This window comes from Beta vulgaris, chromosome 4 (genome assembly GCF_026745355.1).
Source record: "Beta vulgaris subsp. vulgaris cultivar EL10 chromosome 4, EL10.2, whole genome shotgun sequence".
Lineage (NCBI taxonomy): Eukaryota > Viridiplantae > Streptophyta > Magnoliopsida > Caryophyllales > Amaranthaceae > Beta > Beta vulgaris.
In genome coordinates, this window is record NC_079205.1 from 50233097 (window position 1) to 50305185 (window position 72089).

Genomic DNA, 72089 nt, shown 5'->3' on the forward strand with positions numbered 1-72089 from the left:
TAGCGTCTTCTTCCACCCTCTATGGAATGAGAATTAATTTTTATTGTCTAACCCACCCCATCACCAATTCTTTGTAACATGTCCTTCCTGAAAACCCTATAGGTAGACCAGGAAGATTGAGCCATATCGGGAATGCCTTCATGTACTCGGAAGAAGCTTGGAACCCCGGAGTCCATTGTTGGACCCACACCATACAACCTAGAATATAATACGGAACTCCGACCAATATTGAAGATTTTTGTGCGAATGAAAGGCATTTGATAGTATAGCAACCCTTCCCCATAGCAATTAGGTCCATAGATCCAATCCAATTCCACATTTTTCCTACTTCTGTTTTCATGAAATCATGGGAGAAAGATCTCCCCAGTGCTTTGCAAATGATGGCCAATTTCCACGATTTTGTGAGTTTAGAGTATTCTTCCTTTGAAGTGGGAATAAATAGCTCATCCTCCCTCGGGTCTGACAGTTTAGTTGAGGAAAAGGGGAGGGCAAGTAATGGTAGGGGATTGATAGGGGTAATAAATTCTCATCATTACTTTGCTTCTCAACCACTAAAGCTTCCATAAATAAAGGGGTATTTATGGCTTGAACTTCCTTATGACTGACACAAGGAAGGGGATCAATTACATTGGGGTCTGTGGGACGAAGAGGAGGGGTGAGGGATGGAAATACCCGGAGTTTCTGAATCCTGGTTTTAATGTCATCCATTGGGTTGCTGGTGGAGACGTGGCTAGGGCTAGAACTTTTGGCCTTGAGGGTGGTGGGGCTTAGTTTATTTTGGTGGTGAGGTTTCTCTCTTTCTCTCTCTAATATTTTTTGGTATCACATATTTATTAAGGCTTTAGTTCCAACAAACCATGTTCTGAAATGATCGATGCATATTCGTTTATCATGGAACAAAGTAATGTGGATGACTTTATTGATTACAAACCTGATGTTGAAGGAGAAGATCATGTAGATACTAATGTATAATTTGCAGATGTGGAAGACTTGGAGAAAGGAGAGATTCCTAACTCCAATTTGTCTGTGTAATCGTATCATTTCAAAATTAAAAGTAATTCATCATATGTCATCTTTATGTGTTATAATGCATTCTCTCCTTGAGGCATATGTATGATTTTTTTGGTTATGTTTTCGTGTTTTATGTTCTAGTGTATGACATGGTTTTTCCTGTTTTTGTTAACCACATGGCAATATGCTTAGCAATGTTACATATCAAATGAAAAGCTGCTAATTGAATTTAAATGATCCCGGGGAATAAAATCTCCTCGGTCATTTTAGTTGATTCAATTTTCCTTTGTTCATTATTCACATATTCCTTTTGATTATATTGTTTTATTAATGAGTAAATTAATGGTATAGTCTCAGACAAAATATCAATTGTACGTTATAAAAATGAAGAGTTTAAAATGCTCTTATATATTGGTGTAACTACAGCTCTATAATGTTTATAGGCAGTCTTCTAGCATTAAATTTGAAATTATGTGATTCAGATAGTTAAATTTCATTCATCAATCAAATAATTGCCTACCAATATAAGGAAAACAAATCCAAGCCAAAAAAAAGTAAAAACATCATCAAAGGATAAGAAACAAAAAAATAAATAGCAAGAAACCTTCTCTCATCTCCCGCATTTGATTCTAATTTTCTTTTTTTAATAATATATATACAAGATCCTTTCTAATTCTTGAAATAACATAACTAATGGAAAAATCACTTGTTCAGTCGAGTGTTCCAAAATTCATAGGTCAATTTTTAGTTTCCTTGAATGATTTCTATTTGCAAAATCCGTGATATTAAATTATCGTAATCAATAATCATGCCAAATTGTATGGGAAATTCATGTTATTAACAATATAAACATAAATATTCATATATACTATTCAAATCATTATTAAAACTGCTAAGTAAAAGAACCACAATAGAACGTCAATAAGGCAATAAACATAATCATTTATTCGTTATTCTTACATCTTAACTATTGACTAAAAACTAGAATCATCAGTGCAATCTAACCTAATTATCGAATTTAACATAAAAAAAAAAAGAATCTAGGACAATTAATTGCAGAAAACTTATTAATGAAACTATAGCATAATACGTAAATCTTAGAACTGCATGCGATCGATGAGATCAACAGCATTAGTAGCAAGTTGAACGAGTGTTGTGGTAGAATTTTGAACCCTAGTTACCACTGCTTCTCTTGCCCTTAACCCTTGCAAATTACTTATGCATGCATTGGTAGCCTTAATAACATCTTTTACGTTGTTTTCCATGCTTTGCCTCTTCGCCTCTTTATCACTCTTACTACCACCACCCAAGTGGTCTGTAGCCTGCATTGCGGTGTTCAAGGCGGTGGCCGAGCCACCGACGGAGCTACGACAATCGTTGAGTGTGTTAAGCTCGCGGGTCCATAGTTGAGGTTGTTTAGATAATTGGGTAATATTGTTATATGCAGATCGAACCTCTGATATGGTGGCCATGATGGCGAGGCGAGTGGATTTTTTGGGGTCACTGTTGATGCGGTCAGCGTCAGGGAGGAGGGTTTGGAGGCATAGAGTTGAGTACGTCGCGTCGTCGCAGGTGGCTATGAGGTAAGATGTGGCTGGGGAGTAGCTTCCTAAGGTGGTAGAGGCGGCTGAGAGGAAGAGAATAATTGCTAGGAGAAAGTGATGGAATAATTGGAGAGCCATTGCTTTTTTCTTTTTCCTCTTACGTATCTTGCTTTGGTGGAAATTTTTGGCTGAATGAACGCCAATATATATAGTGTTTGAGGGGATGGCTTAAGAATCGGAAACCGTGTAGGATTATGAATCCAAGTTGGCTACACAAGACATAATTGCAGTAGAAGTATTATAGTCAAAGATAGGTATTATTAATCTTAATCTTAATATATATTATATATGAGGAAATTTTCGTAAGAAATCTATATTATTATAGTGTGTAAATTGTGTATAACTTTTGCTATATCATGCGGAATATTATTATTTTTGTATCATTGGATAGTGTTCGAAATATGCTTCCAAATAAGATCCATTTATAATATACTTTTACAACTTATGAAGAAGAGAGAGCACGTAGGACTGTTACGTCATTAATATTTATTTTAAATATTTTACAAAAATAGAGTTCTACATATATTTAAATACATAAGAGGAGTTTTGGATAGGGAGAAATTAGAGTTTGGTTTTGAATGAACAGCCTAAATTATTATATTATGTAGATTGTATATAACTTTTGCTACATCATTATTCGAAATATTTTAGTGCTCGAAATATGCTTCGATATAAGATCCATTTACAATATATTAATTTTAAAAATCATGAAAATATATTTAATTAGATGATTGTTAAGGCATTATTTAGGGCCTGTTCTCCCCAATTATTTTCAGTTCAGTTCAGTTGCAATCAGTTTAGTTCAGTTCAGTCATTTAATTCTCTGATAATTATTATTATTATCATTATTATTATTACTATTATTACTATATATTATAAATATTAATATCATTATTACAATTATTATTATATTACTTTTATTGTTATTATTACTCTTGTTACTATTGCTTTTAATATTAATTTTATTATTAATAATAATAATATTCTTATTATATAAATATTGCTAATTATTATTTTGCTAATACTTTTTTTCCTATATGATTCGGCTAATTATATTGAAATGATAAATTAAGCCTAAGAGGTATTCATTTCAATATTATTCTACTATATTTATGTTTGATCTCCACGTTTACGAACACCAAGTGTAATATTTTTTCGCTAATCGTTGTTTGAACTTTCAGCCTTTTCACTGTATTTATTAGTGTTAAAAGTGAAACTCAGACGGTGAGTTAAAAATGAGGGAGGATATGACTAACATATAAATTTAGTGGCTACTCCACGTCTCAACGTCTCACCTACTACTGGGTTATGATTAGAATCGAATTATATTGAGTTTATATGTAATCAGATTATGCAAAAACTATAACTTCCTTATAAGAAGTGTCATTTTCAATGTTGACCTAAAAACAGAGAAGTTTTAAATTACAAACTTAATTGATACAATAAATAATATACTATTGTTTTCACATGATATACTATAATTTAGGCTACCATGTATTGCCCCATTTTCTCTAACAAACTTACTTAACAAATATTGAATTACATAATCTTATTACATAGAATCAGTTCAGTTCAGTTGTAACAAGTTCAGTTCAGTTTAGTGTAGCTACAATTAGTTCAGTTCAGTTCAGTTGTTTTATGCCGAAGAGAATAGGTCCTTTAGGGCCTGTTCTCTTCGGCATAAAACAGCTGAACTGAATTGAATTCAACTGAACTGAGCTGAACTAAACTAAACTAAACTAAACTGAACTAAATTGAATTGAATTAAACTGAATTGAATTATATTGAATGTAATAAATATATAATTAATATTTAAACAATAATAATATGAATATTAAATAATTATTATAATGATAAGTAATAATAATGAATAATAATAACAGTATTTTTGGAAATTTTTAAACGATAGTTATAAATAAATAATCTTAATAATCATAAATTATTAATAATAATCATAATTAATGATAATTAATAATAATAATTATATATTATTTGTATTAATATATTAATACTTGATGATAATAATTAATACTTGATGATGATTATATAATAACAATAATATCTAAGAAGTAAATTAATATTACTATTTTAATAATTAGATTTTAATAATATAATAATATTTAGTAATAAAAATAATGATTGGGTTGGACCGCGCAAAATTGCATCATAACCCGTTTTGACGCAATTTGATTGGTTTATCGGCTAAAAAACGTGAGTTTATTTGTGATTTTGACCTAAACCATATTCCTCCTAATAATAATAGTAATAATAATGAGTAAAGCTATAATAAACAAAATAATATATAGAAATAATAATAATAATAATAATAATAATAATAATAATAATAATAATAATAATAATAATAATAATAATAATAATGATGATGATATAAAAATAAATAATAATAATAAATAAGAAGAAGAAGAATTAGTAAAATAAATTAGACCATAATAATAATATTTAACAAAATGGTTATAAAAGAATGGAGCTAAGCTGAACTGAACTGAACTGAACTGAGCTGAACTGCTGAACAGAACTGAAAATAAGCTGGGGAGAACAGGCCCTTAGTCTTTCTTTTAGATAAATAGAATAATAGTTATAAGTATAATTTATTATATGCGATTACATCATTCGATCATAGATCCAATTTAAAAGATTAAACATGTGATCTTTTAAAACCTCGGTCTTACTCAACTGAACTATAATTACAATTGCTACAAAATTTATTAAGAAAACTTTGTTGTTACAACAAAAACTAAAATCTATAGTGATAAAGCTACATGTATATTATAGTTTTAGATTAGTGTTTGATTTTAGAAAACAACATTAAAATATTATATAGAGCTCCACCTAAGCATGCCATATCATTCTTTTTAATTTTTTTTTAAAAAAATTGTGTTCAACATAGATATGAAAACATATACCATTTTTGGTATAAGTGAAGATTACAGTCCAATTTTACATAAAAACCCTAAATTATTATACTATGTAAATTCAATATAACTTTTGCTACATAATTCGCAATATTATAATTCTTTTCATCATCGAAAAGTGTTCGAAATATGCTTTAAAATAAGTTTCATATACAATATTGTTTTACAACTTACGGAAATATATTTATTTAGATGAATAATAAAGCATTATTTATTCTTTATTTTGAATAATTATAAAACGAATACAAAAATGGCGTATTTTATGTGACAATAACAATTATATCTTTGATTTCAAAATTGTACTTCTAAAAATTGAGTTATATAAAGATTAAAAAAAATACATATCTATAACTTTGAACCTATAACATACCATAATGGCATTACATGAAGAATCAGATGCAAGTTTGTCAACGACATTGCAGAGGTATTATGCAATTGGTTTTTTGTTTTATTCCTAGAACATTTGTTATATACATAATTATTTATGTTTTTCTTTACTATATATATACGTCAGATCTTTTTTTTCCCCATAAACTTAATTCTACTAAAACTAATTAGGGAATCAATGATTCGTGATTGTCGACTATTTGAGATCACGAATCATAAAAAAAGGGAGAAGTTTGATAAGTTTTGATAAGTTTTAATTCTAGACTACCCCACATCATCCCCTGAGAAACCAAGGGAACCCACACCAACCCCTGTGCAACCACCAAACTCTAACACAAATTACCACTATAGCCAAGCCTCAAAAACCCCCAAGAACAAGGCCAGTTTGGTTTAAAGTTCCTAAGAGCACAACAAAAAAAAAACTAAGGACATATATGCCTAAAGAGAGGGGCAGTTGTTCTAGGGGGTAATAGCAGCAATACGTCAAGGGGTAAAGGCACTGCATGTACTAATGCTAACGAGGGAAGAGAGGATGAGGAAGAAAGTGAATCAAATGAAGATTTTAAGGTTGAGAAAAGTGAGAGTGACTCAAATGAAGATGCTATTTTCAAACCTGAGTTTGTTATAGAGGAAGAAAATGATGTTTTTTCCGATAAGATTTATGAGCCTAAGTTTGAGAATCGTTTAGATGGTAGTTCAAAGAAGGATAAGATCTAGAAGAATGGGAAAATATGGACTGAAGCTCCATATGCATCCATAAGATTGGAGCCTTGGTTGATTTTTACAAGCAAAGAGGAGTTTATGAATGTTCTTAGGAAGTTTTGTATACAAGAGGGGTTTGCCATTATTGTTGAGAAGGCTGACACACAGAGGTTTACATCATGTTGTATAACGGAGGGTTGTGATTGGAAGATACATGCTGCTAGGTTGACATATAAGGTCAATTGGCTGATTAAGACTTTGAAGGGGCAGCACATAACACGTAGGAGGTTAGAAGAGAATCCCATGGTGTCCTCTAACTGGTTAGGCAAGCATCTATCTGAAGAGATTGTTTCAAACCAAGAAGTGTCAGTTGAAGTCCTACAAAAGGTGGCCATGGTGAAGATTCATGCATATAATACAACCCTGAAGTTGTCACTTATTTGGAGTCATGCACATAGCAGTGGTCCAGACATGTCTTTAATCCACTAGTTTGTTGTGATCATAACACAACAAACTTTGTGGAGAGTTTCAATGCCTGTACTAAACCATACAGGGACCCCCTGTTTTCACTTTGCTTGAGGGTAAGTGCATTTAGCCTCAATGTTTTTTCTTTGCCTTGGTTCAATTGCTTATATGTTAACATGTTTTCTTATTTGTGCAACCATAAGAAATTGGTACATGAAAAGAATTAGGCCAAAGTTTGATAAAGCAGTTGACTTGGATGCAAACATGCTCACTGATTATGCAAGAAGGTCCTAAAAACTAGGAGTGATGAATCTAGGGTTTGCTATGCTACATCATGTGGGGGACGTGAATTTGATGTCAGAGATGGGAATGTGAATTTTCCTATTAGGTTAGCTGATGGGAGGTATGGATGTGGAAAATGGCAAGGTTATGGTATACCTTGCAAACATGTATGCCCTGAGAGTCTTTTTTACGAGAGATTGGATGTTGCTAATTTTGTATCCCCTTATTTCAAGGGAGCATCTTACAAGGCAACCTATGGGGAGCACATTCACCCCATGACTAATCCATCTCACTTGCCTGAACATGACCTACCCCTCATTTCTTCCCCTGATGTTAAGAGATGTGCTAGGAGACCCCAAAAGCAAAGGAAGAGAGGTCTTAATGAAGCCAAGAAGGGCAAAAGGTACAACACTATTAAGTGCATCAAATGTAAAGAAGTAGGCCACAATGCAAGGACCTGTAGAGGTGGACCAACTGCACAAACCAGGAAAGAGAAAGGGTCTACATCAGCTGCAACAAGAACTGAAAAGAGAAGGAGGAAAAGGAAAGAAACAGATGTTGCAAGTGCCGCAACCAAACAACCTAAAGCTAAGAAGACAAAGGCCACCAAGAAAAAAGCCTGAACAATGTTAGGATTAGATTATTTTGTCTTTTGTGATTATGTAGGGCCTATCATTTAGTAAAGCAACATTAAGAAGTGGTTAAGATTATGAGTTTTTGCTACCTTAGGTTTTCAGTTGATCTTGATGCTACAACAGTTTAACACATGCCTAATATTTTGCTAAACAACTTTACATTGGTCTTTTGCACCAATTACAGTACTTTACTTAAATATTATAAATATTACAACTATAAACATGAGTAGTACTCCTACTTTTATTATTGCATTTACTAGTTTTTGTTGTTGCTTCAGTTTCTTATTCAAGTGCTTCAACTCTTCCTTCATACTGTTCTTCTATGAACTTTCTCCCTTATCTCTGCCTAGTGGACCATCTGATGAAATTGTTGCACCATCTGATGAAATTGTTGCATGTATCACACTTGTAATACAATCATTGAGGATTTGTTGTTGTTTCAGAGCTTTGTATTGCAAATGTTCTTCTACAAATATTATAGGAGTTAGGTACTTTTATGTATGAAGATTATGAGGATGAACTGTTTGAGTAACTCATGGCAAACCTCCTTAGAATTGCAATAATAAAAGGGAGGGGAGAGGGTATTGGATCCATATATTTATAAAGGCAACAGTTAATGCAACATAAAACTAACGACTAGTTTTCTGAACTGGAAAAATAGTCATTACAAGTAATTCAAATATAAGGATATATGGTGCATTACTATTTTACTTAGGGGTATATGGTGAAGAATGAAGATGTATTTATCACTAACGGAGGATTAACATCCGTTAATTAAAAGGGCATTTTGAATAATTTTTTTAAAAATCAGAAATATTTGGTGAATTTTTTAAAAATTGGTATATTTAGTGAATAATTTTTTTTTTTTGAAAAATATTTGATGAAAAAACCGAAAAAGGGTCCACAAGAGCACAGCCCATGAGCCCAAGTAACAAATGAATTATCATATCAAAGTCCCAACTCCCAAGTCGCAAAACAGCCACTTCCTGCTAAAATAAAAACAAATCATATCCGTCCATCTACCCTTCAAATCCTACGGCAAAAACGCTCGATCCGTGCAACTCAAATTCCACCAATCACCTTCCACAACTCTGTCCATATAAATACAACCACCCTCCTTCCTTCATTCAACTCAACATTATACTCAATTCCAAAAATCAAAACCCAAAAAAATCCCGCCATTTTCTATCTCCTCAAAAACCCTCAAACTTACCAACCAACAATGGCGCCGAAATCAGAGAAGAAGCCAGCGGAGAAGAAAACCTCCGATGCAGAGAAAAAGCCGAAAGCCGAAAAGAAGCTTCCCAAAGAAGCAGTTTCAGGGGACAAGAAGATGAAGAAGAGATCAAAGAAAAGCGTAGAAACCTACAAAATCTACATCTTTAAAGTTCTGAAGCAAGTTCATCCTGATATCGGAGTATCGAGTAAAGCGATGAGTATAATGAATAGTTTCATTAATGATATCTTTGAGAAACTTGCTCAAGAATCTGCTCGTTTAGCTAGGTATAATAAGAAACCTACTATCACTTCTCGTGAAATTCAGACTGCTGTTAGGCTTGTTTTGCCTGGTGAATTGGCTAAACATGCTGTTTCTGAGGGTACTAAGGCTGTCACTAAGTTTACTAGTTCTTAGATTTCTGAATTTCAGTTTTCTTGTTTGGTGTTTTTTTTTGGAATCAATTTGGTGTATAGATCTGATTTGAGATTAATGGAATCAAGAGACTTTTGCTGAATCAAGTAATTGTGTGTTCGTTTTTGCTTTTAATTTTCATCAATTATTGATTATTTTGTGTAGTAGCATTTAAAATTTTGGTGATACTCATATACTATGATTCTTTTGGGACTTTGACATGGTTAGTTCAATTGTTATTGTTGTTCCGAAGGATAAGAAGGCCACGATATATCATCATTGTATTCCAAAAAAAATTAAAATGGTTTTGTTCTTTCCATCTAAAAAATTTAAGTTTTAGTTTCAATCAGGTATAATAAGTTTCAATAAGTTTTAAATAGTCAATGATCAATAAATTTAATTTTAAATTTTAATTAAAGTAATACTATGATTATTATATAGGTATTATATTTGTATTATTATCTATTATTTTATTATTCATAGTACTATTTGTTCATTATGTTATTATTAAAATTATTAATTAAAGTATCACAATGATTATATAGTATTATATTTGCATTATTATTTATTATTTTATTTATATTACTATTCGTTGATTACGCTATTATTAAAAAATATTATAATCATGGTCAAATAAGGTTAACAATAATAATCATCCTCATTATAATATTTTGCAATTCATTTTTAAATAATTAGAGATAACATGTTTTCATTATTAATAACAATAAAATATATGAATGTTATTAATTGATTTCATGCTAGTGTTTTATGAAATTAAAGCAAGACTATTAAATACTCCCTCTGTCTTTTATTAGTTTACCCCTTTCTTTGGGGCACATTTGCCGAGATACTAATTTGAACCTTAATATCTCTAATTTTCGATAAGCAAAAATTACAAAAAGTTGATTTTTGGATAATACACATTGAGACGAATCCAACAAGATCTCACATGACTATATTTTTCCTTAAATACAAATTACAAAAGATAGTCAATGCTATGTATGTGAATAGTGTCAAAAGTCAAAAGGGGTAAACTAATAAAAGACGGAGAGAGTATATTGTAATTGGTGCATCGAACAAGTCGTATCAAAGTAACAAATTTCGATAGTGCACATAAATTGAACCCCTTCTTTTGTGGATGAGTGCAAAATTAATGTTTCAAATCTAGAAGGGGTTCAGTTTATTATGATATGCAAAACCAATGTCTTAAAAGAATACGGAGTAATAAAAGTAATTCATTAGAATGAGTACTGGGTTTAATATTATTAAGGAAATTTTCTCAGGTACTTTTGAGGTTTGGTGTAATTTTCAAATTACCCCCCACATTTGGGGAATTTAGTGGCGTATCCAGGATTCGAACCATATGGATTCGGAGTCGGTAAAAAAAAACACCCATTCACTTAGATTATGGGGACTCATTATCACGAATTTCTCCTTCTTGTATTGGGTTTAAATGTTCTCTTGAAATAGGGGAAGAGCAAGCGAATGATTTTTGTGACTTGTTTCCGCACGATCTTTCCAAAAAAATTCTAAACCTTTCCTAATCTACCCAAGCAAGAAATTTCAACTCCATGACCTTAAAACTTCAATCAAAGTAACTAACAAATAAAAACTCCACAATCAACAGACTACATTCATTCACCAATTCAATCAATTCATGCATATTCTAAACAACTCCACATACCACAATTCACTCCCCAATTTTCACAATCCACATTTATTCATTCATTCAACATTTAGATAAATAACAAAATTACAGAAAAATTACAATTACTACAAACTATTAAAAGAAATTCTAAACAAATTTAAACAATACATATTCTAATCTAAAAGACTAAAATCTGGAATTCATATTTAGAATTGAAGAAGACAAGAAATCAGTTACCTTTGGCTGTCACTGTGCTGCGCCGGTGGGTGAGTGGACTGAGTGCAACGAGCCGTCAAGGACTGCACGCCGCCGCCGCCGCGGTGAGTTACTCAGTTGGCAGATTGGCGGGGCAGTGATGTTCGTTGCTTAGGGAGTTAGGGTTTTGGACTTTGGAGAAAATAAATGTCTGACATTGGAGGGAAAAAGCATCAGAGCAATTTGGGCTTTTCAGTTTTATGTTTAGCTAATTCAGATAAAAGAGGAGAAAAGAAAAAAAAAGGTTGATTTTTTGGTTTTGCCGGGATTCGAACCTCAGGTCGCGCGCATACACAAAGAGTTTCATGGAGAACAAAACCACCCTGATCACCACTTCCTTCATGTTTCATATTCCACGCAAATTGTATATATCATCTAGTTAAAATATTTTTTATTTAAAAAAAAAAAAAAAACTGGGCAAATTTTTCCCAAAAATCATTGGGTTCACCTGAACCCAGTGAACCCATAGTAAATCCGCCCTTGGGGGAATTCCTCAGATATTCCTAAAGTTTGTGTTTGTTCTCAAGATACCTTTACTATGAATGGAAACCTAACGCCGTTAGGTTTTCCCCTCCTTCTCCCCAATTTTATAAAATTTGATATTATAAAGGAAAAATTGGTAAGAACGGTCCCAACTATGGGAGTTCCGTCATTTTCAATCCCAACTAATGATTATTTTCGAGCGATTCCGACTCTACATCATTTTTTACATAATTGGTCCCAGTAGGTCATTGAATATGATACAACAGGCAAAACAATTTTTTGTTTTATTTTTTACCCCAGCTCTCATTTTCTCTCTCCTCTAGTCGGACATTTCACTAGGGTTGTTCAGAGTATAGTCTGGACCGCACCAAACCGCAACCCAAATCCTTTTTTCGCGATTTCGATTGGTTTCCAGTTTTAAAATTGCGTTATGGGTTATGATTTCAAGCAAATCGCAGTCTGTGGTTTGGGTTAGTTTTATTTTTCGTAAACCAAAACCGCACCATAAACCACAATTTTATATGATTTTTTTTTAAAACTTGACAAAGTGGCATACAAGTATACAACTGAAAAAACAAGTTCGAGGTAAAAACTCGGACACTTTTGATAAACTATTATATATGTTTAATTATGAATTCAACTTCATATATATTTGGACTCTTATTAACAATTTTTTACTCTTAGATTACAAAATTAATGTCACGGAGGAAAAAATGGTTAAACCGCAAACCAAACTGCACCAAACTGTTTTGCGCTGTTCGCTTTGGATTGATTTGAAAAAAAGTGTGCTGCAGTTTGGGTTGGAAAAATGTCAAATCGTATATTTGCGGTTTGGGTTGTGTTACAACGCAACCCGCACCAACCCAAACCGCGAACACCCCTACATTTCACCATGGGTGATCACCAGCTTTTTTGGATCGCAAATAGATAGGGAAAACAAAAGTCATTTCCATTCTCAAATTTTCTCATCTGAGATATAGAAATTAATCATAATGTTAACCTACTTCATCCTAAAACAAAAGTCACTCTTTTTTCGGCTGATGTCAAAAATTATATAAATCCAAATTAATCAAATAATCACAAACACCCATTAACCCCTTTTCCATCATGAACATAGAAAAATGATTTCACTTTTGCATGATAAAGTTAAAACAATGAACATTCAATCACAAATTCAATCAACAAAACACAACAACAATGAGTGTTGTTATAACAGACGTGAGAAAGAAACAAATAATCGAATGTAAAACAATGAAAAACGCACAACAGACTTACGTGGTTCACCAATTTGGCTACGTCCACTGGCGGTGAGAGAGAAAATTTTATTATGTGAAAAAAACCAGATTAAAGAGAGAATTAGACTTAATTCGTAGTCTAAAACAATTAGGTTAATAACCTATTTATACCCCGCGTCAGAAAACGCGTTTCCGCGTCAAAACAGACCACCGCCCGATCGGGCAATAATTTCTAAAACCCAGAATAAACGCGGACTTGATCGGGCGACCACGCCTGGTCGTTGTTCGCTAAGGTGCCCGATCGGGCAAACACGCCTGACGCCATCGGGCGCCCTCCAAACACATACTGTTGCCAAATTTTGTTGTATAATATGAGCACTATAAGAGGGGGGGGGGTGAATTATAGTGAGAGAATAAGCTATACTTTTTTTTGCGGAATCAAAAGTAAACTTGGGAACAAACAATGAAAACACGAGAGATTTAGCGAGGCAAAACTTCCTAGGCCTAGTAGGAAGAAACAACCTCGACCACAAGGGATTTTAAACAACTTTCCACTATAATAGGCCAAAAAACTCTGATTACAACCTATTACTTTTCTCTCGATTCTCAACTTAAGTCACTCAACTCAAGTTCCCAACGACAGTTCCCACAACTGACGTTCCTCTCAAACTTCATCGAAGTTCCTTTCTCTTTCTCTTTCTCTTGCTTCACTCAAAGCTTCTCACACTTACAAGAGTTCACTCAAACCCTTTTCTCAAAAATACACTTTGTAAAACAATGGAAGAGTAATAAACTCGATTAATGTAAGTATGAATTCTCTTAAGGAAAAGGCACTGACTCTTTTAGAACTAATAAGAAATTAGCTAAGTCAGACACAATTGTTCAAAGGATTTAGGCGCCTATTTATAGACAATTAAGACAAGACATGTTCTCCACTAATTAAACCATTATCACATGATCTCCATGATTTTAATTAATTAATTAAATAAATTAAATATTCCATGTCAGGTAAATAACCCACTAATCCACTACTTCACTTCATAAGAGAAGCAGTACCGTATTATGTGATTTTACAAAACTTTTGGAATAATTAAACTCATTTAAATTAATTAAATACTTGGAATAATTAACTAAGCCACTAAATCCACTAACTACAAAATCGTGTAGCAGTAGCTTTAGGCGTGCAATCCAATTTTAGGAGATAAAATAAATTATTTACTTTAGCTAGTTTTTAGGAAAAATATCTTTTTAAATTAACTTTAATAAAATCGAAAAATAGTTTTATATTTTAAAACCAAAATCTTTTAAAAACCAGAAAGATATTATATTTTGAAAACAAAATTTTTTAAATAAAATATAAAAGATAAAAGATATAAAGATAAGATTTGAAAATCGTGATTAAAATCAGAAAATCTTTTTAAAATCTTTTCCTAACAAACTTAAACTAAATTCCTAAAATAGTGGATCTTAGTTAAAACAACCCTAAAAACTCTAACTAACATATTGGGCGCATATTTGAGTTAGGCGCACAACTTTAGAGACTCTTAGGTGTTCCTAAATTAGTTTTAAGTCTTGTTCCCTAACCTTGTTCCTATAGTGCCAGGTCTGTTCCTATCATAGGAACAAAACCAAGTTCCTTTGAGAATTCACCATATACTCAATTGAGCTTTTACTCAACCTTAACATGAAGATAATAAATACACCCTAATGTATTCTAATCTTCATTCCATGCTTGATTCTTCATCGCTCGAACATCTTTACTTCGATTTGATTAATTCTTCGTTTTAATCTTCAACCAAGTATTCTCTTAGCTCGAGAATGAATTACCTTGCAACAACATAAATAAAATACACTATGTCTTTTGTAGTTAGGTCATCTTCAAAACTCAAGGGTCAACAAATTTGTCTCGGGCCTGCAAATCCCCTTTCATTTAAGAGAATAAGAAGAGTAGTTGTACTCTTAGAGCCGACTATGACTTCTTCATCTTCTCTTTATCGAGCAAAAGCCACTCATCAATTGCTTGTGAAATGAGGATGAGCACACGATCGGGCGGACCTGCAAACTTACCCTTTTGACCGCATTTCGTCGAACAGATTTAAGGCACAATCTTACAAATCTCCACCTTGACTTGAATCCTCCAACAATAAACCAGAGAACAGATGCATTGATCATAACGTCCAAATTCTCCCTGCGAACAGATTTGCCCCGAAAGGCAACCAGACCAGTTAGCCCCTAAGGACCCTAGATTTACCACAAGGGCAACTAACAATCACGAACAATGAGAAAGTTCAAACAATGTTGACACTTAAATCGACTTGGTGAACATATCGGCAGGATTATCAGCTGTACCTACCTTCTTCACCTTAATTCTTGTCTCACTCCTCAGAAAATGATACCTAATATCGATATGTTTAGTCCTCTCATGATGAACTTGATCCTTGGCTAAGAATATTGCACTCAAGCTGTCACAATACGCCGTCGCCTGATCATGATGTATACCCAAATCACTGACTAGTCTCTTTAACCAAATTCCCTCCTTAGCTGCTTCTGTCAAGGGCATATACTCCGCCTTAGTAGTAGACAAAGTCACTGTAGGCTGCAAAGTCGCTTTCCAACTCACAACAGAACCACCAAGAGTGAACACATATCCAGTCATGAATCTCCTACCATCCACATCCCTAGCATAATCTGAATCAGAATATCCTGTAACTAAACATGTCATATCACCTCCGTAAATGAGACCAACATTTGACGTACCTTTAAGATACCGAAAGATCCTCTTGACTGCCTGCCAATGCTCCTTACCAGGATCACCCATGAACCTACTAACAACATTTACTGCATGTGCAAGATCCGACCTAGTGTAAATCATAACATACATCAAGCTCCCTACTGCACTAGCATAAGGAACCCAACTCATGTACTCCTACTCAACAGACTTAGGTGCAAACGCACGTGACAAATGACTATTAGAAGTACTTGGTGTATCTATAGGTTTTATTGTTGACATGCCAAACCTTGACAATATCTTCTCAATGTAGCCTTTATGTGACAAGAAAAGATTCTTCTGAACCCTCTCCCTATAAATCTCCATACCCAAAATCTTCTGAGCTGCACCCAAATACTTCAATTCAAATTCAGCACTGAGAAGCTCCTTCAACTACTGAACATCCGACTTGTTCCTAGCAGCTCAACATATCATCTACATACAATAGTAAGTAGATGAAAGATCCTATTGTAGCCTAGCTTCATCATGTAGCTATCAAACTTCCTGTACCACTGCCTCAGAGACTGCTTTATCCCATATAAAAACTTCTTCAACTTGCAAACACAGTTTTCCTTCCCCAAAACCTGGAAACCATCTGTTGAGTCATGTATATCTCCTCCTCCAACTCTCCATGTAGAAAAGTTATTTTCACAACTAGCTGCTTAAGCTCAAAATCCTAATGTGCAACTATTGTACTAGTAGCGCCCTGATGGAAGTATGTCTGACTACATGTGAGAATATCTCATTGTAGTCTACACCCTCTTTTTGTGTGAACCCTCTTGCAACAAGTCGAGCCTTATAGTTGACCCCATTTACTGATGGTATCCCCTCCTTTTTCTTGAAAATCCATTTACAAGTAACAGTTTTTCTCCTTGGAGGCTTAGGCACAAGCTCCCAAATCTTGTTCTTGTGAAGTGATTCCATCTCATCTCCCATTGCAGCAAGCCAATGGGTAGACTCCGTACATGTAACTGCCTCCATGTATGTGGATGACTCATAGATATCCACCTCCTCAGCAACTTGCAGTGCATAAGCATCATATCTTCAAAACCATACCTGTTTGGGAGTTCCCAAAATTTCTCCTCATAGGGCGCTCCCGAGCCAGGCTAGGCGCTTCTTCATTTGGTATTGAAGATGGTGGTACTTCAGAATCAATGTAGATAATCATCACTCTCATCATAAGTGACTTGCCGCTCTACCTGTTTATCAACACTACCACTATCTGCTACAATAATAGACTTCACAGTAGGATTAAACATATAATTTTCATCAAAGACAACTTAGTATAACCCTGCCCTCGGATGAGGACCAAATTCTATAGCCTTTTCCCAACCCCATATCCTACAAACACTCCCTTTTTAGCTCTTGGCTCCAACTTACCCTCATTTACATGATAGTAAACATTACAACCAAAAACTCGCATATCTGAATAATCTACAGGTTTACCTAACCACATCTCATATGGTTTTTTGAGATTAATTCTAGAGCGAGATCCACTGTTGATTAGATAGTATGTTGTACTGGGCGACTTCTTCCCAAAACCTTCTAGTCATCCCAGCATTAGAGAGCATGCACTGTGCTCTCTCCAGAAGTGTCTGATTCATTCGTGCTGCTACACTAGTTTGCTGTGGTGTATTCCTTACAATGTGATGCCTAGCAATCCCTTCATTCTTACAAAACTCTTCGAACTTAGACAAACAAAACTGCAGACCATTATCAATTTGTAGCCTTTTGATCTTCTTCCCAGTTTGATTTTCCACTGCTTGAAATTCTTGAAAGCTTCACCTTTTAACTTCATAACAATTAACCAAGTCATTTTTGAAATATCATCAATGAAGGATGCAAATAATTGTGACCTCCCAAAGATTCCACATGTGAAGGACCCAAACAATCGGAGTGGATATAATCCACAGTATCTTTTGTTCCATGAATGCCCTTAGGAAACTTGCTACGATGTAATTTCCCAAAAACACAATGCTCATATAACTAAGGTTTGTGACCTTATGGCAACCCAGAAGATCTTCCTTGGAGAGGATTTGCATCCCTCTCTCACTTATATGTCCAAGTCTCATGTGGCATAGCTTGGTCGTATCCTCGTTCTGAATTTCTGACGACGCAACAACAGCCGAACCTGAGAGAGTAGAACCCTACAACACATACAAGATACCACACTTAACCCCCTTTAATACATCCTTTGAACCCTTGCAGACATACACAACTCCACCCCACCTCTGAACTAAACCCCTTACTGTCTAACAAACTAAGTGAAATAAGATTCTTGGTCATTTGTGGAACATGCCTTACATTATCCAAAGTGCAGAATGTACCATCATATGTTCGGTTCTTGGTAGAGCCTATTCCAACTGTCTTGTAGATTCCACTGTTAGCCATCGAAATATTACCTCCATCTACCTGCTCATAAGTAGTGAACCACTCCCTACGAGGACTCATATGATACGACGCTTTAGAATCAAGAAGCCACACATCATTACAATATGTTTGTTCATTAGCAACTAGAGCAAGATCATCCTCTGAATTCGAATTTTCTGCTGCAATAGCAGCAGATTCAGACCCAGATTTATTCTCATGATGCTTTTTTTTAGGACATTCCTTTTTCCAATGCCCCTTCTCGTTACAGTAATTACATACACCATTAGGTTTAGAACCTCCTTTAGAATTTCCTGATTTCTTGAAATTCTTTTTACCACGTCCCTTACCACCATTACTGGCTACTAATCCAGAAGTCTGATTATCTATACCAATACTACCAGATGCCTAGTATGCAGAGATGATCTAACCTCTTCTAAGGACACAAAATCTTTACCAACAATAAAAGATTGCACAAAATTTTCATATGATAACGGGAAAGAAACAGGCAGAATCAAAGCGACATCCTTATCCTCCACCTTAACATCAATATTACGCAATTCTAACAAGATTTAATTTAATTGATCTAAGTGATCTCTAAGAGATGTACCTTCATTCATTCGTTGGGTGAACAAATGTTGCTTCATAAATAACTTGTTGATTAGAGATTTTGTCATATACAAACTCTTTAATTTCAACCACATACCAGATGTGGTTTCCTCCTCCGCGACTTTAGTGATTACGTCATCAGCTAGACACAACATAATCGTTGAATGAGTCTTCTCCTCCAGAGTGGTCATCTCAGCGGCAACTAAATCTGTTGACTTCTTCGTCAAGACACAGACTGATACTATTTCTCCAAGTGATCTTTTTCACTGAGATCGAACACAAAGCTCTTGATACCAATTTGATATAACAGACGTAAGAAAAAAACAAATAATCGAATGTAAAACAATGAAAAACGCACAACAGATTTACGTGGTTCACCAATTTGGTTACGTCCACGGGCAGAGAGAGAGAGAGAGTATTTTATTATGCGAGGAAAACCAGATTACAGAGAGAATTAGACTTAATTCGTAGTCTAATAATTAGGTTAATAACCTATTTATACCTCACGTCAAAAATTCGCCTGTCCGCGTCAAAACGGACCACCACCCAATCGGGTCAGGCGATATCCGCTCGATCGGGCTGTAATTTCCCAAACCCAAGAATAGACGCGGGACCGATTGGGTAACCACGCCCGGTCGTTGTTTGCTAAGGTGCCCTATCGGGCGAACACGCTCGACGCCATCGGGAGCCCTCCAAACACATATTGCTGCCAAATTTTTCTCGGACCCGATCGGGCGGACCTGCAAACTTGCCCTTTTCGATCGCATTTTGTCGAACAGATTCAAGGCACATTCTTATAAATGACACATTTAAAAAAGATAGAGGATGCTTGATAGAATTTGCACAAGCTCCATGAGGAGCCCAAAATTTGGCAGCTTCGAGAAATTAATTGCGAAGAAATTGTTGGGGAAAAAATGGGAAAACAAAAGAAGAGATTGTTTTCAAATTGAGTTACTTGAATTGCCGAAGCAGACGATATGCCTTAAACCCTGCTAGTTAAAGTATTTACAAAATCCGGAGATTAACTTTTATGTAGAAATAAGGGGATTTGGGGGGTAAAAATGGCTATGTACGGGGTAATTTATTTTACACCTCGGTAAGACTTAAGAGGATGGATATTGTAGTTTATGGATGTTTTTGAATAGTCTCGCTCGATTAATTTGGGTGTTTTTTTGGGAACTGAAACACGGGGGGAGAGGAGTGAGTAATGAAGTTGAGAGTGGTGGGGGTGCATGAGAGGGGAAAGAGAGAGAAAAACATGGAAGCAGGGATTTGAGGTTTGGATAAGAGGAGGCGTGAGGTTTTTTCAACGAAGAGGGAAGAGGAGGAGGAGGGTGGTGGCAAGGGAGGGACATACTAGGAGAGGAAGAATGGTGGCAGGAGAGCGGGAGGCAGGGGAGGGAGGAGGAAGGATAGAGATAAGGAGGAAGAAGTAAAAGTTAACCTGTTGGATAGGTAACTAGCTAGTCAACTTAGATCGTTTTCATAAAACATATTCTAAAGTTTGGACTGCTCAGAAATAATATTTAGTTGTGATTGAAAATAGCAGAACGTCCATAGTTGGGAGGATGAGACTATTACTATCAATTTTCCTATTATAAATCTATACATCGAGATGAATCTAACGAAACCATAAATAATTACTCCTATCGTCCCATAATATAGTGCTCACATTACTTTTAGGGTGTCACAAAATATTGTACATGTTCTCTTTTTTTGTCAATTTATTTGGACTAAATTATCCTTCATTTCTACATAAACTTTCCAAAATAACCTTACATTTCTTTAAAATATATGCCCTTATTTATTGTTTTACGCCATTCTAATGAATATTTATTTCTTTTTTATTTTAATTTAAAGAAAAAAGAAAGCAAAGAGTTAGTCCCAAGACAAAGGTATCAAGAAGACACTTACTCCCATTTTTCTTAATTCTCATGAAAAATGAGAAATAAGTAATATATTATGAAATGGAGAAAATATATTTTTACTTATAAAAAAATCAAAATAATCGATTAAAGGTGATTGTTGAATTTTCCAAGATAATAATGTACTAACAATTAAAATTAAACAGAGAGAGAAACTCTTTTCATCTGAGGAGACAATAACTCCTTGTACAATAAGGACTAGTCTTACATGCACACAATGCGTGCGATAACGTGTGATAACAAATGAAGTGAAAAATAAAATTAATTGGGTAGAAAAACTGTTTTTATATTTTTCTTTCTCAATTTTCCTCCTTTTTTATTCAAATGAGACAGTTAATTATCTTCTAGTTTTTTTTTCTTTTATTCCTTTTTCTATTTTTTGGTGTCCCCATGTCTTGCCTTATATAATAGAGACAAGTTTTATGTGCACGCGATGCGTGCGAAAATACGTAGAAAATTAATTTTTTTAGGGGATGTAGAAAATTAAATTAATTGTTAATTATATTTAATAAATTAGGGATATTTGAATTGTTAATGGTTTTCTTTTTGTAATGCCTTTTTTTATTTTTAAAATTAATTAGGTGGTTTTCTTTTTTATTTTTACATTTTCTATTTTTTAATTAAAGTAAGTAATTACTACCTTTGTTTCTTAAAGATCTTCGTTGTTACCATTAGTACAAATACCAATGAGAATTAATTTGTGTGGGGGTGTGGGGTGGATAGAGTATGAGAGAGAAAGAGGTTAAGATAAATAAACAAATAAAAAGAGGTTAAAGTAGGAGAGAGAAAAATATTAAGATAAATAAATAAATAAAAAGAGGTTAAAGTAGGAGAGAGAAAGGGAGTAAAATTGAATTAATGTTAAGACTACCTCTACTAATTCAACTGAAGCTACTGCTCACACTGATGACTCAACACCTCAGAAGATATTACTAGTTTCCAGCTCAGCTTAGTAGTTTGTTATAGCTACAATAGATGCTGTTAATAGTTAGTTAGCAGTCAGTTAGTTTGTTATAGTTTGTTAGCAAACTTGTATTACAAGATACAATTCTTAGCTTCACTTGTATAAATATTGAAGCTTCCTTCTCATTGTATTCATTCACAAATAATAAAACTGAATACAAAACTTTCTCTCTCTATATTCTCTCTGAATATGATCTGATCAATATGGCATCCATTAACATGGTATCAGAGCTTACTGAACTTCGATCCTGATGCTTCCTAGTTTGCGATTCTGAATTCCTTTCTCTAAAATTCTTTCTATGAAATTCTTATCTGATTGTTACATCAAATTGATTGATTTGTTCTGAATCTGCAAATGTCCAAATAATTCTCTAATTGTTTCTGAAATTTCTTGCCTAATTTTCTTTGATCATTTTTCCTTGAAACCTCATTTCTGATTCTGGAATTTCTGTTTGGTTCACCTTGTTAATTGATTTGTCTTGATTCTGAAATCTCTAAACCTCTATACCTCTGAAAATATCAGTCTGAAAATTTGTCTAAATCTCTGAAATTCTGATCAAAATGTCTGAAGTAACTAACAACAACCTTGAATTAACTCAAGATCCTACTAGTGTGTATTTCCTTCATCCATCTGATAATACTTCAGTTCAATTAGTTTCTCCCATTTTTGATGATACTGGTTATGCTGACTGGAAAAGAATGATGATTATTAGCTTATCAGCTAAGAATAAAATCTGTTTTGTTGATGGAAGTCTTGAGAAACCTACTGAAGCTAAAACACTCAAAGCATGGCAATGATGCAATAATATGGTTACAGGATGGATTTTGCGATCTCTAGATGCTATGACTTCTAAGAGTGATTTACATTTGATGACTGCTAGAGAGATCTGGAAAGATCTTGAAGAAAGATTTGGCCAATCTTCCACTGCTCAACCATACTCAATTCAACAGGATCTAGCAAATATTTCTCAAGAAAATGATGATGTTGGTGTTTTTTTTACTAGGATGAAAGTTCTATGGGATGAACTAGATAATACTAATCCTTTACCTTGCTGTGAATGTACTGGTTGCACATGTAATTTGACTCAAAAGTTTCTCAAGATTCAGCAGGATCAGAGATTAGTGCATTTTTTAATGAAACTAAAAGAAGGATACCAGCAAGTTAGAACCAATATTCTTATGATGCCTCAACTTCCACCTTTATCTCAAGCTTACAGATTAGTTCTTCAAGAGCAAAGGCATAAAGAACTAAGTTCTCTTCATGTTTCTTCCCCTGAACCAATGGCTTTTGCTGCAGATAGACAAACCTTCTCTCTGAATAGAAACACTTACAGACAACCACCTTCTTTCAACTCTGGCTATAATTCTTCTAAACCTTCCTATTATTCTGGAACCAAACCTGTCATTGGCAACAAAAGAGGCTCTTATTATTATTGTACACACTGTAAAATTCCAGGACATAGCCTTGAAAGGTGCTTTAAAGTCCATGGATATCCTGCTGATTTTAAACCTCCTCAAAAGAGATTTGCTGCTGCTATACAAGGAGAAGATCCTTCTGTTGATCTTCCTTCTTCTTCTTCAGAAGTAATCCAACCTGTCTTGACCATGGATCAATATCAGAAGCTCCTAGATATGCTGGGACAATCAGGGACTCAGAAACCAGATGTCAACAAGGAAGTTGGTGATGGTAAGACTAATGCTTGTTTTGCAGGCAAATTTTGCCTAACTGCTCAATACAAAACAGGCTGGGTTCTTGATAGTGGAGCAACATACCACATTTATCATGATCTTTCTCTTTTTCATTCTTACAAAATCATTGATAATTCTGACAACACTATTACAGTACATGATGGTAGAAAGATACAGATCACTCACATTGGCACTGTTATTCTGAGTGATATCCTTACACTCTCACAAGTGCTATATGTCCCTGGTTTTCATTTTAATCTTATTTTTGTGCCTAAGTTGTGCAGTGATTTCTCTATCATTGTTACCTTCTCTGCTAACCAATGTACTCTACAGGGCCCTTCTATGACAAGGCCAATAGCTCTTGGTAAGCTACATTCTGGTCTTTACTATGCTGAAGACTTTTCTTCCACTTCTGAAGTTGTTGTTGCTGTTGAACCTGATGCTGCTGTTGTTAATACATGTCAAGCACAACACTCTGGTTCCATGACATGTATTCCTACATCTCTTACATCTTCTTACACTGCTAATGATATTAAGCTCTGGCACTTGAGGCTAGGCCATATGCCATTTTCTAAAATGGTTGTTCTATTTCCAGAATTCAACTTCAAGCTTGTTAGTGATTCCTTGTGTCAAATTTGTCCTAAGGCTAGGCAAACTAGATTGACTTTTCACTCTAGTGTTTCTACTACTTGTAAGCCTTTTCAGTTGATTCATGTTGATACATGAGGACCTTATGTTCATCCTACTAATAATGGGTGCAGATTCTTTCTTACTCTTGTTGATGACTTCACAAGAACCACTTGGGTTCACCTAATTAAATTTAAATCTGATGCTGTGAATATTCTCATCAACTTTGCTGCTTATGTGAAGAATCAGTTTCACTCTACTATTCAATCTATTAGAACTGATAATGCTAAAGACTTATGTGAAGGTTCTATACTTCAATTTTACCTCACCAATGGTATTGTTCATCAGAGAAGTTGTGCTGATTCTCCTCAACAGAATGGCATTGTTGAGAGAAAGCACATACACTTGCTTGAAACATCTCGAGTCCTTTTCTTTCAAGCCAAATTGCCATTTCATCTGTGGGGAGAATGTGTTTTATGTGTTGCCTACCTTATCAACAGGATGCCACTTTCATCTCTTAACAAGATCTCTCCTTATCAACAGTTGTATGGTGATGTTCCAGACAAATCTCATTTCAGAAGCTCTGGTTCCTTATGTTTTGTTTCTACACTGAAATCTGGTAGATCTAAATTTGACTCAAGAGCTGATGCTTGTGTATTTCTGGGTTATCCTCCTCATCAGAAGGCCTATAAACTATATCATCTGGCTATTAAGAAAATCATTTTATCTAGGGATGTTGTTTTCCATGAACAACATTTCCCATTTCATATGTCCTCCACATCTTCTTCTACTTCTTCTTTTCACTTCTTCCTTCCCACTATAAATCATGATTACATATTTTCTGTCCCTTTTGTTTCTGCTTCTGATATCCACAACACTCCTCCTTCCCCACCTTCTGTTGCACCTACAGATTCTCCTGTTTCTTCCCTATATTCTCTTCCTTCTTCTAATCAGTCTTTCAGTTCTTCTTCTCCTACTGATAATTTATTTTCTCCTACTGATAATTTATTTTCTACACCTTCTCCCCTTCCTAGACACTCTTCTAGATCTCATCATCCACCTTCTTATTTAAATGATTACATCTGTAACACTACATTTTCATCTCTTTCTCACTGGTGTAATCTAGTAAGTTATGATTCTATTCTTTCTTCTCACACAGCTTGTCTTTCTCTTCCTTCTTCTCTCATAGAACCCACTACTTATTCACAAGCTGCCAAGGATCCTCTTTGGATTGCTGCAATGGACAAAGAATTGCAGGCTTTGGCTTCTAACAAACTTGGGATGTTGTTAACCTTCCACCTAGCAGAACTCCTATTGGATGTAAGTGGGTTTTCAAGATTAAGCTCAAATCTACTTGAGAGGTTGAAAGATATAAGGCAAGGCTAGTTGCCAAGGGCTATACACAACAATATGGTATTGATTTTCAAGAGACTTTTTCCCAGTGGTCAAGCTTTCTACTGTGAGATGTGTTATTGCCTTGGCAGCCTACAGAGGCTGGAACCTTTATCAACTTTATGTTAATAATGCCATCCTTCATGGTGATCTCCATGAGGAAGTGTATATGAAACTTCCAGAAGGATTCCCTAATCCTAACAATTAAGTTTGCAAGCTTAAAAGTCCTTGTATGGTTTAAAACAAGCCTCAAGGCAATGGTTTGCTAAGCTAGCCTTTGAGCTAAGTAAACAAGGTTTTCAACAATCAAAGAATGATTATTCTTTGTTCTTGTAGTCTACTGGATCTCTCATCACTATTTTGGCTGTCTATGTAGATGATATTATCCTAACTGGGAGTGATTCCTCTACTATTCTTCACATCAAACATCACTTAGACAAAATCTTCAGCATCAAAGACCTGGGATCACTCAGTTTCTTCCTAGGGATTGAAGTATCTTATCTGTTACAAGGCATTGCTCTTACTCAGGCCAAATTCACCAAGGAACTCTTGGCTACTTGTGATTTTGACCTTAGCAAGCCTGTAGTGACCCCTCTACCTCTTAATCTCAAGCTTGCTGCTAATGATGGTGCTCTCTTGGATGATCCTACACTGTTCTGATGCTTAGTAGGGAAGCTTAATTTCCTTACACACACTAGGCCTGATTTGGCTTACTGTGTTCAGACTCTTTTCTCAGTTTATGCATTCCCCTACTTCAGTACGCATGTTAGCTTTGATTCATGTGCTCCGTTACATTAATAACACTGGTGGTCAAGGTATTCTAATGCAAGGTGCTGACAAGCTCACTCTTCAAGCTTTCACAAACTCAGATTGGGGAGCCTGTCCTGATTCAAGGAAGTCTATCTCAGGATATGTAGTTCTCTTTGGCTCCTCTCCTATCAGCTGGAAATCTAAGAAGCATGCAACAGTATCCAAGTCCTCTTCAGAGGCTGAATATCGAGCTATGGCTCATGCTACTGCTGAAGTTACTTGGTTGGTCAGGCTCTTAGATGAGCTGGGTGTTTCTCAATTACAACCAGTTGCTATTCATTGTGACAACCAGTCAGCTTTACACATTGCTAGGAACACTGTGTTCCATGAACGCACTAAGCATATATACATTGACTGCCATTTTACACGTGAGAAGCTCATGGAAGGATTAATCTCTTTAACTTATCTTCCTACTAGTGCTCAACTAGCAAACGTTTTTTCCAAGATTATTCCTTCAGCTTAGTTTAATCAGTTGCTGTCCAAGCTTGGCATGTTTACTCCTATGCCTAGCTTGAGGGGGGATGTTAAGACTACATCTACTAATTCAGCTGAAGCTACTGCTCACACTGATGACTCAACACCTCAGAAGATATTACTAGTTTCTAGCGCAGCTTAGTAGTTTGTTATAGCTACAACAAATGCTATTAATAGTTAGTTAGCAGTCAGTTAGTTTGTTATAGTTTGTTAGCAAACTTGTATTACAAGATACAATTCTTAGCTTCACTTGTATAAATATTGAAGCTTCCTTCTCATTGTATTCATTCACAAATAATAAACCTGAATACAAAACTTTCTCTCTCTATATTCTCTCTGAATATGATATGATCAATATGGCATCCATTAACAATTAATAATGTAATGACGGACCATATGATAGGGACATAAGAGTGTAAAAAGAGAAAAAAAATTCTAAATAAGGATTAAAGTAAAAGAGTGAAAATCTTTTGGAAACGCACTTAAACGAAAAGAGGGAAAAATTTTAGAAAATGAATGGAGTAGAATAAAGATATAATAAGAGTAAAATGAGGTTTCTAGTGATAAAACGCTAGCAGCTAGCATTTTATTATGTCAATAGGAGGACTCAAAAGCAAATAGAGAAGTGGGAAGGAATTTGGCAGAGAAAAAAAAAAGAAGCTAGCATCCATGTGTCAACATGTAATTAGCACACATGTCATAATATTGTTTATCCAAAACAAATTACTTTTTGCAATTTTTAAACTTGTATATCTCAAGAAATATATTTTAGAAAAAATAAAAAATATACTAATATTCATATATTTTTATTCTCTACAAATAGACATCCATTTTGATATAATTTCATCATATATCAGTTTTAAAATTTATATCAGTTTTAATTACCTTACGTCAAATAAGTTTATTGTTATAAGAAACAAGTGTATTTTAACAAGCAACAAGTGTATTGTATGGGGAAACAAGTGTATTTTAACAAGAAACAAGTGTATGTTAACGAGAAACAGGTGTATTGTAATAATAAGAAACAAGTGTATGTTAACAAGAAACAAGTGTATGTTAACGAGAAACAGGTGTATTGTAATAATAAGAAACAATCGTGTTATAAAAAACAATTGTATTTCAACAAGAAACAAGTGTATTGTATTAAGAAACAAGTGTATGGTAATAAGAAACAAGTGTATGTTAACATAAAACAGGTGCATTGTAATAACAAGATACAAGTGTGTTATAAGGATAAGAGTAAAATAAATATTGTATGAAATTATATCAAAATGGATGTCTATTTGTAGAGAATAAAAATATATAAATATTGGTATATTTTTTATTTTTTTCTAAAATATATTCCTTGAGATATATACAAGTTTAAAAATTGCAAAAAGTAATTTGTTTTGGATAAACAATATTGTGACATGTGTGCTAATTACATGTTGACACATGGATGCTAGCTTTTTTTTTTTTCTCTGCCAAATTCCTTCCCATTCATATATTTGCTTTTGAGTCCTCCTATTGACAAATTAAAACGCTAGCTACTAGCGTTTTATCACAGCTCATATTTGGATATTCTATCCCTTTTCCTATATAGAATCGAGATAAACGCCACAAAAGAAAAGGACAAACACCTTTTTCAGCCGAAGTTTTGAACTCTACGAGTAGTCAAGTACGACGTTCCATAGGACTCCGCGCCACTTTCTCCATAAACATTGTATATTAAAAAAAAAAGAAATCTGGGAATTCCACGACAAGCTTCTTTCTTCTGCAATTCTCTCTCTTTTCTCTCCATTGTGCAGATTTTTAGGGTTTAATGCTAGTGGAATTTTGGCGATTTATAGGGTTTCGTTGTTTCGAAATTGATTACTGTGTTTAACATTGAACCATGTCTGTAACAGAGCAAACTTCAAACGATCTAAGAGTCAGTAGGGTTTTAATGCACAAACTTGGCGAAACCTTCAAAGATTTCCAGTCTCACTCCTACACAATTTTCTCACTGGGCGAACAATGGCGGATTTTGCAGAATTCATTCGCAACACTACACAATTCTCTGGAGAATCGAGTCAAGGAAGTCGAGTCAAAGGAGAGAGAAATCAACGTTATTAGAAAAACATTCCAGAATTTCCAGAAGGAGGTTGAGTTGAGACAGAAGAAGTTGGAGTTGGTGGAGAAATCGCTGAGCGAGAGAAGTGAAAAAATTGAGATGAGAGAGAAGCAAGTGAGGGAGTCGTGTGATGGTATAGAGTTGGAGAGGAGATCAATTGCTGAGCGTAGCAAGGCTGTGGATTTGAGAGAGAAGTGGTATTCAGCCGGTTTCGAGCGAGTTAAAGCTGTGGATGTTGAAGAGAAGAGAGTTGTGGAGCGGCTCAGGGCCGTGGAAGAGAGAGAAAAGGAAGTGGAGGAGAGAAAGAGGGAGGTTAGCAGGCTCGAGGCGGCGTTCGGTGTCCGAGAGAAGGAGTTGAAGCAGAAGGTGATCACTGAAGTTAGGGAAGAATTGGATGTGAAAGAGAGGGAATTGAATGAATTCTCTGAAGAATTGAAGTTGAAAGAGGCTCAATTGAATAATGGAATTTTAGTATTGGGAGAGAAGGAGGCGAAATTGGAGGAGGAAAGGAAAGAGTTGAAATTGAAAGAGAATCAAATTGATGAATTATACAATGTTCTTGAGTTGAAGGAAAGTGAGATGAATGAGAAAACGAAATCGTTGGTGTCGAAAGAAGAGGGTTTGGGATTGAGGGAGGAAGAAATTGAGGATAGATTGAAGGGATTAGAGTTGAAAGAGAAGGAGATGAATTCGCGTTGGCGATTGCTTGAGGTTACTGAGAATGATGTTAATAAGCAGAGAGACGCAATGGAAGTGAAGGAGGAGCAATTGAATGAGAAAAGTAAGGCATTAGAGTTGAAAGAGAAAAGAGTTAGTAAACATAGTCAGGGTCTAGAATGGAAAGAGAAGCTAATCGATGAGCGTTACAAACAGACAGAATTGAAGGAGAAAGAAATTAACAAGCGTTTCGAAGCAATGGAGATGAAAGGGAGGCAAATTGATAAGCAGCACAAAGCTTTAGGTTTCAAACAGAAGCGAACGTTTAAGCTTAACAATAGGCTAAGGTTGAAATTGAAACAACTCGACGAACAATCTGTGGAAATGAGGGAGAAGAAAGTTACTGAGCCTTGCCAAGTTGAAGAGTTTTCGGAGAAGAAAAGTGATGGGCATCGCATACTTTCTCGTTGTCCAGCATCAGTGTCCAAAGATAAGCAAATTGGTGAGAATTTCTAGATAAAATACATTGCCAAAGAGAAGCACTTCAGTTTCCAACTATCAACTTTTGTTGCTTTTCGAAATAAAGTTGCTACATTGATATTTAAGTTGGGCCAACCTCTTTTAAGGTTTCCATACTTGGGTCTTTATGCTCATAATGATGTCATGCTTGCTTTTGGTACTCCAAAAAAAAAAAAACAAATTTTGATCGAACCTATATTTGCTCAATGGATACAATCGGCTCATGGTATAACTTCATATGGGTTTGATGTCCTTTTATCCTCAACAAGTGGCCCGGCATTGTTTTTGTGCTCTTGGGAGTTGGGGAAGAAATTTGTTGTTTATTTGGAGAATGTTGTTGTGTTTACATTTTACAACTTGGTTCGTATTAAGATTGTGGGTCAATGGCATGTCATTTGGTAAATTGGTCGTTTCTATTGTTTTGAGTTTATATAACATGTTTCTATACATATGATGATAATCTAATGTGTCCCTATCATCATTGTCATGTTTTGGATTTTTTTTTCTCTTTTGATTTATAATTTATCAGTTGCTTAATATCGTAATCTGCAATCCAACTCAGTTAAAGATATGTGCTAAGTGTCGATATTACTTTCAGGACTTGTGGCTGTATTGACTGTTCTTGTTTTATTTTGCTGTTTCATGTTTCATATGTTTAGTAAGCAGCAGTTTGGCACAAGCGAGTTCAGAGCTTCCTGATTCAGATACTGCTCAAGTAGCATGTGCCGTGGATTCTTCCTCGTCGAAGAATGGTGTTGATATTCATTCATTGTGCAGAAATATGGACTTTGATGGCCTGAGATTATATCTTTGTAACCATGTGGAGGAGCAAGATATATTACATGAGAAGACATTGAATGCTCTTAGATGTGCACCTGATCCTGGAAAGCTTGTTCTTGATGTCTTTCAAACTTTCCACCTAAGATTCCCAAACAAGTATCATACCCGGGTTAATCAAACGACTTGCCTTTTTCTATTAAGGCAGTTGAAGAAATTATCACCACCAATTACACATGAGGTGGACATTGAAGCAAAAAATCTTGCTGCTTTTTTGAAGACTAAGCTGAAGGAGAATGTCTCTCCTACAGATATTTCTGGGTTTCTCCAGTTGTTAGCTGCATTCAAGCTGACAAGTCTTTACAATGAAGATGAGCTTGTTCCACTTTTGGATAAGTTATCTTGTGGGTATAACAATTGGCGCGAGGAGCATTTATATTTATGTCGTGTATTGGGACTTTCGAAGAAGATTCCAGGTATAACAATCCATTTCCTTGACCGACTTGCTGTCATAACAACTAACGTTACAACTAAGTGGCTGGAATACAACATAGTTTTGCAAGTGTGACATTAAGATTGCTTCAAAAATTTTACTGCAAATTTGAAATATAGGGTCCCATGTGCATTTGTACTACATGATTTTTCAAGAGCCTTAAAGAGAGGATTATCCGGTGATTGCTAGTTGTAGGCTAGCTTTCGTCTGCTTAATTAAGGTGACATTGCAATGTGTGACATTTGGGAGAAGCTGTGAGGCTGATTTTTAAAAGCCTGAAAGGGGAAGGTATTGACAGAGGTTTTAAAGGTAGGGATAGAGTCCTCCGTTCAAAAATAATATGAACACTTGGTTAGTTACGTGTTTTATGGAGATACGTTGTTATGTGGCTATTAAATGTTATTTTATTATAAGGTAGATCTAACGGGAGTTAGTGAGGTATTTTAAATTGGAAGAGAGAGAAAATTGAGATTTTTTGTTGTTGAAAGTAGAGGGCTCATGTAATTTATACTCTTGGGACAAAGGGTGCTAGAAAACTACTGATTAGAATATTGAATAAGGGAAGAATTAAGTGGGGAATGTCAAATAGTTTAGTCATAAGATGCTTTTCTTGCAGGACGATGATAAAGTGCAATGGCTAGGGTACTATGTTTTACCATTTTTTTAATGGAAGAGGAATTTAGGATGAAAAAAAACTACTGCTTTTACTAACCCCTTTGATGAATAGTCGGTGAAGCTTGAGGCGAACTTTAAGACATCAACATAAAGAAAGGTGATTGAAGAGGTTCAGACTTTCCTCGGAAATAGAATGCTTGTTAACCCCTTATCCTGAAAAAAAAAACATTGCACTTACGTTTTGTTCAATGTGGTTTTAATTTGAGTGGTGATATACATTGCTTTTTAATCGTTTTTCTTGTCTTTTTAAATAGAGTACTTGGAATAATGGATGAGACATACTTGTTATGAATCTATTACGCCTTGGATTTTTTTGTGTGCTTATATCTATCATTATAGGGGTTCATATGTATACTTCTTTTTGTAATAATTGGGGCTGTGGAAAGTGGAAACTAGCAGGCCCTTGTAGTATTGTGATTTCCCAAGTGCGTCAATCTTGCAAAAAATATATATACCACCGAAGTTCACCTTACTTAGCTTCCCAAGTTTTTTAGAATGTTTTTTTTCATCCTTTGGCTCTGAATATCGTATAGAAGTACAAATTTAGTGCTTTTGTCTTATCTTCATTTTGGCATATAAGGCTGGGCTACTATTGAGTCTGTACGTCAATGGTGCTTGTTATTGTCTAGGCCTACAGTTTTCTGATTGTACATGTTTTTGTTTTATTTCTTTTCACATTGAGCAGGTCACATCAAATCGCTTATTGAAAGAAAAAAGTGGCTTTGGGCAATCAAGTACATTTTTATATTCAAGCTGGAACGTGATTTTCCACCAGTGCCTCTGCTGGTAGCTCACTTGGATTTTTTGAAGAAAAGAGTGGCCGAGAGACAAAAGGATGGAACTTTTGAATCAAAGGTAATTTTCTAGCAAGACTATTTCATTCCCTGTTATCAAACACACTTAGGGCTACAAATGACCTGAACCGAGTCTAGTTTTAGCCCGTTAGAGCATAGGCTTGATTAGAATTATTAGTGATCGAGCTAGCTAGAGCTTCAGCGAGTTTTGAAAAATTCTTATTCGAGCTCGGCTTATTAAGCATTTGGTTTGTTCGAGCTTTTTATTGAGCTTTGTTCGAGAACCTGGTAATGTGTATTTTATGCTCACACTCTAACTTGAATTGAGCTAAAATGAGCTTCATTTAGTCATCGAGTCTTCAGTTACTTTATGAAATAAATATTCTGTAAGACTCTTATCAATTCATTTAATCAAAGTGATTTGTTTTTGCCAATCAATTAATAGAATAAAAAATAATGTATTTTCTAAAGATAGTTACTTGTGCATGATATACAAAGGTACTTAAGTTAATTTTAAAGCTTATGTTTAACTTTTGAGCTTGAACAAGTTATGTTTCTTTGTGTAAAAAAGTTTCAAAATTAAATTAATCGAGTTTTTCATGAACATTATCGACCCAAACATGAAGTTGTTCGAGCTTGGTTAGAGTTCTGCTTGTGCTTGTTAACGAATAGTTTTGGAATGTATCTACACCCTTACATATACTGAACTCCGAAGAGAGACAATTTTAAACATTGTAAAGTGGCTTGTATGTTTTGTTGTCTTATCTTATTCGTGCAACCTTTGGAAGCACAAATGCAAATGCTTCAAAAATACTTCCTCTGTTTTTTTTTGCATGTTTTGCCAACATAAAAATTTGAACAATCATATGTCTAATTAGGGACAAGTAAAAATTGTAAAAAATTGATATTTTTAAAATATAAATCGAGACAAATCCAATAAAATCACACATAATTATATTTTTCCTTATGCATAAATAACACAAGATGGTTAAAGTAGAATTTTGAATAGTGTTCAAGAGTCAAAATGGTAGAACTAAAAAAACCGAGGAAGTTTCTGTAACTGTAAGCATGGTCTAATTCCTTTCATATGTTATTTTTTGTCTTCTCACTAAAGAGCTTTAGATAGTAAAGTAATTTATTTTAAACCTCCCTGCAAAGCACAATATTGGTAAGCATAAATGAGCGAGCCACCGCCCTTTTGTCTACCAGATGTACTTCTTTGACGAATGACATGCTCTTGTGCAACTTCCTTTCGATCGTCCGGGCCCAAATAACTCAATTTTGTCCCATGAATGATTTGTGTCAATGGATTAGTTCGATCCAAAACTTGAGATAACGGGTGTAATCCAAACAAAAAAATCCAAAAGTGGTTGTTAATGGAGTTGAAGTTACCAAATTCTGAGGAGTCGGTTTTAATTTATGTCGAATTGCTCCACCTATAGTTCCTCGAACCACGTTTTCTAAAGGAACTAGAGCCGATCCGAATTGATCTTGTGGTATAGTGGTACATGGTGTAGTGGTACACGACTACACGGTGTAGTGGTACACAACTACACGTGGAGTAATTTAAACTATTCTTTCGGGACATACCTGTACTTGGTAATGCTTTGAAGAAGAATATCTTATGAGTTGATGAAAGTTATGCAAGAGTACGGTAGATTAAAATTCTCAATTGCAGTCATTAAAGATATGGATGAAAGATATCCTTTGAAGCAACTAGTAATTTAGTTCTTGGATATTCTGCAAATCCGCTTCCACTTGCTTTCCCGTTGTTTTCATAGTCGCTTCCTTAATATTCATCATTCAACTTGTCATATTCCATTAACCAAGCATTATCTTGCAATCGAAGATTTTAAATTTCTTTCTTCTAAGTATAGTTAAATAATCAAATTTTAGTTTCTCTGTTGCCATATGCTTTGCTTTTTTATCATCATGTTTTCAGAAATTAACATCTTTGATGATGAATATGATGAATCATGTACAAGTTTTTTGAGTGCCTTGTTTCTACAACTGTCTTTCCATTACTTCGTCCTCTCCTTGACCCGAAGGGCGAAGGGTATTGCTCATGTACCTGCTTGACTTTGTCTCTGTGTTTTTATCTTGTTATCTGTGTTTCAGAGCTGTAAAGTTGATGATGTTTGTGTATACTTTTGGCTTTTGTTGCAGATACGAGCTGAATGCTTTGAATTTGGCAATCTCAAAGAAGTGAGCAAGTGCATTACATATTGTGAGCTTGAGTCGAAATTCCCAGTTGCTCCCCTTTTGTCACGCATTGAGGAATTGGAAAAGGAGAAAGAAGAGAGGACTGCTGGTGCTGCTTCTAAAGTAATGAATATGAGGAAACGAAGTGCAAACTCGTGTGCTGCTTCTGTAGCAATTCCGAAACAAGTAGAAAAACGTCCTCGAATGGAGAATGTTCCACATCACCAGATAGTCCCTCTGGATAAGGCACCCTTTCCTCAGCATGTGGCTCATCCTTCCGGGCAGGCACCGTGTCCTCAGCCTGTGGCTCATCCTTCTGGGCATGCACCGTGTCCTCAGCCTGTGGCTCATCCTTCCAGGCATGCACCGTGTCCTCAGCCTGTGGCTCATCCTTCCGGGCAGGCACCGTGTCCTCAGCCTGTGGATCATTCTTCCGGGAATGCACCGTGTCCTCAGCCTGTGGCTCATCCTTCCAGGCATGCACCGTGTCCTCAGCCTGTGGCTCATCCTTCGGGGCATGCACCGTGTCCTCAGCCTGTGGCTCATCCTTCCGGGAATGCACCGTATCCTCAGCCTGTGGCTCATCCTTTCAGGCATGCACCGTGTCCTCAGCCTGTGGCTCATCCTTCCGGGCATGCACCGTGTCCTCAGCCTGTGGCTCATCCTTTCGGACATGAACCCTATCCTCAGCCTATGGCTCACCCTTTCGGACATGCACCTAATATCACCCAGACTGTACAACCCATTTGGCATCAGGGAACTATGCTTACATCCAATGGTCCACACTATGGAGTTGATCCTCATTCAGGTTCTGGTCCGTTTGTGCCTACTCCTGGAGTGTACCCACTTAGCGGTCCAGCCGCCCACAGACCCGTATACAATGGTAAGGCCCATTATTTTCTCTCATTGTGGCTTGACTATTTCTTATGGGGAATTGGGGATTGAGATCGTGGGCAGAGAAATTTGTCGTTGAACAAATTTGACATCTACTTTTTGTACATAGATTAAGAAGAGCATATATTACTTTTGCATTAGTATAATTTCCCTCAATGGTATATGTCAGATACATTGATTCATTTGTTCATTATACTGAACAGGGGATCATCAAGCTTGGGGAGCACCTAATCAATGCCAATGACTTATTCGAGAGCTATTATTCTATCTGAAGATTCTCGAGGCTTATGCTTGAGCTACGTTTGACCTATACTTCAGAGAAGCTTTCGATAATATTTAATATTAGGTTGAGGCTCCCGCATGAGAAGTGGCCTAGGTTCGGTAAATAGTACTTAATTTGATGCTCTAACCTGTGCATTCTTTTAAAACTTTGTTTAACGTTCTCTGTAAAGTTGACAGGTTTATATGTATATATTGTACTACTTGAGATTAAGCTTTTATGAAATTCAGCTAGTTTCAAGATAAAAAGCCAGAATTTGAAATCTGTTAGGATTATATATGATAAGTATTAGGAATAGGATTGTTATCTCTATTATATAACGGAAAGAGGGAGGAAGATGATGTTTTTATTTAGAAGTATTAAATTACCTTTTTTTTTTTGAGGGGAAAGTATTAAATTACCTTTTATGATTTAATGGAATGAAAAAAAATTACAAAAGAAAATAACTTTAAAATCATTTCTCATTTGAATTTGCCATTCAAAACAAGTTAAAATTGGTAATGTCATATTTCAATCAGAAAATTAAATGGACAAAATATATTGATTTTTTCTTTATTATAAGAGAATATGGTATACATGAAGTCTATTTGAAAAGTCTGAAATACTCACTATTTTTGGTATTCTTTAATTCAGTTTCAAAAAATTAATATTGAAAATCACTCACAACCTTTATTAGTTTTTGATATTGGTAAATTAGTACTACCTCCGTTTCTTTTTAATTGTTACACTTTGCTTTTCATTAGAACCAAGGCAAAAAGTGAAAAGTAGGAGAGAGGCTAAAAATTCTGAAAAGTAGAAAGAGACAAGTACAAAAGAACAATAAAAAATTATGGAGGAGAGAGAAAAAGGTGAAAAGTAGGAGAGAGGGGGGTAATGTTGGGATTAAATGTTAGGTTGGGATTGAAGGTTGGGGACCACAAGGGGACCAATAGTGGGTAACAATGATTGCAAACTTACCTTATGTAGAAAAAGTAAGAGTGTAACAATTAAAAAGAAACGATCTAAAAAGGAAACCGTAACAATTAAAAAGAAACGGAGGTAGTATATCTAAATTCATCTAGCTATTAATCTTTGACATTTTAAGTATAATCATAGTTATAGTACGAATGAAGTGTATATAATAATTTTGCCAAATGCATCCCTTTAAAGTGGTCACTTCGTTGCTTGCAGCCCTTTCATCTCAATATCTTCAATTGCAGCTTCAAATAAAGCAAACACTTTTAAGTTGCAGCTCAAAAGGCGTGAAGATAAGTTGGGTTTAGGCTGTAACTTAAAACTGTTTGGTTTATTTGAGGCTGTAATTTGAAGAGATTGCAATCAAAGGGCTGCAATTAACAAATTGGTCACTTTGAAGTGTTGCATTTGGCAAAAAAATCTATGATAAAATAACAAGTTTTAAAATTAACGCGTGCATCTCGTGCATAAAAGACTAGTTCCTAATATGTGTTGAAGTAGGACTCTTTATTTACTTATGTTGTATAAATATATTTTGATGATGAATGAGAAAGACGACTGAAATTGAACCTAATTTAACATGGTATCAAGAGCCTAAGAAAATTTTCTCTCCAAACACGAAAAACACGAACCCGACCCTGCGAAAATTGACCCAACCCAATTTTTTTTTCGAGCCTTGAACCTTCGACGCCTTGCTTTTCGATCTCCTTTGGTTGATCATCATTGCTTCACCTCTTCAAACATACTCTCGTAGATCTTGACGAGTAATCATGACAGAAAAAGCCGATACAACCCCTTTAAACCTGACCAAGCCTATTACTTAGGCTCGAATGACAATCTTGGCAAAGTTATCACTCCAATTCAATTAAAGGAGGACAATTTTGATGAATGGGCACGCGCGATTGGAGCACTATTACTAAGCCCACTACGGCAGAAAAACTTGCAGATTGGAGCACGATTCATTCAATGTTGTGTTTGTTGTTGTTGAACACGATTACCCTGATTGTGCGTTGTTCAATCTGGTAATTTGAAAACGCTCATGATTTATGGTCTCATCGGAAGGAACATTAGTGTGTTTCTAATGGAATCCGAATTAATTAGTCAATTCAAATCCCAAATTAGTGATTGCAAACAACAAAAAGCTGAATCTTTGGCCAAGTATTTTGGGTGTTTTGACTCGACTATGGATAAGTTGGCGTCACAGGAAGTGGCACCTACTTGTGGGACTGGGGGGGGGGGGCAAATTGTTCGTTTCCTCGAATAACAATGTTCCGACGATTGTTTGCATCATTTTCTAATTGGTCTTTATGATGGCTATGGCCTGCTTTGTTCGTATCTTCTCGCGCAAACTCCTTTGCCTATTGTGGCTCGTGCTTATCAAATTATCTCTTAGGAGGAGCGCTTACAGGGCCCACGCCCCTCTTCCTTGCCTTTGCTGGGTGAGAATTTGGGTTTAAAGTAGAATCTAAACCAAACCCAAAACTCGATCTTTTAATGAAACTGTGGTGTGCACTAACTGTAATCTTGAAGGCCACAAAGTTTTGGGTTGCTTTTAATTAATTGGGTACCCGGAATGGTGGGGAGATCGACCCCGTGGCCGGCGTGGAGGCAGGTGTGGCTACGACCGCGGCGGCAGGGGCGCGAACAAAACCGTGATCAGTGGTGGGTCCGGTTCGAACAACAGGTCGGGGGGGGGGGGGAACTCCTCTTCCACGTGATGCAGTAAGTGTAGGAATCGCAGGCATCACTACTGAACAGTGGCAGAATCTCTTGAATTTACTGAACTTGCCTAAACCAAAAGATCGGTTGACAACGAGTCTTTATGGATTATTGATACAGGTGCTTCACATCATGTGACACGAAAATTTTCGATGTTGTGTGCTGCTCGCAAAATTGAAGGATGTCCGGTGGGTTTCCCGGATGGTAGTTCTGCATAAGCTACCCATAAGGGAAATATGGTTCTTCCTAGAAATCTAAAAATCCATAGTGTTTTATTTGTGCATAATCTTGATTGTAATTTTACTTCTATTCCGCAGTTATTAGATTCTGCGAAGTATATCGTTCAACTCACTAAAACATTATGTATATTACAGGTTCGCAGGACGAGGATGCTGATTGGAGCGCGTGAGAGGGAAGATGAACTTTTCTTTTTCCGGGGGGTTCCCAAGGTGAAGAAGATTTGGCATAAACGTTTGGGTCAGTCTTCGGAGAAAGTTTTACGTCATTTACCCTATGTGAGTCTATTTAGTGTTAGTAGTTGCAATAATGATTGGTGCGACGTGTGTTTTCGGGTCCATCAACCTAGAACTAGTTTTCCTAAGAGTAATAGTAGGGCTAGTAGGATTTTTGAGTTAATTCATTGTGATTTATGGGGGCCCTATTGAACTAAGTCAAGTTGTGTTGCTTCATATTTTTTAACAATAGTAGATGATTTTCTCACACTGTTTGGACCTAGTTATTATATAATAAACTGGAAGTTGAGACTATGTTTATACATTTTATGGCTTTGATTGATCGCCAATTTGAACAGAATATCAAATGTATGTGCAATGATAATGAAACTGAATTTAATTACCTGAAACCATACTTTGTGCAACATATAATTATTTTTGAAACTTCTTGTACTAAAGCTCCACAACAGAATGGCCCTGGTTCAAAGGAAACATCAATATATTTTAGATGTGGCACGTGCCTTGTGATTTCAGGCTACCCTACCTTTAAATTTTTGGGCGATTGTGTGCAGCAGCTTGTCATTTAATAAACCGAACTCTATCTGTTGTTCTTGATGATAAAACTCCGTATGAGTGTTTGTTTGGTAAGCCCCCTACAACGACTCAGATAAGGATTTTTGGGTGTTTGTGTTATGCCTACAATATTCTCATGGAGGTGAGAAGTTTGTCAGTAGGAGTCGTCGATTTGTTTTTGTTGTTTATTCTTATACCCACAAAAGATGAAAATTATATGACTTAGAAACCAAAAAATATTTTGTTTCTCGTGATGTGAAATTTCTTGAAAATAAATTTCCTTTTGCTGTGTCTGAGCCTGTAAATGAGTTGGTTGTGGAGGGACAAACAGGAATGGATGAATTATTTGATGAGGAATTACCTGTGCCTATTATTGAAGTTCCCGTTGATATTGACGGGGGACTTGGCGTAGGAAATGATGTGCATGTCGGTGGCGCCGGCAAAGGAAGCCGAGCCACGAGACGCGGTGGCGCCGACAACGGAAGCCGAGCCAAGTGCATCGGAGATTGGTGCACTGACCCTTGCAGGTGTGGCCAGAGGTGATGGCGCTCAGGGAGGGTGTAGGGAGGATGGTGGAACTGATTTGGGACGAGGAAAACACACTAAAATTGCAAATAAAAAGTTGCAGGATTATGTGACTCATACTGTAGTGAAAAAGAAAAGTTCATCAACTCAGGCACCCGTTTCAGCATCATCCTGAGGTACTTCATATCCTATTACACATTATGTTGTGAAAATTTTTCTGATAAACATCGCAGATTTCTAGCCGCCATAACTGCAGGACATCCTCCAAAATCATTTAAGGAAACTAGGAAGCATGAAGGGTGGCGTGAAGTCATTAGAGCTGATATAAAAGCTCTCGAAGATCAAAGCACATGGGAGTTGCAACCTCCTCCTCCCAACAAGAAGGTCTTGGGGAATAAGTGGGTTTACACAGAAAAATATGATGAGCAGGGAAAATGGCAGAGATTGAAGGCCATATTAGTTATATTTGGTAATCATCAGGTAAAAGACATTAATTATAATGAAACGTTTACCCCTGTAGCAAAAATGACTACCGTTCGCACCTGCCTGACCATTGTAGCGGTGAAAAAAAGGAATATTCATCAGATGGATGTCCATAACTCAATTTTACATGGTGATTTGGAGAAGGAAGTGTATATGAAAATTCCTTCTGGTTTTCAGGGAGGAAATACTAATATGGTGTGCAGGATGAAAAAATCATTGTACAATTTAAAGCAGGCGCCTAGATGTTGGTTTTCTAAATTAGGCACTCCGTTCAAAACCTATGGCTTTAAGCATTTTTATTCTGATTATTCCTTGTTTTTCTTTACTAGGAGGTGTAAACACAAATTTTAGATGTCTGCAAAATATAATCAAAATATGTCAACAAATAATAATTTTATTAACGGCTCTTTCACCAAATACCCCCGAGTTTTCAGAAAATTCACCTGGTACCCTCCATGTTTTCAAAATTCACCAAGTATCCCTAAGTATCAAACTAATACACGGGGTATCCTTAAATACCCTTAATGACTTACAAAGTTAACCGCAGTTAGTCATTAACCCTAATTAATGTCTAATCCTAACCCTAAACCCTAAACCTAACCCTAACCACCCCTCCCCCACCCTCCCACCACCCCTGTAGCCTTCCCCACCCCCTTGCCCAACCCCTACCCCTCCACCGCCGCTCGACTGAAGCAGCCCCTCCCCTGCCACTGTCGCTTCGTCGATTTTCGTTGCTCGCCTACCTAACTATTTTCTCTGCCCAGATTTTCCCCACCCCGTCGATTTTCGTTGCTCCCCTACCCATCGATTTTCGCTCCCAAATCTTCGTCCACGCTGCCGTCGATCTTCGCTAACCCATAGCTTCGTCCACGCCACCGTCGATCTTCGTTGCCTAGATCTTCGTTGCTGCCCAGATGGTGGCTCGTGTGGGATGCCCAGATCTTTGGGACTTAGGGTGTGATGTGTCGAGAAAGATGGTGGGGAGGGGGTGGGGATGGGGTATCGACGGGGTAAGGGAGGAGGGCCTGCGGGGGTGGGGGAGGGGGTGTCGACGGGGTGGGGGAGGGATGGGGGCTGGGGGTGGGGGAGGCTGTAGTGGTGGTGGTAGTGTAGGGGAGGGGTGGTTAGGGTTAGGTTTAGGGTTTAGGATTAGGGTTAGGCTAAGGATTAGGATTATGGTTAGCATTAGGGGGTTAATTAGGGTTTAAAAACTGAAAATTAGGGTTAATGACTAACGGCGGTTAACGTCGTTAGTCATCTGAGTGTATTAGTTTGAAATTTAGGGGTACCCCTGAATTAGTTTGAAACTTAGGGGTACCTGGTGAATTTTGAAAACTTGGGGGGTACTAGGTGAATTTTTTGAAAACTCGGTGGTACTTGGTGAAAAACCATTTTATTAATATAAAAATTTGAGTACAATCTCTAATATATATCCACTAATTCAATCTTCAAGAATGATTTGATTTTCTCGAATGAGGGCCTCCGGGCTTGATTTCTTTCAAGTTTGATTTCTAGAACAGAATGATTTTGATACTTGTTGTTTTTCTTCTAGATTGAATGATTTGATTTGATTTGGATGTGTAGACTGGGAGAGTTTCTGAACTCTATAGCAACTTTATCTTTCTCTTTTTAGTCTTCTGTTTTTCTCCCCTGACAAATGAGGAGGAACTCTCTATTTATAGATTTAGGAGAACCCTAGGGTTTCTACTTATCACGCCTCTTGGGCTTCGTGGGCATAACCCACTTAAGAGTCCAATTTTTATTTAATGGGTCAATGACTCAACAACAAATAAATTAATTAAAATAGGTCATGTTTAATAGTAAGCCCAAATTAATTAATTTAGATGATCACCCATTCATAAAAGTCAATACTTGACTTTTAAAATTTTAATGGGTCAATTAAATATGTGACATGGCATATAATAACATTTTTTATGCTTACAAATTGCCCCTTCGAGACTGTATCACGTACACGATTTTAAGTGTTTAAGCATGATCGGGTCTCGAATTTTTTTATTTTGTCTAAAAAGCGTTACCTTTAACATACTATGGGACTGTTTTTTCCCAGCTTATTTTCAGTTCACTTCAGTTAAATTCAATTCAGTTCAGTTCAATTCAGTTCATATCAGTTCAGTTTAATTCAGTTCAGATCAGTTCAGTTCAGTTCAGATTAGTTCAGCTCTGGACAATATTTCTACTCTCACATATCACTATTTATTTCAGTTCTGTTCAGTTCAGTTGAACTCTGTTCAGTTCAATTCAATTTAGTTCAGCTGTTTTACGCCGAAGAGAACAGACCCTACGTTATACGTTATACCCTTGTGTTTTTTCAATTTCTACGTTGTACCCCAAGCTTTTAAAAATTTTACACAGTACCCTAAAACTTACCTTTTTTAATGCACAATACCCCTACCACTGATATACGTCATTAATTTTGTCTACTTTTTATAATCCGGTGGAACGAATCTAATTAGCGAATAATCCTTCTAAGGGTTAAACTATGTATAAGTCAAATTGGTTCTAATAAATTTTTAAAAAATAAATGAAATTAATGACATATAATCAGCAATTTGGGCAACGTGCATTAAAAAAGGTAAGCTTGAGGATACCGTGTGAAATTTTTAAAAAATTGGGGTACAATGTAGAAACCGAAGAAACAAAGGGTATAACATAGAAAAACCCTTTTATTTTTTTTTGTTTTGGATGCATATTGCCTTTTCTTCTCTATGTTTATCACTAAAAAATTTCAACATACTACCCCATGTACTTCCGACCCGTTTGGTAGACGTTAATAAATTGCGGTAATGGGAATGAATTTTGAGTGTAATTTTATTAGGGAAGTACCCTTAAAATCTCCATGGGGAGGCATTTTTTCTCCCTGAGCAAGCAATCTCACTCCTTAACTTGTGTTTTTGTCTCCAAGGGGAAGCAATTTTTCATTACTACTCATTACCACATATAAGGTGGTATTGGATGGGAATGAAAATTCAAGAAGGAAAGTGGATACTTAAGGATAAATTAGCATTACCATGGGAATGGACAATGATATTTTTCACAAATTTACACACAAATTCATTCCCATTACCACCATTTATGACCAACTACCAAACGGGCCGTTAAGGATTTAGCCGAAGAAGATAAAAATTTTCAACCCAAAAAAAGTCAATCGGAATCGCTTCCATTTTAGGATAGATAAATTTGTACAATTTTTATCCAACTCAAAAACTTAGTCCCACACTATATATATGCATATTTGACGCCATAAATTTTACTCCATTATCGCCTCTTCTGCCCACCTTAAGCCAATGAGACGGAGGACCCGAAACCGACGCCGAGCACAAATCATTGAAGCCATACACACTACCACTACTGTACTGCATTTCCCCGAGGCCCTGCGTTTCCGAAGCTGTGATCTTGCCGCCATACCAGCACTGCCCCAGGTCCTGCGTTTGACGAGATTACCACGACGCGTTGAGGTTTGATTTTTTTATTCTCTGCTTGTATGCTCTCTGGTTCAGCGTATTGCACTTGTCCAATGCGTTCAGTAGCATCATGTAAATTTGCAACTCGCACCACACCCTTTCCAAAAGGCTTACTGATGCTAGCATGGAAAGCTAGGGTAAGGGATTCCTTCGACAATAAAGTGGAAATCTTGGTGTTTGATGTGGGTTTTATGTGTTTTTTTCATTGCTGTGTTTTTTTTTCTTCTGGTATTTCAGCGTAAGTCTGCCCATATCCATCAGGCTGAAAGACTGGATCCCAACCAAAATCGTGTGGCCCTCTGGCTGTAACAATCTTCCCCATAGTTTTACCCACAAAAGTGATAGGATCTGCACTTGGGCCGAGTGCAAGAGAGAATACACATAAAGCATATGCTGATTTATCTTCATAGGCCATCAATAAATTATTCAGACCTTCATGGCCAATTTTATCAAGAAACATCTAAGAAATTCATTAGGTTTCTTTTTCCCGCCAAAACAACAACATATTACAACATATATGGAGTTTACTAGCCTTATATACACGCGATGCGTGCGAAGTAGTTATGAAGTTAAATTATTGCATACTTAAATCTAGCTCTTTCTATATAAGTTCTGAGTTTTATGTATATGTGTGAAATCGTTATTATAATTAAATTAGTTGAGTAATTACATCTAGTACTAATTTATAGAAAAAATTATTTACAAAACTTTACCTAAGAAAAAATAATATACTTGCATCGGTGGAGGTAAGATCCAAGCGAAAGTTTTGTATCCAAGTTTTGAGAATAATATTTCCACGACTCGTTTGCGTCCATTTGGCTGAAGTAAAGCAGACAATTGTGCATTTATTTACAAGGGTGAGATATGGGATTCGAAATAATTATGATATATATATTTAAATGCAATGCAAGATAGTTTGTAATAGATTGAATACCTGTTGAAGTATTAATTTTATGTTCGTAGCTGTGCATCCCAAAATGAGTTGTGCATGTTCATGAAGCATTGTGATTTTTTAAATACCACTTTTATCACATATTGTTAGTCGAATTAACAGTATGTTAATAAAATAAGATAAAATTTTATCAGGTTAAATAAATAATGATTGTTACAACATTTGTGATATCACAAGACTCACATTTGGGAACTCCTTGGAAAATGTCAATCTTTTTGAGACAATGATGACATGCTTCATATATGATGTTGTCAACATGCTCAAGATGGCATGCATTGGCAATAACTCAACAATATTGTACCTGCAAAATAATTGAAAGTTATTTATTCATGTATAGGTTTATTTTTGTTTTAAAAAATAAAGAGAAAGGGTCTAATTACTTACTTTTCTCACTGAATGAAAGGTCGCTAATTGAATCCGAGGAGCATGTGAAATATCAATGGATGATAGTAAGGAGAAAAGAGTTGATCGAAAACAGGCAACCCTTTGATTTGCTAATTTAACAGATTCATACCTATAAATTTAGAAGATAAAATTATTCATTAAGAAATAGTAATTTAGGATATACATTAATATAATTATCTTGTACATACCATGTAGACAAAGAAATAGTTAAGTCATATGATCACATATTAATATGTCATCTACAAATATGAAAATGAAATGCAAATGCTGATAATTCAGGCTAGTAGTTCCATAGTGTACCACGAAAGCTCTTTACATGTAGACCACCTGCAAAAAGAATTGGACAAAAATCAGCTTCGGTGTTAAGATGTCCATCTTCAAGTATGTGCACAAATTCATTCCACATGGTTAACTTGATAATCGTCCAACTGCGAGTATGAAATTCGATAGTGTTAGGAACATTTAGTGTTAAATGAATATAGAGATAATATGCAAATTAATTTTTTTTAATTAGAATAAAAGTACGTTTTATTCATTATCGCAAAATCTCTTTTAACCGAGTTTCTTCCAACTGATTCAATTGGTGAAACATATAGAATGAATCCCATTGCATCTTAACAAAACCAAAATAGTATAATTAAAGTTAGCTTCTTTCAAGCTAAGCATAATATTAGTTTTATTTAGATATAGGGGTAGTAAAAGTACCGAACACCATATCCGTACGATTGGCATGAACATGGAACCGATTGAAAGCAACTAAATTGTAGAAGAATGTAGGAATTGCAATGTCATCATGCTCTTCGAGTCTCACAATTGTTTCTGATGCTGTCGTCACTTGTTCCAGTTAGGAACGATTTTATTATTCTCATCGGCGTGTACAACTTGTACTCCACGGAGTACATAAATAAATCTCTCGTGAAACCTTCCTATGAAGTTATCAACATGAGGAGAGAATATAGTGCATTGTACGCACTCACCCTATCATTAAAATCAAACTTGCTAAGAGTGTCTTGTACCATTGTGAAATAAATTTACACTACATTAATCTAAAGATTTTTTTTTACCTCGACATCAACGAAAAGCATTTTCCATATCTGCTTAGTTGTTCCGCGGTGATTGTAATTGAATATATCGTAGTTACGGAGCAACCGAGCCTTGACATTATATCGTCGTACCCCGCAAGGGTATAAATGCATAAAGGATGGATAATGAAACTCCATCCTAAAGAAAATGTTAGACATAGAATATTTAAATACCCTTGCGGGGCACAACGATATAATGTCAGGGCTCGGTTGGTTCGTAACTACGATATATTCAATTGCAATTACCGCGGAACAACTAAGCAGATATGGAAAATGTTTTTCGTTGATGTCGAGGTAAAAAAAAATCTTTAGATTAATGTAGTGTAAATTTATTTCACAATGGTACAAGAAACTCTTAACAAGTTTGATTTTAATAATAGGGTGAGTGCGTACAATGCACTATATTCTCTCCCCATGTTGAAAACTTCATAGGAAGGTTTCACAAGGGATTTATTTATGTACTCCGTGGAGTACAAGTTGTACACGCCGATGAGAATAATAAAATCGTTCCTAACTGGAACAAGTGACAATAGCATCAGAAACAATTGTGATACGCGAAGATCATGATGACGTTGCAATTCCCACATTCTTCTACAATTTAGTTGCTTTCAATCGGTTCCATGTTCATGCCAATCGTACGGATATGGTGTTCGGTACTTTTACTACCCCTTTATCTAAATTAAACTAATATTATGCTTAGCTTGAAAGAAACTAACTTTAATTATACTATTTTAGTTTTGTTAAGATGCAATGGGATTAGTTCTATATGTTTCACCAATTGTGTCAGTTGGAGGAAACTCGGTTAGTTAAAAGAGATTTCGCGATAATGGATAAAACGTACGTTTGTTCTAATTAAAAAATTTTAATTTGCATATTATCTCTATATTCATTTAACACTAAATGTTCCTAACACTATCGAATTTCATACTCGCAGTTGGACGATTATCATGTTAACCATGTGGAATGAATTTGTGCAAATACGTGAAAATGAACATCTTAACACCGAAGCTGATTTTTGTCCAATTCTTTTTGCATGTGGTCTACATGTAAAGAGCTTTTGTGGTACACTATGGAACTACTAGCCTGAATTATCAGCATTTGCATTTCATTTTCATATTTGTAAATGACATATTAATATGTGATCATATTTTTATCTCAATCTTAAACATACGCCAGACATATCTTACAACAAGATTTTACTCCAGGATTTATGTTAATAACAGAGTAGATGACTTAACTATTTCTTTGTCTACATGGTATGCACAAGATAATTATTATTAATGTCTATCCTAAATTACTATTTTTTATTGAATAATTTTATCTTCGAAATATATAGGTATGAATCCGACAAATTAGCAAAAAAAAGGGTTGCCTGTTTTCGATCAACTCTTTTCTCCTTACAATCATATCCATTGATATTTCAAATGCTCCTCGGATTCAATTAGCGACCTTTCATTCAGTGAGCAAAGTAAGTAATTAGACCCTTAATCCTTATTTTTAAAAACAAAAATAAACCTATATATGAATAAATAACTTTCAATTGTTCTGCAGGTACAATATTGTCGAGTTATTGCCAATGTGTGTCATCTTGAGCATGTTGACAACATCATATATGAAGCATGTCATCGTTGTCTCAAAAAGATTAACATTTTCCAAGGAGTTCCCAAATGTGAGTCTTGCGATATCACAAATGTTGTAACCACTCCAAGCTATGATTTTTGATCTCATATGATCACGATCATCAAACAATCATTATTTATTGAACTTGATAAAATTTTATCTTATTTATTAACAGATTGTTAATTCGACTAACAATATGTGATAAAAGTGGTACTTTAAAAATCACAATGCTTTATGGTCTTGGACAACTCATTTTGGGATGCACAGCTACAGACATAAAATTAATACTTCAACAGGTATTGAATCTATTACAAACTATCTCGCATTGCATTTGAATATATATAGCATAATTTCGAATCACATATCTCACCCTTGAAAATAAATGCACAATTGTTTGCTTTACTTCAACCAAATGGACGCAAAGGAGTCGTGGAAATATTATTCTTAAAAATTGAATACAAAACTTTCGCTTGTATCTTACCTCCACCGATGCAAGAGTTCAATCCGAATCACTCTAATATTGTTAGCTATGTGCTGCATGTTGACTGGGATGAAGAGTGCATGTGGTTAACCAAGTTCTATGAAGGCAAGTTACATAGTTGAAATACCGGAGATTTCATTTACGATCTTTGTTATTATATTGTTAAATTATGAATATTTTTTTCTTAGGTAAAGTTTTGTAAATAATTTTTTCTATAAATTAGTACTAGATGTAATAACTCAACTAATTTAATTATAATAACGATTTCACACGCATAATAAAATCAAACTTATATAGAAAGAGCTAGATGTAAGTATCCAATAATTTAACTTCATAAACTACTTTGCACGCATCGCTTGCATATAAGGCTTGTTTGGAAAAGTACAACATACGAAGGTGAAGCAAACATTTCAATAATACAATAATATAATACCAAAATACACGAGAAAACTCAAGGGTACGTATCCTTTCATAATGTAATGTAATGTTTTCTACATTAACAAATCAATATTTATTTAGTGTTATATGCATATAAAGCAGATATTTAGCATGCTCAAAGTAATATAGCAGATATTTAGCATGCTCAATTTAATACCAAAATACAATAATAATAATATCACAATCCTAGTATTATTATCTGAAAGCATAATACTCCCTCCGTCCCAAAATATAGTTCCCATTTTCATTTTGGGTGTCCCAAAATATAGTTCCCATTTCCATATTTAGTTCCACATTTTTCCGTAATTTGTCTAGAAAAATCGTGTCCCATCATTTATTTGCTTCTTGAATTTTGTTTTTTTTTCCCTTTGTTTATTCAACCAAAATGTTACAATTAATGCTCTTTCACCAATTATCTCCATTCTCTCTCCTAAAATCATCTTTTCCCATACAACATTTATTTAAACAAACAAAAAATTTTTACTATCCCAACTTGCACAAATTACCGTGAAAAAAGGAAAATGGGAACTATATTTTAGGACAGAGGGAGTAATTTTCTAGTCCCCCACTTCCCCTTACATAAAATGAAACTTATCTCCACTTTGAAAATAAGTGTCAAACTCTCTCATTTATCATTTTAGCTCACTCACGCACTCTCTCTTTACATATCCAATCTCTAAATATGCAAAGAAACACTATCTCAAATATGCAATCATCTGTGTTCATCCATCATTTTATCTCACTCACGCACACACACTCTCTCTAAATATCCATCTCTAAATATGCAATCACCCTCTCTAAATATGAGATACGTGAAACTTAATAATCAGAGATAGGCCGATCGAAACCTTGACGATATTGAAGGTGTAGCAAAAATAAATTGTAGAAGAAACACAGTAATTTCGAATGCAATTGAGCAGGTGAGTTTGAAGTAGTTTCAATTTTTTTTTTTGCATGCAACATAAACGAAAATCTGTAAGTTTATTGGAGATTGTACTGTTTTGAGGTTATTGTTAACTTTTTTAAAAAATTTGTTTTTAAAACCGATATATATGAAAGTGGTTGATGATTTTTTTTTTCGAATTGAAAGTTCATTAAAAATTTTAGTTTGGTCGAAACAAAATTAGTTTCTTCGAATTGAAAAAATTAGTTTTCTCGGATTGAAAAACTCAGTTTTTTCAAATTGAAAAATCAATGTTTTCAATTTGAAAAAATCAGTTTGTTTTCGAATTGAAAAAATCTGCTTTTTCGAATTGAAAAAGGTAGTAAAGTTAGTTTTTAAAAAATAGATCTATATGAAATTGGTTGATGGAAAATATTTGTATTTTCGAATTGAATGTTCATAAAAAAAATTAGTTTTTTCGAACAAAAATTAGTTTTTTCAAATTGAAAAAATAGATCTATATGAAAGTGGTTGATGGAAAATATTTGTATTTTCGAATTGAATGTTCATAAAAAAATTAGTTTTTCGAACAAAAATTAGTTTTTTCAAATTGGAAAAATCAGTTTTTTCGAATTGAAAAAATCTGCTTTTTTGAATTGAAAAAAAGTAGTAAAGTTAGTTTTTAAAAAATGAATAGTTTTCATGAAAAGAAATCTTTAAAATGAATTATTGAGAGATATTCTTTCTATAAAAAACGCACTGTAGAAATTTATAATGGAGATATTTTTTTTAGAGTTTGTTATATTTACGTTTTTTGTTTTAAGAATTAAATTTGGTTTTCAATTTTTGGGAGAAGTTGTAGTTTGAGTCGATTTTTTTTTTTAAAGTTTTAGTTATTGCTTCTTTCCTAATCTGCCCGGGAAAAAAAAGGATTTGCAATCGAATATTAATACTGATTTGCAATTGCAAACATACTTTTTCCTTTGTTTTTTGATTCACCTTGCAAGTGGTGTTTTTTTAATGATATTTGGTTGATGGTACTTCCTCCAGTGCACCAGTTGTGAATGAGAGCTGCCCAGTTGCCCTCTCCTTTTGTCGAGAATAAAAAAACATTATCACATTAAATTATAAAACCAAAACCTTAAAATGTGCAAGAAAAATAAGGAAAACCTTGTCTAGATTTGGTTGACAGTTGTGATATTTGTTGATTGTAACTTGTAAGGTTGTGGAGTGTGCGTAAAAATATCCTGCATGAAATGTACACTGAAAAAATGAAGATGATTTTACTAAATTAAATTGAAAAAACAGTTATGAACAAATCAATGTTTTGTATCTCTATTTGATTACCTGATCTTGGTGTAATCACTATTCTAATACCCTGGATATTTTGCTTGTGTTTTTGTGAGTTGTGTAGAGGATGAACGGAAATGAAGATAATGCGAAAGGAGGAAGCAGAAGAAGACTAACTAAGAAAGTGATTTCAGATTATGTGGTTGAAGACTTGTAATTATTTTTTTTATATTCCTTTTGCAACTGTTGGGCAGTTACTACTTGAGAAAGCATTGGTAACCAACTGTTTGAGTCCAAAAGAGACTCAAACACCCAAAAAAAATACAATGGTACCATTATAACCTGGCATTGGTATCAAATTGTTATCAGGACTAGTACCAAGCAAACCTTACTTTGGTATCAATATTTTCGGACAATGGTACCATTATAACCTAGCATTGGTACCAAGCAAACCCTTGCCACACGCGCGTGAAATTTCCAACACATAAAATGACCAAATTGCCCCCGTTTGAGTCCCCTAAAAGACTCAAACGGTTGGATGCCTAGCCAAGCTCGTTACTACTTTGTACACGTTCCTAATTTTTTTCTTCTGAATTGTTTATCTTTGGTTTTTGAACCAATTAGTGAGTTTTTGTGTGTTTTTGTAATTAATTCTCGCGGGCTGATGGGCTTAGGTTAAAACAATGCAACCCGCGCTTTTATAATCAATGAAACTCCCTCTCTCATGCATTTTCATTGAGCGGCGTTCTTTTCTCTCATTTTTCTCTCTCCTCACTCTAATTGGGCCTCCCTCTCATAAATCTTCACCACAAATCTTCTCTCACAGATCTTCACCACAAACTCCTCTTCTCCGACCACAAACTCCTCTTCGCTGACTATAGCCGCCGAATTCCGGCGACGCCCAACCACCGAATTCCTGTCTTCATTTCCGATTCTCGGATCTCCTATCCTCCTTCGTCTCTCGCCGACATTTGCGCACACCACCACACTTCGTCTCTCTCGGATCTCATGTCCTCCTTCGTCTCTAGCCGGCATTTGCGCCGAATTCCGGCGATGCTCATCCGTTGCTGCGGTGATTGTAGTCGATTTTTTTTTCTTTGTCAATTTTTTGGGTTTAGTCAGTTTTTTTTTTTGTATTTGTTGGTTGTTGATTGTCGTCGTTTTTTTGTCGATGGTGATTATGTCTCATTACCTTAATGCCCTTTGGGATATTGGACTCATGTTATTGAAAATATCTACTGGTATTAGACTAATTTTGTTGACTACTGTAAGTTCTGGTTCTTCAGAGGCTTTTATGTTTTGATTTTCATGTTGTGCCAATGGGCTTTGGGTTTCAGAATATTCTGGATTAGATTTGTATGTGTGTTTATGCAGCTTTGCTTACTGTCAAAGATAGCGAGTTCTGGGAAGGTGTTTCACCAGTGGAGTTTGGTGAATTACCCAATAAGAGGAGATACTATCTCCGTGACTAGTGGAGTTGTCTCACGTATGGAGATCCTTTCTTACGTTCATGGATGGACTGAGCTACTAGGTGATAAGAGGTTTTTAGTGTGTCGTTAAGGCACTAAGAACCGCTTTCCAAACAATATTTATAGTCTTAACAAGCAATTACTAAGAGAATAGTAAGGGCAAGTCAAGGGTCGATCTACAGGGAAACAGGGATTGGTTAAAGTCTATCAAGTCTAGACTACCTAATTGAAAGGTATTTGGGGTATCAATTAAGACTAACTAATAACAAGAACAAGCAAATAACACGAGTTTAAATATCAGATAAAAGACACTAGAGTTAAGGTTACTAGTATGAATAAGAATAGCCAATGAATGCTAATGCGATTGTGATTACGGAGATGATTATGCAAGGTTTAGTTTCCCTCTAAATTACTTGAGTCCTCTCTCGAATGGTCCTCAAGAATAATCACTTAATCAATCAACTAAATCCTCTCTCGAATGGTCTTTAGTCAATTGATTAAGAGATTCAATAAGTTGGAAAACCCCTAATAAAGGATCCCCTTAATTTCTACCCAATATCTTGGCCTAGAAATTAAGTTGATTCTTGGGGATGATAAAAGAGTTCAAAATTCGATTAAAGAACATTTGAAATCAAAATACCAAAGTATAAATGTGATCAATATCTATCCTAAGGTTTCAAAACACCAAGATCAATGCATGAACTTCTCTAAACATCACAATCACATCAACACTCATTTTAAAACCCTAATTCATACTTTCACCCTAACCCTAGATTATGAAACTACTCACTAATCATGGAGTTAAAGCAATTAAACAATAAATCTATGACTAATCTAAGGCTAAACATGATTAAGTAATGATTAAACTAATGTAAATCGAATTATGGAACTAAGAGAATAAAGATCTAGAATAATCAAAAGCAAGAACAAAGACGAAAAGAATGAAATAAAAACTAAAACTTTGAATTAAATCGAATGAAAAGTACCTTGAATGTATTGGAAATCAAAACTATGATCAAAATTTCAATTCAATAAACTAAAGTGTTTTCTCTCTAATACAAAACCCTAGAATGTTGTGTAAAAAACTAGAATAAACGTAAGTCTTCGAAATAAAACAAAAACTCGTTTAATGAAGCCACGAGCTCCATTTTCCGGAAACGACTGGTGCGGGCGCACCAAAATCAGGTGCGGGCGCACCTCACCCTTTTGCCTCAAACTAGACAGTTCAACTTAAAACGAGCATAACTTCTTCATTTTATATCCAAATCGAGCTTATGACCAGTCGTTGGAAAGATATCGAAACGTGCTTTCACCTCCAACTAGAATTATCTTCATCCAATTTGTGGTATGAAAGTTATGTCCATTTAAAGTTCTCCATTCAAGATTTCATTGTGCAATGTGCTCCTTTGTGCGAGAGGACATGGGGAATGGTGCAAGCGTACCATTTATCAATGTGTGCTTTATTTTCATTGCTACCTTTTCCAACTTTACAAATAGTAGCCATCTTAGTACTTTCACCTATATCAAGAACATGGCAAAACAAGGTGAAAGCAAATGTACTAGAAATTCGGTCAAAAATGACTAAAAATCTAGCAAAATATCACTATGATCAAGTATGATCAAGTGAATGAAATAGAAGGGGAAAGGGAGAATAAAGAGGGAAGAAAGGGGAGAAAGAGGATCAAAATGAGCTAAAAGGAGTCCATAAAGTACGTTTGAAACACACTTATCACTAGGCATTAAAACTTATACCATGAAGTAGTTTTTGATATTATATACAAATGTCAGTTTGTGATTTTGTTATAATTTTATCAGTTTGGAATTGATTTTGTGTCATTGACATAAAAATGCAAAAATAAAAAAAATTATTTTTTATTTTTTTGGGGTCCAAAAGGGCTGCGGTTTAGGCTCAAAACCGCAACCCTTCATTGTGAAGGGCTGCGATCAAAAACGCAACCTTCTTTTCTATTGAAGGGCTGCTACGGAAAGGGTTGATGGCCAAAAACGTTGCCCTCAGAGTTGTTTTGACCGCAACCCTTCCTTATTTTTCCACTAGTGCTTATCTTTCAATGGCTCATAAACAAGGTTTCTCATCCGATCTAACAAGGCAATTGCTTGGCTTGCTACTTTTGTGAGCGAAGGCAGGGATGAAGATTTCACTGATGATAACATGCAATCTCGTCAGACCGCCGGGTTGTTCCTTAGTATGAGATCTAGCTTTGTAACCTTGAGGCATGATAATTACTACGTGATTGAGCAATACAACCCTCATATGTTTAGTCGACAATTTGGTTTTTACTAAGATTTGCCTGGCGAGCTGGAGATCCAAAAATTTTTTAGACAGAATTCTGCCCACTTGGATAAATAGTCTGTGCCTGCGAGGATATGTGCGTGGCCGGCTGAGGAATTTGGTGTGATTGGACCAACAACGTCGAGACCCCATGCTTCAAATGGCCAAGATGTCACAGTAGGATGCAACGGCTTCGGAGGCTGATGAATGAAATTGGAGTGATACTTACAATTATAGATGTCGCTCGCAAGTTGGAAGCAGCACTCCTGATAGCAGCCTTCTTCATACCCCTAGTATGGAAACCAAGGGTTACATCATCAATAAATTAAACTCACCCAAAGCCATGGATCTCCGCTGGATTTGATCAGTGTTCTCCACATCAGGATGAGAGATGTTTTTCTTTGGTGCCATTGCTTGGAAAAGATTTGAACTTTGTTTGGAGAAATAGATGAGTGGTAGAGATTGTCCCACCGAGCGTGCCAAAAATTTGTAAACACAAATTTTAGATGTATGCAAAAAAGAATCAAAAGATATGAACAAATGATAATTTTATTAATATAAAATTTGAGTACAATCTCTAAATATATTATCCACTGATTCAATTTCCAAGAATGATTTGATTTTCTCGAACGAGGGCCTTCGGGCTTGATCTCCTTCAAGTTTGGTTTCTAGAACAAAACAACTTTTGATGCTTGTTGTTCTTCTTCTAGATTGAATGATTTGATTTGGATGTGTAGATTGGGAGAGTTTCTGAACTCTGGAGCAGCTTTCTCTCTCTCTTTTTAGTCTTCTATTTTTCTACCCTGACAAATGAGGAGGAGCTCTCTATTTATAGAGTTAGGAGAATCCTAGGGTTTTCACTTATCCTGCCTCCTGGACCTCGTAGACATAACCCATTTAATTAAGAGTCTAATTTATTTTCATTTAATGGGTCAATGAACTAACAACAAATAAATTAATTAAAATAGGCCATGTTTAATAGTAAGCCCAAATTAATTAATTTAGATGATAACCCATTCATAAAACTCAAAATTTGACTTTAAAATTTAAATGGGTCAATTAAATATATGACGTGGCATATAATAACATTTTTTATGCCTACAAGAGGATAGTCAAATTGATTATTCTTATTTATCCGGATGATATGATTATTGTAGGCAATGATCAAGAAGTTTTACTGATCTTCAAAACTTACCTTGGAAAATATTTTAAAATGAAGGATTTAGGTGCTTTGAAATATTCAATAGGCCTTGAAATTGTCAGGGGGGCGCAAGGAACTTTTATGAGTCAACACAAATATCCCTTGGATATCATATCTGAGGTCGGCCTATTGGGAGCCACGCCAACATAGTTTCCTATGGAGCAACATTATCCGCTTGCTTTGGCTGATGTTTCTCTATTTGATGATGCGGAAAAATATCGCAGATTGATTTATCTGGCTGTTACTAGACCTGATTTAGCATATTTTGTTCATATTTTGTCACAGTTTATGCAGGTTCCTAAAGTTGCTCATTGGAAGGCCGCTCTAAGAGTGGTTAGATATTTGAAGAAAAATCCAGGACAGGGTGTATTATTTCGTTCTGAAAGTGATCTCCGCCTGGAAGGGTGGTGTGATTCTGATTGGGCTAGTTGTCCTATTACTAGGAGATCTCTGAGTGGATGGTTTGTATTGTTGAGATATTCTCATGCTGGAAGACTAAGAATCAGCCTTCAGTTTCTCGTTCATCTGCAGAGGCAAAATATCGATCTATGACGGCCATTATTTATGAATTAAAGTGGTTAAAACAGCTACCTGGTAATCTTGGAGTTTAACATCCTGCAGGGATAAGATTATATGAATAGTCAATCTGCGTTATATATTGCCAAGAATCCAGTGTTTCATGAACGGACTAAACATATTGAGGCTGATTGTCATTTTGTTTGTGATGCTGTGATTGAAGGATTATGAGTCCGTCATATGTTCGTACTAAGTTTCAGCTGACAGACATTTTTATTGAAGTGCTTGGTAGGGCTCAATTTGAATTTTTGTTATCCAAGTTGGGTGTTCGAAATTTGCACGCTCCAACTTGAGGCGTTAGGACTCTATATATGATAAGTATTAGAAATAGGATTGTTATTCTTAATATGTGTTGAAGTAGGACTCTCTACTTGTATAAATATATTCCGATGATGAATAAGAAAGGCGACTAAAATTGAACCTAATTTAACAAAATCACATAATTAAAGGATTAGGCATGCGTCTACAGTTTTAGTGAAGGTTGATACCGACAGGGTAAACCGTTCTAAGAGAAACCAGTACCATTTAGGTAATGTTTACAGAAAAATATGCACGTAGCATTGTAGTAATTTTATACATGCAAACTGCAGTATTATAGTAATTTTATACATGCAGTATCCGGATTTGAATCATCAAGTACAAACGATTTCAATCAGTAGATTGGTTTTTTTTTTTTTTTTTGTAAATTTAGTGTTAACCAGGTATCAAGTAACAAATACGATAGTGAAAGGAAAAAAACTAGTTTAAATTGGGAAAAAAACTAGTTTAAATTGGGAAAAAATGATCGAAAAAGTCGAAGTCGGTTTTAATTGAAAGAAAATGGTTTTAGTCACTGAAAATAGTTTGGGTTTTAGTGAAATAATTGATGAGGTTCTTTAAATGGCTCGAGGCCCCGAAGTCATTGCTGTTTCAGCTCCTATTATTTCTCATTTAACAAAGACGAGTCCTAAATCCAGTAACTCCCCTTTTTTACCTTTACACGAAAAAGGCCCAGGAAAAACAACATGATATGAAGTTATGAACGATATTATGTTAAGATGCCATGTATGCAAACCAAAAAACAGAAGAGTTGCTATTTCTCTGTAGCTTAGATTGGTCATGTATCACCACAGGAAGATCAACCAATCGAAATAAGAAAGAAAATAAACGAATAATAGAGAACGACGTTCATTTAGATAGTAATATCGTGTGGATGGTTAGATGACATTTAGCTTAGTTGATCCTTTTGTACATGTAATTCAGTTTAGTTAGTAAAGACCTTGGGGGGAGGTGTCAAAACCTAGAATCAAATCTCATTGGCATCACTACGCTCGAGTTGCTCATTTTCACTAAGACTCCGTTTGGTAGGGCGTAATATATTTTCAGTGTAAAATGATTTTCATGGAAAACAATTTACAATGGAAAATACAATTCCAAAATTAGTTTTCCGGTGTTTGGTTCGATGTAAAAAAAATGATGAAATGAAAGGAAAATGAAAGGGAAAGTAAGGAGGTAGTGAAAGGAGTGTACAAGAGAGAGAAGGAAAATAGTTTTCCCTTCATTTTGAAAGGAAAATGGTTTTCCATCCTTGGGAGAGTAATTTTACCCCAAGGGAAAATGGTTTTACACTCTTTTGCCAACCAAACAATGTAAAACTAAAAATAGAGGAAAATAGTTTTCTGGGAAAACGTTTTACGCCCTACCAAACGGAGCCTAAAGGAAAAATAGATTAATATGGTCAAGAATCAAATATTTAAAATAAAAATATAAAATATAAAAATACTAATGCGTGCTTATCAAGCAGAATAAGATGGTGAGAAAACATTTGATCCTCTATGTATGAAGAATTCTTTCTTTTTCAATCTTGCTATTTACCATCCATATTTACTAAACACTACACATATTTTTATACGTATTACGTAATTTTTTTTTACCTCAAAAATATAAAAATTTAAGTGTCTTTTAGCATGAATCGAGTCAAAATTTGGTTTCACCGTAATGGAATCGATCACTTCTTTTTGGTTCCACCATGGATAAAACGAAACAATGGGTTGGTTCGACCATGGTGGAAACGAAAATTCGGTTCGGTTCCATGAATAATGGATAAAATTTGGGAGAAAAACCTGTGAAAACTTAGGAGGAAGAGAAGAAATAAGATGTTAGAATAAAATACGAAATGAAACAAGGATCACAAGATGAACAATTCTTCTAGGCGTGGATCACTTTCCCAAAAGTAATATTCCGACCCTATTCGTAAAGCACGGGTATCACGGAATTCACCTTCGAGATACAAAGAAGAAAACAATAGTGGTCACGCTTACTATGAACACTATCAATTGAGAATGAATTTGTGAGAGTTTATGAAGATGATGAATCTCTTAGATAATTTTTAGAGTTTGTATGCAAGAGAGAATAACTTGTTTTTCTCATTCTCCTTCATCATATGATATATTTCATATATATACTAATGCCCAAATGTTTCTGAAAAAACCGAAACACTATCTTGACAAACCGTCAATTAGTGAATCCACGCAAAACCGCAAGAAAAACAGAAGGTGCTTCGCGACTCGAGATCAGTGTCGCGAGTCGCGACCTAGGCAGCGTCGCGAGGTGCGACCCAGGTCGCGAGTCGCGACCAGTGCTGCTGCCCTTCTTCCTGCTTGCGAACGTCCAGTTTGCTATATGGATATCATGCTGTACGAGGCTTGTGCGAGGTACAAGCACCCACTTCACAGCCACACTAACACTGCTCTTTTACTAATGCATTGTATATTACATGTATCATTTGAGTAAAACACCATGACCAATTTACTCAATTAATACATCATGAAATTACTTTTATACTCTAAATTCCAACAATCCTCCCCCATTTAGAGTATATACAATAGTTATGATGCATAAACATCATCATCATCACAAAACAATGCATAAATGAAAGTGTACAAAGACTTGAACTTCCACTTAGTATAATACACATTCCAAGCATTCGTATCCAAATGGTGTCGATAAACGATTGAACCATTAGCAACACATAATGAAAACTTGAAGATATTATACACACAAGATTAACTACTCATTTTCAATATATACTTGACACTAACTCGCCATGTGTCCATATCAATTCATAAGTGCATCAAAGCTATGCCTCACTAGCTCCTTGAAGCGGCCAAACTTCGCACTTACATAGGTAGATCTCTTAGAAAAATGCTCCTGTGATAAAGCACAATGTCAAGAGACCTATTAAGATTAAACAACCTCTTAAACATCACAGATTTAAAGAACTTTACCTGGGATGATATATATAAGTTCTTTCAATCATCAAATAAGGAAATTAATCTTATTGAACTTAAGACCCAACGTCTTATTGGGCGTTAAGTTAAGATTTCCTCACTTGTGATTTCCAAAAGGCACCAATCCTAAACCGATTGCCATCCTCTTTACCGTATCTCTAGCTAGCGCCTTTGTGAAACAATCTGCTAGATTATACGTAGTTCTTACATAGTCAACAGTAATGGCACTATCTTTGATAAGTCCTTGGACATAGCTATGTCTCACACCAATGTGTCTTGACTTGCCATTATACACTTGACTATAAGCTCTTGCCAACGCTGCATCACTATCACAATGTATAGCAATAGGTGATATTGGCTTTTGCAACAAAGGTATCTCAAACATGAGATTCCTTAACCACTCGGCTTCTTTGCTTGCCGATGACAGAGCTATAAACTCAGAAGTCATTGAAGAATCTGCAATGCAAGTTTGTTTCTTGGATGCCCAAGATATTGCACCTCCCCCAAGGAGGAATACCCATCCACTTGTGGAGGAATGATCTTCTCTATTAGAGATCCAACTCGCATCCGAATACCCTTCTAAAACTGAAGGATATCCACTGTAGGACAAACCATAATCCATGGTTTTCCTCAAATATTTAACACTCGACGAATAGCTTGCCAATGTTCCATACTAGGATTACTAGTATATCTACTTAATTTCCCTACCGCAAATGCGATATCCGGCCTAGTACTCGTCATAGCATACATCAAACATCCTATAACCCTCGCATACTCAAGTTGAGACACGGCATTACCATCATTTGGTAACAATTTTTCACTTGGGTCCATAGGAGTTGAAACAAGAGAGCAATCACTAACATTAAATTTCTTGAGCACTTTCTCAATGTAATGAGATTGTGACAAGATCAATTTTCCATTGTCTCTCTTAATTCTTATACCTAAGATGACATCACCTCTCCCAAATCTTTCATGGAGAATTGTGAAGATAGAAAGGATTTTGTCCATTCAACTTGTGACAAATCCGTTCCAAAAATCAACATGTCATCTACATATAACAAATCATGACACCACCATACGTTGTCATCAAATTTGCTATACACACACTTGTCTGAATTATTCAACTTGAATCCATTAGACAACACAACTCATCAAACTTTTGATGCCATTGCTTTGGTGCTTGTTTTAGCCCATACAAAGATCTAATTAACTTGCACACTTTGTGCTCTTGACCTTTACAACAAACCCTTCCGGTTGTCGCATGTAAACCTCTTCTTCTAGTTCTCCATTTAAGAAAGCCGTCTTAACATCCATTTGATGGATCACAAGTTTATGAATAGCCGCAAGAGCTATTAATAACCTTATAGTGGAGATTCTAGCAACTGGTGCATATGTATCAAAATAATCAATGCCCGGTTTTTGTGAAAAACCTTGAGCTACAAGACGGGCTTTGAACTTATCAATAGTCCCATCTACTTTCATTTTCTTTTTGAAAATCCATTTACACCCAATTGGTTTACACTTAGGAGGTAAATCAGCTAGAACCCAAGTGTTATTTCCCATGATGGAATCCATCTCATCATCAATTGCCTCTTTCCAAAAAGCGGCATCTTGAGACCTCATAGCCTCATTAAACGTTAAAGGATCTTTCCACATTAAATATATATGGAAACTTAGTCACTATGGAACTCCTTGATCCTTCAACCAAGTATACATGAAAATCTGGGCCAAAAGATTTCTCTTTTCTCGCCCTTTTCTTCTCCTAGGTTGTGATGATGTTGATGCAACATTCTCATCAAGAGCTTGTTCATCAACTTCTTGATCAATGTTAGTTTGATCAAGTTCAACTCCTTGATCCAGTTTGATTGATCAACTTCATGAACATTGGTATTAGGATAATGTCCTTTGGTCTAGGAATTGATGAATATCTATTTTCATCAAATATTGCATCTCTTGACTCCACAATAGTGTGAATTGACCAAAAGTCATTTTGTTCTATAACATAGAACCTATAGGCTTTGCTATGAAGAGCATACCCTATAAAGATGCACTCAACTCCCCTTTCACCCAACTTTTTACGTTTGGGTTCCGGCACTTTTACAATGGCCCACATCCCCAAACTTTGAGATAACTCAAGTTTGGTTTTCTTTTATACCAAAGTTCATATGGGGTAACCTCGTTCTTTTTCATTGGAACTCGGTTTAAAATATGACAAGCTGTTAACATAGCTTCACCCCAAAAACCATCACTTAAACCTGAATAGGATAACATCGAATTTACCATTTCTTGCAAAGTTCGATTCTTTCTTTCGCTATACCATTTTGTTGTGGTGTATAGCCGCTGTGGTTTCATGTATAATGCCAGTTGATTGAAAATAACTTGGGTCATAGAATTCACCACCCCTATCGGTTCTAAATCTTTTAAGTTTGTCACTTAGTTGCAATTCAACTTCTTTTTATAGATCTTAAACTTATCAAGGGCTTCATCCTTAGTAAACAACAAGTATACATAACAAAATCGAGAGTAATCATCTATAAAAGTTATCATGTATTTCTTGTTCCCTAAGGAAGGAGTGCTATGGAAATCACATAAATCACTATGCACCAAATCAAGCAAAGAAGTATCCTTTTCCACATTGTTTGGAAAGGATTTTCTAGTTATCTTTGTTAACATGCATGTTCTACACTTCTCTATACTTGGATCAAAAGAAGGAATCAAATCATGTTTAGACATTGAACAAACTTCTTAATTAACATGACCAAGTTATTATGCCATAGAGAAGAATTGTCATTAACAACAAACAAAGTATCTTTCAAAGCATTTGAAATACTAAGTTTAAACATACTATTACAAAGATAACCAAGTCCTACAAATGTTCCACCCTTAGATAATATGAATTTATCAGCTTCAAACACCATTTTAAATCCTAATCGATTCAAGGTAGCACCGGAGACTAAATTTTTCCTAAGTTCCGGAGCATACAATACATCTCTTAAAATAAGAGGCTTTCCGGAACTAAACACTAATTCTACTTGTCCTAACCTAGAACTTTAGCCGTAGAATCATTGCCCATGTAAAGAACTTCTCCATTTCAACCTCTTGAAAGTCTTAAATAGAGATCGCTCCTTGCATACATGTCTTGATGCTCCCGAATCGATCCACCATGAACAATCATCCTGTACACAAAAGATTTCAGAAATCATACACACAAAATTCAGATTTGAATTAAGTGAAACTTGTGTACTCATACCTTGCTTGGCATGGGTTTGGCTTGACTCGCCATTCCCACCATTCTTTTTGTTCATCTTCTTTTTCCAAATGGTGCAATCCTTCTTAAAATGACCGGGCTTGCCACATTCCCAACAACCACGTTGAGCACCTCCACCAAACTTAGGCTTCTTCCAATTGTTGCCTTTGGTGAAATTGTTAGCCCTCTTCTTAGGATTAGAAGACTCCTTTGACTTACCATCCTCCACCATGTTAACGGTAGAAGGATTAGGATTAACATCCTTTTGTCCATCTTGGACCCGAATGCCCTCTTCAATCCGAAGATGAGCACCCAATTGTTCAACATTCATATCATCTTTCTTATGCTTAAGAGAATTTCTAACATCTTTCCAACCGGGTGGTAATTTGTCAATTATTGAGGAAACAACAAAGGTCTCATCCATATCAATGTTGTGTTGCTTAAAACTTCCTAAAATTCTTTGAATTTCATGGAATTGCTCCATTACCGGCCTAGTGTCTACCATTTTAAAGGCATTGAAATTACTAACAAGAAACTTCTTACTAGAAGCATCTTCTGGCCATGTATTTACTTTCTAGTTCATTCCAAAGACTTTTAGCGGATTCAACAAATTGATAAATATCAAACAAGCATCGGACATACCGTTAAGAATGTGGCCACGACATATATAGTCATCATTCTCCCATTTGTTTCTCCTCCGAATTTATTCCACAGTTTCATCATCTACTTCCTCGGGTTTGGGAGTGCTCACATTTAACGAAGTAAGAAGAAAATGCATCTTCTTTTGCCATCTTCTAAATCCAACACCTTCGAATTTGTCAAGTTTGTGAAAATTTGCAGACATTTCACGAATTGTAGTCATCTTGAAGTAAATATTACTTTTGGATTGTTAGAATAAAATACGAAATGAAACAAGGATCACAAGATGAACAATTCTTCTAGGCGTGGATCACTTTCCCAAAAGTAATATTCCGACCCTATTCGTAAAGCACGGGTATCACGGAATTCACCTTCGAGATACAAAGAAGAAAACAATAGTGGTCACGCTTACTATGAACACTATCAATTGAAGAATGAATTTGTGAGAATTTTGAAGATGATGAATCTCTTAGATATATTTTAGAGTTTGTATGCAAGAGAGAATAATTGTTTTTCTCATTCTCCTTCATCATAGATATATTTCATATATATACTAATGCCAAATGTTTCTGAAAAAACCGAAACACTATCTTGACAAACCGTCAATTAGTGAATCCACGCAAAACCGCAAGAAAACAGAAGGTGCTTCGCTACTCGAGATCAGTGTCGCGAGTCGCGACCTAGGCAGCGTCGCGAGGTGCGACCCAGGTCGCGAGTCGCGACCAGTGCTGCTGCCCTTCTTCCTGCTTGCGAACGTCCAGTTTGCTATATGGATATCATGTTGTACGAGGCTTGTGCGAGGTACAAGCACCCACTTCACAGCCACACTAACACTGCTCTTTTACTAATAGCATTGTATATTACATGTATCATTTGAGTAAAACACCATGACCAATTTACTCAATTAATACATCATGAAATTACTTTTATACTCTAAATTCCAACATAAGAGAGGGATCATATTTCAATTATGTTATCGACAATGTTACCATTTGAGAGTCGTTTGATACGGAAATATTTATTTCTTTATGCTGGATATGGAAGAGAGGATTCAATTTGTTGATTTAAATTCTATACTTATACGTGTTAAAATACTAACAATAAAATCGAATTGATTTTTTAGCTAGTTGTGCTGGAATTGACGAAAATATCAATATTAGTCTTTATTAGTGTAGAATCAAAATCGAAGTAAAGCGTGGCCAAGTGATAAAGCATCGGATTTTGGTCTCGCTATTAAGAGGTTCATAAGGAAATATATATATGATTAACCAACATTTGTCGAATTTAAAAAAGAGTCAGAAAAAACGGTTCGATCCTTTATGTTTTATTCCTCGAGAAAGTGGATTGTACCTCATCAACGTCAACTATCAACATTCAATACTAATCCGCAAATCCAAATATTTTTTTTAAGGTCTTTCTTGTTCTTTGGAGGGGTTTGACGTGTGATCCAATAAAATCTTAAACTTCCTTTCAAAGGCTAACTAGGTTTTAGGCCTTGTATACACGTCATGTGTAAGATAACATATTAGTATTAACACTGATATTCAGAATCGTAAAAAAATATTAACATTAATACAAAAAATAAATATGTACTTTGTACTTATAATTTTTTTTAACAAAGCATAGGATTGAAAATGAAGATAAAAGAAGTTGGTATATACTTACCTTTTCTCATTAGTTTTAACTATTTCTCCTGAATAACATCTTAACTATGACAATTATGAAACCGAAAAATAAAAAGATGAGTTATACTCTTTTGTACTCGATAATTCAATTAATTTTTAATTTATATATTCTATCTCTATTATATAAGCCAAGAGATGAGGTGTGGTGTCCTCTTTTGAAGTGACTAATTAAAATACCCTCTAATAATTTAAAATAATGTTTTTCTATTTATAAAAAATTGAAACATGAAAATCAATAAAACTTGCCATATGAGTAGGTCAAAAATGGAATATGCAAAACCATTAATAACAAACTAGACTGACACAATCAATTTACGAAATCAATTAGAATTTTCAACCAAAAAAAGTTAGCAACATATCATGATAACATAATATTTCATATTTACAAAGTTCAAACAATACGGTTTATTAACATCAATAATTGTTAAAGAACTATACTAAAGTCACTGAAAAGAAAATTATTAAATCATCTATCAAATTTTACAGTGACGGTATTGAACAGTTAAAAATCATTCACCTTTAATTTAAAAAGATAATAACATCTACAAAAGAACCTCAATAATTTACATCATTATCAAAATAATTTTAAATAACAAAAACATGTCAATTTGTATGTAACTACATAAGATTGTCGACGCACGCATCGCGTGCATATGCAACTAGTATTATATAAAGGAAGCATGGAGAAGATGATGTCCCCCTCTGAAAATTCTAAACTATCTTATCCTTAATGATCTAATTAAATGAAAAATTACAAAAGAAACAATTTAATACTCCATCCGTTTCCTAAAGATCTTGCCTCTTTCCGTTTAAGTGCGTTTCCAAAAGATCTTCCCTTTTTTACTTTATTCCTTATTTGGAATTTTTTTCTTCCCCTTTCTACCCTCTCATGTCCCTATCCTATGGTCCACCATTACATTATTAATTCAATTTTACTCCCTTTCTCTCTCCTACTTTAACCCCTTTTTATTTGTTTATTTAACTTAACCCCTTTCTCTCTCCTACTTTACCCACTCAACACCCCACACAAATGGATCCTCCTTGGTATCTGTAGGAACAGTAACAAGGAAGATCTTTAGGAAACGGAGGTAGTAATCCATTATCATTTCAACATGTCATTCTAAACAAGCTAAAAATAGTATGTGTATCAAATATTTCAATCAAAAAAATTAAATGGACAAAATATCTTGACCTTTTTTTTTATAAGAGGAGATGGTATACATGATGTATTTCTGCCTGAAAAGTCTAAAACACTCACTACATTTGATATTCTTTAATTCAGTCAAACCAACTTATTATGTCTACTATTTTTGTTCAAAAATCATTCACAAAATATTAATATTAAATAAAATTTATAATCTTTGTTGGTTTCCTACATTACCGAATTAATATATCTAAATTCATATAACTATTAATCCTTCACATTTTAATTGTAATCATAACTATTATATGGATGAAGTATATAATAAATAACAAGTTCTGAAATTAAAAAAATATGCTATGTTGCCACATGTACTCTCCCCCTCCCTTACATAATCAAATGAGATATATCTATACAAATATATTAAAAGATGTTCTGAATCAAGTCGACACGTCACGTGGCACTGTCCCTCTAGTTGTTTCATTCCATGTCATCGAGATACATTAAAAAAATTAGAAACATGTTTCGTATAAGATTCGACCACACGACCTCAAGTTAATATAATAAAGTTTTAATCAATGAATTATGCAACATTAGATGCTCGCTTTTGACATGAAAATACTAATAATATGGGGCATAACCCGGGACTAATAACTAGTTAAACAATAAAAACATGTGTTTTAAGACTCGAACCCATGACCTCTCTTTTGAGATACAAATACATTAACTGACTACTCTATAATCTCATGTTGGTCTTTGTGGGAAAATTTTTATTTAAAAATAATAATTAAATACAAATGTATATATTAATACTTACTAAGCTAATGCTAATAATAGCATGTCCTACCTTTTAGTACTCTTATATTAGAAATAAAGTTTTCAAATTTTTAGTATCTCCGCATTTGACGCTACTACACCATTGAATTGTATCAGTTATATTCTTACACATTAACTTAAAGTTCAAAACAAGATAGTGAACAAAGCGCGGGTCTGACAGAGTTCGGCTTGTGTTGCCCGTAAAAAAATTACCCATTAATTGAGCCGGGCCAAAATTCATGCCAATTTCGTGTGCGCAAAACTCGTTTTTCGAGCCAAAAACGACAATTTGTTTTGGGCTTAATTGGAACAAAAAAGTTGTTTAGGTTTCCCTAAAGTCCTAAACCCGCCGCAAACCAAAAAAAATTGGTCCAAATAATCCACCCAAGCCTGAGCATTTTTCAAATCGGGCACACCTTGATCAGCACAATCAAATTCTTACAATCGAATTTAAAAGGAATTTGAATATCATTTCCCGAGCGCAATCAGATTCTTACAACTTTTTTTCCCACTGTCAAGTATTTGATTTAAGAGTTTAAATTCACATCATTAAATGATTTGGGGAGGAGTAGTTTACTTTAAAATCAAAATATCAAGTATCACTTGGTTCATTGGTTAAGACTTTAGTATAATAGCCTTCTATGTACGCGATGCTTGCGTCAATTGTTAGGGTTTTTTCTTGATAAATTTCATCTAAATATAATTTTAGAAGTGTGTTTTGTAATTATTGCTGTACAAACTAATGTAAAGTGATTAGAAATTGTAATGCACATTTAGGTGTAAGGTCTTATAGTCAAATTAAATTTGTAATTTTTTAAAATTAAATAACCATTTTTATCATTGTGTCAAGTTACTTTGTTAATGCTTATTTAATTAGTATAATTTATCATTAGAATTTTGACCCCATCTTTAAATTAGGAAAGGATATATTGTAGAAAATTTGAATATCCAATTATATATTTGGCTAAGGACAAAAATAACTTTTTAAAGGGGACACCATAATTCCCCCCTTGGCTTATATACTAGAGATATGCTTGTGATCACGGGATCAAATCTTATAGAAAGTGAATCTTCAAAATAAAATCAAACTTTCATAATTTTTACTAATATGTAATTAAAGATATTAATGATACAAAATGTGCATTAACAAACGTTAAAAAAGAGAAATTGGAACATTCAATTAGGACGGAGGAAGTAATTATAAAATCTCACACAGGCTCTGTTTTTTTCAACTTATTTTTTAAATTATTTTTGGTCAACTTAAGATTTGTTCTCTTGTGCTTATTTTTTCTTAACTTAACTTAACGAAACTTAGTTTTCTAAACTTAATTTATTTTTACTAAACTTATTTTTATCGATTTTTTCACCAAATGCCCCCGAGTTTTCACGAAATTCACCGGGTACCCCCGCATTTTTGAAAATACACGGGGTACCCCTCAGTTTCAACATAATACACCCAAATACCCTTAATGACTAACGACGTTAACTGTCATTTGTTATTAACCCTTATTTTGTTGTTTTCAGTCCTAATTAACCACTAAACTAACCTTAATCCTAACTCAAAACCCTAACCCTAAACCATAACCACCCTCCCCACCACCCATCCACCCACCACCCTCCCAACCACCCCAGCAGACCCCCCTCCCCAACCCCACCCTACACACCACCCCAGCAGACCCCCTCCCCCAACCACCGGCGCCCCCCACCCCCCGCAGAACCTTCCCTAGTCCCCTCGCAGCCACCCACCCCACTGAGCCCCCTACTGGAATTTCGACCCCGTCCCCTCATCTCCGACGATTTTTACTCCCCTCCCCCCACCACCGTCGAGTTTCGATCCCCTCCTCCCACACCTCCGTCTATTTTCGCTCCTTCACTCATTGCAGCCGTGCACTGGAAACTGAACGGGGGTTGGGAGGGGACCGAAACTAAACGGGGGTGGGGGGGATTGGAGTGAGACTCGTCGGTGGTGGGGGGCGATGGGAGCAAAATTCTAGTGGTGTGGGCGGCTGTGAGGAGTGAGGGGTGAGACTCGTCAAAGGGTAGGAGGGCGGGCGGCAAGGGGTTGGGGGGGGGGGGGGGGTCTGCTTAGTTCCATACACCGATGTGCCTATTATTCATGAGGATTTTTTATTTTTTGAATATCATGACTCTAATCCTTCCCCTTCGCCCACATCTCACATCCCTACTCCCTCGGCCCAACCGACTCCTCTCTCTCCGGCCCACACGACCTCTGAGTCCACTCCCTTACCCATAGCTCCTGGCCCCGTCCCTCCTTCTAATTGTTCGCCTACTGGGCCCGCGTCTCCTCTTCATCCTGATACTGGGCCGCCAGCCATGTCCGAACTCCCTATTACCGTGGGTTCGCATTCTCAGCCTCTTTTGGGTCGAGGTTTGCGCACAAAACCGCCATCGGTATTATTAAAAGATTTTGTGACTCATTTTGTTCAAGTAGATTGTCCATCTTCTGCTCCGCCTCCTTCCTCAGCATCCTTAGGTACTCCTTATCCCATTGCACATCATATCAATTGTGCAAATTATTCTGTAAAATATAGAAAGTTTCTTGCTGCTGTTCTAACCCATACAGAGCCCAAGTCTATTAAGGAGGCTATGCAAGATGACAAATGAAAAGCTTCTATGCACGATGAAATTCGTGCCCTTGAAGACAATGGTACTTGGACATTAGAACCCTTACATATCTGTTTATGGTTTAGATTTAATAATCATTATCCTGTAAGGATTAGTATTCCTTACATTATTAGGATCTTTGTATTATATACTACCTCCGTTTCAAATTAATTGTTACACTTTGACATTTTACACTATTCACAAATTGCACTTTGACCCTCGTTTGTGATTTATACGTGAATAAAAACATAGTCATGTGGGATCTTGTTAGATTCATATTAGTATGTACTCCCTCCGTTTCCTAAAGATCTTCCCTCTTTCTGTTTAAGGGTGTTTCCAAAAGATCTTCCCTCTTGTGCTTTATTCCTTATTTGGCAAAACAAATTTTCCTATTTACCCTCTCATGTCACTATCATATGGTCCACCATTACATTATTAATTCAATTTTACTCCCTTTCTCTCTCCTACTTTAATCCCTTTTTATTTGTTTATTTATCTTAACCCTTTTCTCTCTCCTACTTTACTCACACCATGCCCCACACAACTTGATTTTCCTTGGTATCTGTAGGAACAGTAAGTGGGAAGATCTTTAGGAAACGGAGGGAGTATTATTAATATGTAGTTTTTATATTTTTTACAAATACAAAATTAGAGATATAAAGGCTCAAAGTAGTGCATCGGCATGCGTGAAAATTATAAGTGCAACAATTAATTTGAAACGGAGGTAGTATACATCTCTTCATCAATAATAAACACACACATAATTATTCTCAAATCATAGTTTTACATACAATAACATCGCCATTTATTATTATTATTATTATTATTATTATTATTATTTTGACGGATACAATTAATATCAAACTTACAAACTTTCAATTTTTTTTTTTTTACAATTGCAAGTTAATTATGAATTATACTTAGAAAATAATCAATTATTATATCTTAAATGAATGACTTTAACTATATATATTTTTAACCTTATCAAACTATTGGTCTAATTTTTTATTACACAACTTGACTTGGAATTATGTTAATGAAACTATGCATTTTTATTTTGATGAAAAGACGAGGCCAATGTGCAAGTGGAAAATCAGCATAATGCGACAGGGAAGCACATTTATCATGTCACAAGTTATTAATTTAAAAGTTAGAAGAATATAAAATTTTACTTTGTTAGATTTGTATACAAAACTCTACAAGGTAGTGTTACATCTCAGCCATTCATTTTGTGATCAAAGACTCATATTAATTGTAATGGGAGTACAAGTGGGTGAGTTTGATGAGAAAAAATAAAAAGGATTTTTTAAATGCATTATGTGAGTCTTTGATTTTTAATTTAAGCCTTAATTTTCTACCAACTCTACCTTTTTTATTTTTGTTGAGGGGGTAGAGTTTCTTTTGAATTTTAGAGGATCCAAACATGATCTTTTGCTCCAAAAAATAAAATGAAAAAAATTTACCATCCTAGACTAATTTATCTCAAGACCTTATCATCCGGACAATTGAGATCATA

At 35.2% G+C, this 72089-nt stretch overlaps 3 protein-coding genes across 4 annotated transcripts; all 3 read left to right on the forward strand.

Annotated features, from left to right (window-relative positions):
* The first annotated feature begins 9132 nt into the window (after positions 1-9132).
* Positions 9133-9756, forward strand: LOC104891022 (histone H2B). The gene has a single exon (XM_010676659.2). The coding sequence runs from the start codon at positions 9242-9244 to the stop codon at positions 9650-9652; it is 411 nt and encodes a 136-aa protein (XP_010674961.2). The 5' UTR covers positions 9133-9241; the 3' UTR covers positions 9653-9756.
* Positions 9757-28457: 18701 nt separating this feature from the next.
* On the forward strand, positions 28458-39716 carry LOC104891023 (FRIGIDA-like protein 5). 2 transcript variants are annotated; one of them, XR_008969089.1, is made up of 6 exons: positions 28458-30144; positions 30821-31414; positions 32792-32961; positions 35067-35985; positions 36200-36377; positions 39324-39716. XR_008969089.1 is itself a non-coding variant. In XM_010676660.3 (5 exons), exons 1-5 carry the CDS (start codon positions 28767-28769, stop codon positions 36238-36240), a joined length of 3102 nt encoding a protein of 1033 aa, XP_010674962.2. In that variant the 5' UTR covers positions 28458-28766; the 3' UTR covers positions 36241-36573. The 2 variants fall into 2 exon arrangements, 1 of the variants encoding a protein (XP_010674962.2); XM_010676660.3 differs by lacking the exon at positions 39324-39716 and having other exon boundaries at positions 36200-36573.
* A 591-nt stretch (positions 39717-40307) lies between these two features.
* LOC109134691 (uncharacterized) lies at positions 40308-57127 on the forward strand. The gene is made up of 7 exons (XM_048642289.1): positions 40308-40501; positions 40733-40979; positions 44702-44769; positions 48455-48598; positions 48699-48819; positions 52990-53156; positions 56800-57127. The coding sequence occupies exons 1-7, from the start codon at positions 40308-40310 to the stop codon at positions 57125-57127; spliced, it is 1269 nt and encodes a 422-aa protein (XP_048498246.1).
* The last annotated feature ends 14962 nt before the right edge of the window (positions 57128-72089 follow it).

What these genes read in the sequence shown, in the direction of transcription:
- LOC104891022 (XM_010676659.2), top strand. Translation starts at nt 9,242, where the DNA reads ATGGCGCCGAAATCAGAGAAGAAGCCAGCGGAGAAGAAAACCTCCGAT.
- LOC104891023 (XM_010676660.3), top strand. Translation starts at nt 28,767, where the DNA reads ATGTCTGTAACAGAGCAAACTTCAAACGATCTAAGAGTCAGTAGGGTT. An exon ending in GTCCAAAGATAAGCAAATTG is followed by an intron (nt 30,145 to 30,820) that starts GTGAGAATTTCT and finishes TCATATGTTTAG; the next exon opens with TAAGCAGCAGTTTGGCACAA. An exon ending in ACTTTCGAAGAAGATTCCAG is followed by an intron (nt 31,415 to 32,791) that starts GTATAACAATCC and finishes CACATTGAGCAG; the next exon opens with GTCACATCAAATCGCTTATT.
- LOC109134691 (XM_048642289.1), top strand. Translation starts at nt 40,308, where the DNA reads ATGGATGAATTATTTGATGAGGAATTACCTGTGCCTATTATTGAAGTT. An exon ending in AATCGTGTGGCCCTCTGGCT is followed by an intron (nt 44,770 to 48,454) that starts GTAACAATCTTC and finishes ATTGTTCTGCAG; the next exon opens with GTACAATATTGTCGAGTTAT. An exon ending in CTTGCGATATCACAAATGTT is followed by an intron (nt 48,599 to 48,698) that starts GTAACCACTCCA and finishes ATTTATTAACAG; the next exon opens with ATTGTTAATTCGACTAACAA.